This window comes from Homarus americanus, unplaced genomic scaffold (genome assembly GCF_018991925.1).
Source record: "Homarus americanus isolate GMGI-L3 unplaced genomic scaffold, GMGI_Hamer_2.0 scaffold42643, whole genome shotgun sequence".
Taxonomy (NCBI): Eukaryota; Metazoa; Arthropoda; class Malacostraca; order Decapoda; family Nephropidae; genus Homarus; species Homarus americanus.
The window spans coordinates 1,857,297-1,929,115 of NW_024747582.1; the positions used below are offsets into that span (position 1 = coordinate 1,857,297).

Consider the following 71,819-nt stretch of genomic DNA (forward strand, 5'->3'; position numbering starts at 1 on the left):
TGCTTTTCTCGGACTTTTGCATTTTTCGGACTGCGGTCTGCCCCAATTAGTCCGATTTATCGAGGTTCTACTGTATATAAAGAAAGTCTGTAATATCAAGGATCCATTAGATATGAAACACCCCCATCTAACGAACTACTGTACTGTATAGAGAGAAAGAAGCCCATTACAAGGAGGTTCACTGTAATAATAAAACAGTGTTTCTCCTGTAAGAATAACACCACTAAGCCTCCCACCACTTTTCCTCTATCACCATCTAACTTTATTGGTCTCACTCCAAAATAGACATTCACACAGGTACCAACGCATATTATTTAGACCTAACTTGTATACATAATTAACGTGTAGCTACTGTATACATAAGGTAACTCACTTCAACATTGGCTCCCTTCTGCAGTAGGTACTTAATGATGTCTAGTTGTCCATAGTCAGAGGCCAGGCAGAGCGGTGGTCGACCTTCAATTGCTATGTTCACATCTGTTCCTTTCTGCAATGGTCAATTTTACTAAATGAGAATCACTTTAAACTTTACAATGGATGTTAATTGTTTAAGTATAATAGAGATTTAACTCATAAATGGCAGCCATCATCATTGGAAGTTAGTTTTAGAGATGGACGACTTCCATTGATGATGCCCACCGTCCCTACTGCTAACTTCCACTGATGATGGTCTGAGTATGAGCAGTTCAAGCAAAAGGGTAACCAAACCCAACCTAACGCAAACTAGTTTTATATTCCGAGAGGTAATATCAACACTCCTCAAGCTTTCAACGGTGTTTTGATCAAACTGCGCAAGTCCGGAACATTTTCAGTAAGATATACTGTACAGGTATATACAATCTCAGCACGTAAAGCTGGTAGCAAATAATTATGGTTGCCCCTCATGTAACGAGGATGGCTGGCCCAAGGGCCACCTTGGCATGAATTTGTTTAAGGTGTAGAAGCTGTCTCCAACACCACAACCACACCCTGAGTTAACGAGCTGCATGACCCAGTCTCAAGGAATAGTCCGAGAAGATCAGACAACTCGCCAACTGCACTGGCTAACCATCACCCCGGAATAAGATCCGCAAATCGATTAATATCCAGGTCCCCAATTACTGTTGGGAAGACAGAGGCAAATGGCATGAAGAAACTTGCCCATAGTTTCACCCTGCCCGGGGATTGAACCAGAGGTCCACTCACTTGCAAGGCGAGCATGCTGACCACACGTCCCACCAACGCCATATTCACTACTTAAACAATGAGAATTTCTGACAGAGGAACATTTACAGCAACTGCTAAGTTATACAATTTATCATAATTTAGGTTAGGTTAGGTTAGGTTATTCTAAACTAACACCAAAAGAAGTTGATCGAATTGAATGAAACTTTGTGAAAACTTTATTTACAATCTATTAAATAGATAAATGGAAACAAGAATACACAGAACGTATGAGAACCTAATCTAAAGTAACCTAACTAGCTTACCAAAAAACCTTTTAAAATAAACTTAACGACACTGAATGGATTCTTGTTTCCATTTATCTATTTAATAGATTGTAAATAAAGTTATCACAAAGTTTCATTCAATTCAATCAACTTCTTTCTGGCGCTGGTCTAAAAAAAAAACTACCTAACCTAACTGACAACCGGACAAATATCCACAGTGCATCTTGTATAACGTGACAGACTGTGAAGAGAAGGTAATCCTGAAGCAGATGACTCCCACTAGAAGGAGTTTTCGTCCATTTTTTACACAAATGTTCCATTTTTTACACAAATGTTCTTAGGTTAGGTAGGTGGGTTTGTTTGGTTGGTTAGGTTAGGTTCTAGTAAATGTCGTCTATTTTATAATACTGACTATAAAATGAACTAACTGAACGACGAATTCCAGTGTTATCCATCACCTCCAGTTACCAAAGAGAGAGAGAGAGGGGGGGGGGAGGGAAGAGAGAGAGGCGAGAGAGAGAAAGAGAGAGAAACATGATAAAGAGAGAGAGGGAGAAACAGGAGAGTAAAAACACAGATCCTGGAAAGAAAAAATAAGATAAAATATTCACCATTACAAAATGTCAGCCACAACAAAAATATAATCCCTCTCCATCTTAGTTTAAACCATAGACCAAATAATAAAACAATATCCACATCAACAAACCAAAATAAATTTACAATGAACAAGTGATAATTACGACTCGTTAACTCCACTTTTTATCATTTTTACTTTATATCTATTTAATTAACTTTATCTTACCTTCTCTACAGCCTCCATCACCTGGTCTAGATCACCGTTCTTGAGGCCCCACACAAACTCGCTCATAATGGCGGGGGGAGAAACTAAAAATGAAAAAAATAGAGATGGTTGTGTTGATGTGTTGAGCTGTGTGTGACTCACTTCTTCTTCCTCCCGTCAACACCAAGAACCGCGGCGGTATGTTGCCCTCACTACCACGACCACCGCGCGCCCACTGCCTAATATAATTTATCCTACTGACACATACATATATTAACCTAAGCAAAGTTAACTTACATATTCAAAAGACCTCACAGCCACTTATTTCTTCCTTATTTGTTTAATTTTGAGACTTAAACTAGATTATATAACAAAATACTGAGTTTAGTGAACAGTATAGTATATAGCTACTGAGAATGGGGAGGGGCCGGAGTCATATCCACTAATACTGACACGTTCCTTGATAAGAGAGCGGAGTTTGAAACCTTGCCGCAGTACAACGTATTTGGCCGATGCCAAGCTACTCAGAGAAATTAAGAGCCAAACAGATTATGAAGAGCTACAGAAAGATCAGTGGCAGCTTCAAGAGTGGTCCCATGTCCCAACAGGACGAAAAAACTGTATTAATAGAGATATTTAGACGGTCCGTCCCTTGTAACGATCTTCAAGAATGAGGTGCTTCCCCGTCTGGTCCCCGAGATATGCTAGGGACTGTCAGTGATTGAGAATGTTCAAAAGAGGGCCACCAGACTGTTCTCCCAGCCAAGGTCTATAGAAGAGGTTTTGTTAGACCATGATCCCAGCACTCCACTCAAACTCGGACGGTGCATTAGTGATATCGTAACCAACGAGGCTTATCCGAGGTACAGTAAGTGAATTATAAAATATTCAAGAGCGTGAAATAATATTTATTAAGTAAAATTGTCATAGAGATCATAAATGGATTGGCACATATATACAGTTGAGCGTGAATATAGACAGCGCAGGTAGACGGTGTACACAGCCTCTTGTATGTCCCGCGGCGAGACGGGGTGACTACTCCAAACAAGGAAGTGTCTCACATTACTGTAGAGCGTTATCAGGGATGGACCATCTACTGTTGCTTTGTCAAATAAATATAAAATACAAAAAAATATGCATTTACTAACCTTGCTAAGTGATTATAAACCCAGTAGATGTCATAGCTTTAGGTTGAAGAAGCCACAAGTTCAGAATAGTCAGGGTAAACTTTTTGGTAGTACAAATTGTGAACTCTTGGAACAATCTGCCAGTGTTGTGACGGCACCGAGTATGAGTTCTTTCAAGGTCAGACTAGACTATTCATGTACTTCCTGGAGCCAGTATATACCCAAACTTGCCAACAGCCCGCAAGAGACGTGCCAGACCGCCCAAGTGGCTAACAACCCGATCATTGGTGAAGAGGATAAAAGTAATCTATCGTAACTAACACATTGTAATTTATTTGAGGTTTAATAAGTTTATTTACTTAGTTTTACTTAATAAATATTTATCTATTTATCTGTCGACATAAAAGTTATTGAGTCAGTGGTTGTGTTCGTGTTATTCCGTTTAACATCAACTGTCATGTCCCCCACAACACCTGATTGTCTGGAACTCAAGCACTGTACATCAAACTTTCTTCAAATTAAATATATCACTGATTAAACCTATTAACGTGTCACTAAATTTATATTATGGCAATTAAAAAATATGTACATTTGTCTTAGTTCATATAAATAGGATAACTTCAATGAAATAGAGTGAAGGTAAATGTGACATTAGTCTCTTCACCGTAATTAAAAGAAACAAATTGACGCATTTAAATTAACCTAAATTATTGCACGTTGAATTTATTGTTATCATTTAAATATATAATAATTAGCAAACACAAAATACGACGATATATTTGGAATATAATAAGAATAAGTTTGACATTAGCTTTCACACATTATTGGAACACGCGGGAACATTCCCATTATTTGAAGTTTTCCTGATTAATAATTTCTAATGTGTCACTGATAATAACACCTCAATATACCATTCAGCACTAAAAACTAATAAAATACTATATTTTCATTACACAGACCCAATATAAACGATAAACATTTAATAATAATAAATTTTCAGTAAACCACATTTACCGGCAGTTCTTATAATAAAGAGTTTTAGAAATAATCTTCTGTTAATATATGGTCATACGATATATTTCGTTGAATATATATATATATATATATATATATATATATATATATATATATATATATATATATATATATATATATATATATATATATATACAAAAAAATAACCAAGGTACTACAGTTTCCGCCTGTACTGAAACAACACTGGACAATAAAGGTCATTACAAAATATAAATAGACAGTGCAGGTATACAATATACAGTACATAGACAGTGCAAGTATACGTACAAAGTACTATACATACCATTTTGGCTTTCTGTCTTGTTCGCGATTACCTTTCAAAACCTTTTTCAGGGAGGAGGATTACGTTCGTAGTATATCGCACACACCTCTCCGTCAGGCGGGCAAGACAACTCCGGTACGAACTATGACAACATCCGTGATAGTGACGTGCTTGACAGCCTCGTGTACCACCTCCATACCTACCACCACCTGCCCGAAAGCACACGCAAACCTCTTACCCTTATGATCTCTCGTACAGATGTGAAAATATGCATCTAATTCAGGTTTTCCGCCACTAGCGCCTACAACTAGCCCCTCTGTCTTATCTCTCATGTATCGACCACCCCATTCAAGGTCTTTCATTAGTCCTTGAACGCTTGTGCCCTTAGGGGTGATGTATTTTCCCCCAGCTAAGGTCTCCCCTGGGCTGCCACGTTTCCCAACACCGTGGAACTTGCTCCCTTGGAATGACGGTCCCAGAGTGCCCAAACACAGCGCCAGGAAGTGTTGGGCCCGGCGGCATTGTCCCTCCAGGCGGATGTAAACTCGACCAAGACTCCTTCCTTCCACACCCAGGTCCAGGAACACTTCAGGTCTCTCTACACTCGTGAGAGATTGTAGGAGAGACATCTGTGTGAGGGAGATAGAATTACAGTGTGTTGGGGCATGATTGTTATCTGGTTTCTCCCTCTCTCTCTCTCCCTCTCAAGCAGCAAGTCATACACACACACACACTTAACTCTCTGTCTCCATCTCTACACTGATCCCCCTCCCTTTTCTCACCTGGACCATGAGGTGAGCGTCGTTAGGTTGATCAGTAAGCGCGTACAGGTGCAGTTGGTCTTGTTCCCACCTGAGGTGTCCTACACGACCTTCCCCGTGCACGACGCAGCAGCGGAGAGGCCACGGCGTTGTGCAGGCCTTGACAGATTCATCTACACCCTCACCGTCTGCTACTTCTCCTTCACCACCACCACCCTCGTTTGCTCCAGCTCTACTTGGCCCTGGGATAAGGTCTTTCCCCAGTGACCCTTGGCTCTGGTTTTCTGGGATAGGTAGCTGTTCCGTCCCGTCTGAAGGTGGTGTCTCCGGCCATTCTACGTCTGAGATGGACAGGTGTGCGGTCTGTACCTCACCACAGTACTTGCTTCTTGGTACTCCATCATCTGTGATCTGTGGCTGCTGTTGTCCCAATATTCTCTGGACATCGCCTTCTAAACTCTCCATCAAAGTCGATGACATTAACACCGCCTCAACGTTGTGTACACCACCAGTGTCTCTCAATATGGCCTCAACCTTCTGTTCAGAGGTACTCAACAGTCTGCTCTCTTCAGCATGTCTGGTGACCTGTCTGACGAAGTTGATGACGTTATTGATTACACACTTCCTTCTCCCGTGTATCGTGTGGATTAACTCGTCTCCCCGACTCTTTATTTCTTGTTTCTTTTCTCCCATGAATATTTTAGCTTTCTTGACCCGGTGTCCATCTTGTAGGTGACCCTCCAGGAGACAGTGCCCACACAACGCCATCTCACAGCAGCTACACCAGAACTCCAGCGATGAGCCGTGATGTACACACTGCCCACCTTCCTGTATGTGAACAAGTGACAAACAGAAAATATATATATATGTATAAAACACTAGAAAACTTGGTTGCTGAATATCTAGAGCAAATTCACTAAAATATCTAAATATACCTACATATTTGCCTAGTTAGTTTAGGTTTGGTTATATTCTCTCACTCTTCCTCACCTTCTCTCTCTATCTTACCTTTTCTCACTCTAACTCACCTCACACTTTCTGTAGTTCTCAGAAAGATTGAGAAGAGCAAATACAGTGGGTAAACAAGCCACAGTGGCCCCCTGGTGCAGTGTCCGACAAGTGGGGCATACCAGGATTCCTGCGTCAGATTCTAGACTTTTAAGGCACTGTCTGCAGAAGGCATGGCCACATAAAGGAAGGACGATAGGTTCTCTTGTTCCTGACGTGTACAGCTCTGAACACAGGGCGCACGTCAGTTCTTCCTCCATGACGTGGGTCTTTGTCTGTCGCCACCACACTTCAGCCCCACACATCACCAATACAGTACAAGGGTCGCCACAACTAACACACACACACACACACTGGACATACACATATACAAACATTTCCTGTGACAAAAAATCTCCAATTTCCTGTCTTGTCTTATTAGCCTAATATAACTCACACCTCTTTGTCTGTCTTCTTCCGGTGGCCACCTTCCTGCAGTGTTACCATCTTCCTGCTGTGTGGCCACCTTTGTGACCATCTTCATGCTGTGGCCACCTTCAAACTCTATGGCCACACTCACACTGATTTTTGGAAGTCGGATTTTTTTTTTTAAATTCTGTATTCACATACATTCTTTATCCTTTTCTCCTGTTTATACTTCTTTCATGACTATTTTCCACAATGAGCTCATGTTCGGTTAATGGGGAATAGCTTACCTGGACACAGGCCATCAACCAGAGGAAAAAAGAAGAAAAAGTTGGAGAAAAGAGAATGTTAATCTACACCACAAAGATGCCAGAAAACCTGCTTTCTGAAGTGAGACATTGTAAAAGATGGAAACACAGAAGAAGGCAAAGCATTCAACAGTTTGGCTGTGTGAGGAAAGAAGGATGTACGATACAATAACAAGTTAGTTTAGTGTGACCGATATCCACACGGAAACAGTTGGCACCGCAGGCAAGACGAGTGTTACGAGCTCACTGCCTTGCCAGCGGTACACAGGATGCCAAATCCACCGAACATTGCCCGTTAAAGTACCTGTAAAAAGAGAGCGAACTAACAAAGCAGCGAAGAGAGATTATTGACTAAGCAGGAGAGCTAATAGGACAAAATGCCTTCACTTCCACCCATCTAACAGAAGAACCACCCCAGATATTAGAGCATTACTCCAAGTTTGGACAAATGAATCCCTTATAAACTTGAAGCAACTGCTCAGGAGTGAAGTAGCTATGGCATCTGTACAGCATCCTCAGGTTTCAGTTGACAACTTATACACCTCAAACACAACATCTCAACAACACAACTCTTCAATATGGGTAATAAGACACGACACAAACACATAAACTTTAATTATTTCTCACAATCCCCAGAGTAAGGTTCGCACTAACATATAAAATGCAAAGCTCAGGAAATGGCTGAAATTATTATTATTATATTTTCTAAATGTTATGCCAGACTTGAGTATTACAATAAATGAACAGTGATCACATCTTATTTTAGATTTTTTTTAAACCTTTTCTATTACACTTCAGCAAGCGTGTTTGAGAGCAGAGTTGATGAGCAGGAATTAACAACAAATTATGGTGCCCCAATTATTGTTTTTGCTTCTATATGCGAGATCTTACTAAATTATATAAGAATATCTAATGCCCACAGTACAACTAATAATCATGGATGCTGGGCAGAAAGAGCATCTCGATAAACCACAACGCAGCCAGTCTTGTGATACCAAACACACGCACGACCACAAAACCATCTCTCTTTAACGCAGACAACCCAGACCTAACCTAAGAATCGTACGGTTTTTTGGGTTAGGTTAGCATGATGCATTTGGTTGGTTAGATTAGGTTAGTATGATATGTTTGGCTGGTTTGGTTAGGTTAGCATAATATGTTTGCTGCGATTGGGTTAGAGTAGGTTAACAGTGCATTTGGTTGGTTTGGTTAGCAGAATACAATTGATTGGCTTGGTTAGGTTAGGATACAATTGATTGGCTTGGTAAGGATAGGATAGCACGAAATTATTGCTTTGTTAAGTTAGGATAGGTTATCAGGATACGATTGATTGGTTAGGTTAGCATGATGCCTACATTCAGTTCAAGTCATCTGGGAAATAAATGAATAGCATTATACTGTAGTTCTCTTATAATCGACCTCCATGTGGGTTTTATTTTATTTTTTTTTGTCCGTATTGTGGGAAATGGCATGGTAGATCAGCAGGGAACTTCTACATTAAAGCTATATATTAACCTTCTGAGGTCCTGAAGTTGTCACAGCAACTCGAAGATCAGATTCATGACCAGATAATGAAATTCCCATAATGAATTTCTCTCCATATAATCTGTTAAATGAAGGGGGAGGGGAATGGGAAGAGTTCACATTGAATGTACTGTTAATATAATGTTATTTTGTCTCTATATAGTTCGTTAGACGGAGGTTTCACATCTAATGGACCCTTGATATAATGGACTTTTATCTCTGTATAGTCCATTAAATAGAGGTTTCACTGTCTACCAAGCATTTCACCTGGTGTGCATAACAAGAACTATGGCTCTGATGGTACCTGACCCCCCCCCCTCCCCCCAATGTTAGATGTTACCGTTTTAATATTTATAAACAACTCGGAGTATTGAACCTCATTACAAAAGGAACCAAAATCCAAATATTCCTGTCTACCGAACCATCCAGAGTTCACAGCCACAGAGCTTGGTGATAAAATGATTCTCAAGACTACCTACTACATCTACCAGTTCCTATGGCCAAGTTAAGTTGCAACCAATTACAACTCTCGATACATCTGGTTATAGCCAATAGGAATACCATACACCTCATGGAGCCAATTACAACTCTCGATACATTTGGTTAAAGCCAATAGGAATACACCTCACGAAGTCAGGAAGTTGTTCCACCAGTTGGGTAAATTTGTTGACTTCTGCCACTACCATCACCCCTACCATACCTCCCCCACTACCATCACCCTCACCATACCTCCCCCCACTACCATCACCCAAGCCTTCCCCATCAATTTCAATTCAAAATAAATTTCTCAAAGTATTTAAGAAAAAAGACGAAATAAAACCAAACGTGATAAATAAAGGACAAAATTCTACTCATACAGCATTTAATATCAGTTTCCTACTCCGGATTTACCCGATAACATAAACTTGTAAACACTAAAGCAGGATGTCTGGAACTTATACACACATTTGTTTCTTACACGCCGAGAACCTAAATGACATACACCCGCACCAGGAAGTGTCTTTACCCTTCTGTATGAGAGAACAGTACTACAGGAAGAGGAATTTTCAAGAACCCTACCCGGACAAGGTGAGTCGCAGCGTCCGTTTTTTTTAATTACTGTCTCAGACTCCACGGTAAAGATGCTTTCTGGGGCGAGTGTAAACATTAGTAATACTATTACTCTCAGGACTCAGAATTATACACCAGTGAGAACCAGTACAGTAATACTATTGAAGGTTAAAATTAACGTTACAACTTATCATAATTATCACTTACTCTGAGCCTGTATGTTAGGACACCATTTATAAGTTTCTCTGATTGTAAAATATTTGGTGATGAGTGAACTAGTTAGCTATGCTAGATATATTATTTACAAGGAGCCAAATACTAAACAAAAAACTGAAGGTGACATACAGACCCGTCGCCACGATTTTTAAGGGGAGTTCGTTTTTTCTCGTCTCCGAGATGGATTTTGGGATAGAGCGTAGAGTACAAATACAGTATTGATTTATACACAGTAAGACACATAATACTGTACAATCCCATGTTTTAAATAATCTCAGTAAAACATAAAATAACTCCAATGTTTTAATTCAGGAAAAATAATTATTATATAACACCAGATTACTTAACCCAGTGAAGCCTACCAGTGGTGCCACCATCGTGTACTGTGATAAATAACACAACACAGTACAGCAGTTACTGATGGTGTGCAGGAGCCACACAGCTTACCCCAGATGGTTGTCAGCACTATACAGTAGTGTCCCTCATCACTGTACAGAACAAAGGTCACTATGTCCACACCTTGGGAGAGGACCAAGTTGAGGCAGTGGCCACAAGCCTCTGTACTGTACATTGTTTACTGACAGATGAGCATCACACTAAAGTTGGAGGAACTGATGAGCAAAGCCGTGACCATTTGTCCTCTCCAACTGAATAAGCTCAAGAATTCCTTTATATTATTGCTTCTGTCAATAAAATGACCACATGTCTGCTCTTTACTGTGTGACGTAACATGATCAGCCATGAGGCTATGATGTGCAGCATGTCACACGAGGCATCTGGAAGTAGAGCAACGAAGCGACTCATCTCACAATCTGGCCGAGTTCTGGTACCTTGAACTCACACACATTGTGTGGGTTTGTCTCTTTTCCACCCAAAATCTACTGCCTTCACACAGCAGTACAGTAGTGTATAATCACAGTTAAGATCTAGGCAAAACACCTTTTCAGAGGCACCAACCCTGAGTAAGTAATTTTAAGAGTCTTTGCCACTTTACTAGCAGACACTTCAGGTCTCACCCAAGATCATCCTTGATCAAACTATCAATCACACTGGTGGTCCTCTCAGACCAGGCGATGTTGACAGGTGTGATCAAGGCGTCACAAGGACCGACTTTCAACCAGGAAACATATTCAATAAGTAGAGCTGCCAGGTTTCACCACAGAACCAATCATCTTTAGTTTTAAAATGTGGAAAAGCTGTGTTTAAGAGCATCAGTTAAACAATGTCTGGAAGCTCAGCGGTCAATATTGAACACATACAATACAGGGGGTCCCCGTTATACGTTCTACCAATATATAGTACGTCGCTTGTTTCTCATACAGTATACGTCATCTGCATCATCCACTGTTTTATATGATTCGTAAATAGTGTTAAAAACATCTTGGCAACACACCGTGACTTGCCAGGCTACTGTACATCTCATGGCAGACATTTAAATCATGCAAGTGTTTCATCACCAAAAAATAAAAGTTAGAAAATCTTATTCTTATACAATTCTTATATAAATGAATAGTTTGCACGTAGAGAAATGGAAAGAGAAAACTACAAAACTACATCTGGGTGAACAGCTGGGGAGAGGAGGCGAGGGAGTGTTGGCTTGACTGAGTGGTCAACTCTCCCACGCCCATCAGCCCAAGATCCCTTAATAACGACGTGTAATTTCACCATAACTCCCATATTATTTAAGTTCATTTGGTGCCGGGGTAATAAATTATTATGGTAAAATAATTAATTTTCCCCAAAACGTCTCACACTCAACCTCCAATAAGTTATTGTGTTGTTCAAACTATTATATTCCCAGTTGCTTGTTCACAGAGCAGCAACAGCTGATCATTCCTGCTCTCCCTAACAATGTTGCCAGCACTCAAGCACCGCTGATGTCACTGCTCAAGAGTGTTGGTGCTTACCCCAGGATTTGTCTTCAGCATTTAGTAAGTAATGTTGTAGTTTATTTATCACAACTTAATAAATATTGTAATGTATAATGCATCTTCATATATCCTGGTTTATTCACTGATCAGTTGTTTAAGTTTTTTAGAAGCTAAATCAAACCATTATATATCACTCAAAGGTAATAAATAACTTTGTGAACATATCTCTTTCTACGAACACACCTTGATCGTTCAAGGGTTATTACTGCATATGATGGAACACTATACCCCAAATTAATTAACATTTATGGGGGAAAATTCCTCATTATATAGCATTTCAATATGTCACATTTCTCTGGAACCGATCCCCAACGTATAACAAAGACCTCCCGTACTGGAGACAAAAGAGGGTTCGTTCAAATCCCTCGAACCCCCTTCCCCCCTGGCGACGGGCTTGAAACAATATATAAATTAGTCTGCCATTTGATTCGCCAAAAACAAAACAAAATCCAACCTTAAGTACCAACCTAAAAAAAATTCTAACTTGGGTCATGGTTAATTTAATTGTATGAGCAACTCAACAAATTTCAATCATACAATTTTTTTAGACTGTGAGACCTAACAGAGGCAGAGATTGTTGTCACAGTATGAAGGAGAAGAATCACTTGATAATATTTTAGACTGGGATGGAGCTAACTGAGGCGAGAGATTGTTACAGTATGGAGGAGGAGAATCACTTGACTAAGGGTCGTCTCTTGCCTTCTTCCTCACACGACTGCTCCTTATATTTTCTCACTTCGCTCATATATTGTGACCAAGCGTCCGTTTTACCATCATCCGACTGTTGCTGCAGAGGGGAGAGAGCGAGCGAGTCAGTACCAAGTAAGGTGCAGTATTCTAGCTACGCCATATACGGTACTGTACTACAACCTTATATCTGGGTTTTAAGTATAAGGTTAAAATATTAATTCTTAACCAACATATGAAGTTTCCTCCTGTACTAACACTGAACAGAGGTCAACACAACACTAGTTAGGTGGTAAAATTATATATTAAAGCCCAAGTCTACTTTACATCAATACATTAATGTGTGAAAAAAATAACAAATATTTTCAGCACACAGACAGACACTTGTGGGAAATGACAATAAAAGAAAAAGGAAATAAGAGAAGCAGAAATAAGGAAAACAAGAAGAGACACGAGTAACTGAAGGTGCACATGACATAATAACATCAGTGAGGAACAACTAACCTTCTCAGTCTTCGCTTCTTTCCTCTGCTTCTTGACCATCCCAGTGGCCAGGATTCTGCCGCCCCGCCGTTTGCCCACCTGCGGAGAGACAAGCTCACCTCCATTAGACTGGGCCCATCTTGCCCCATAAGACTCACCAGTCCAGGGGGACCTTGACTTTATCCTCGGCAACTTCAGCTGACCGTCTCCCTGGCCGGGGGCTCAGCTGCTCTGCTCTGTGGGAGAACCAAATTTGGCCATGGCACTATTGACTGCACTCTGGCCTTGTACACACACATCCAGCACAACACTGTACTGTACAAGCAAAAGTCTGTCTGCTTCTCCGGCCTCGAGGACCCTCCCTGATGAGTGTGGTCTGAATTCTTAGCTTTTCTCTCTGTCTCATCTTCAACACATTCCACACAAGGACCCAATAATATACTTTCCAGTGATGGCGGCCGGCCAACACCCACGCAACAGCCGATTGACTAAAACACCCGTACATGATATTTTGACAATGATCGACTTTGTTTGGTTCACTGCATCAAAAGCTAAGAATTCAATCTATTTCTGAAGAATCATTTCACATACAATTTGCTACTGGTATATAAGGCTGCTACAATATATAGTTACATCAATAAGACAATACAGTATAGGAGTGAAACAGAGGGCCTTCATTGTAGGTACCAAGAGTGAGGCATTACAGTAACAAATATAAATAATTAAAGCCAAGTTGGCATATGTTCTTCTTTACATACATACATACATACATACATACATACATACATACATACATACATACATACACACACACACACACACACACACAAATAAACACACACATACACAAATACACACACACATAAATAAACACACATACAAACTCTCTACCTTCAACAAGACAGTCAGCATTATAAAAGTTACAATCACACAGTGTTACAGGGATTATGAATGCTCAGGTAAGGTAAACATTAGTAGAATTTTCTTATTATGCAAATAGCAAGTATATGCCCATAGGTAGCTACTGTCACAGTCTGTTTGTCTGTCTGTCTCTTACTAAATGCCTCAGGGGCTTTGTACTTGCATCATATTCTGCTGTTATTAGTATTAGGAAACAAGAGTATAAGGAAACAGTATTAGGAAACGGTATTAGGAAACAGAGTATTAGGAATCAGAGTACAGCTCCTCCCACACTTACGACAGGGTTAGGGATCCAAATCCAGGTCTTAAGTCGAAATGGTCGTAAGTCGAAAATGCTTAAATAATACATAGAAAATCTAATATGGGTGTCTCTTTTTTTTCTCAGCACCACAAAACTCTCACTTTTAAGCTTGCCAGCCATTTTAAAGTGAATTACAAACGAAAATTTTGTCTGTGTACTGATGTTGGGACTCAAAAATACATAATTTGACAAAATTTTGGTACGACTGAGGCGGTTGTAAGTACGAGTGGTCGTAAGTCGAGTAGGTCGTAAGTCGGGGAGGAGCTGTATTAGGAAACATAGTATAGATATTTATTAAACACAGTATAGAGTATTGGAACAAATGTCTCATATTGTAGCCTATAGTCTTAGTAGTATGTATAAAACTCAACTATAGTCTTCCATCTACTTGACAGACTTATAGGGTTAATACAACAAGCTCAGATAATGCAGGTTGTATTAATTTAAAAACCATGTCGTAGTGTTTGAAGACTAGACAACAGTCATTAATATTTACTTGATGTATCTATGGGCAAAATTGTAGTTTGGTTATCTAGGTATATAGATATCCTCCCTAACCTAACCTACCAGTAGTTTGTAGTTACATAGATCACATTGGGATGCTCCTTAACTCTGACGAAACCATCAATAGCATAATGTATAGTGTGCAGCCTACATAGATATCTTAGACTAACCTAACCCTATCCTAAACTAACCTAACTTTACCTAACCCTATCCTAAACTAACCTAACTTTACCTAACCCTATCCTAAACTAACCTAACTTTACCTAACCTGCCCTAAACTAACCTAACTTTACCTAACCTGCCCTAAACTAACCTAACTTTACCTAACCTGCCCTAAACTAACCTAACTTTACCTAACCTGCCCTAAACTAACATAACTTTACCTAACCTGCCCTAAACTAACCTAACTTTACCTAACCTGCCCTAAACTAACTTAACTTTACCTAACCTGCCCTAAACTAACCTAACTTTACCTAACCTGCCCTAAACTATCCTAACCTAAACATCATGTAGACCGCACATTATAATAGCATCAACCTAACTATCACACACAGACACACACTAAGTCCTGGTTGCTTCGTGAACTAAACTATCACTCCAGTAAAAAAAGAAAAAAAAAATTGTCCTAACCACAAAATTCTTCACATCATTACCGTAGGAAAATAACAAACCAATTTAGTTATTTTCACATTTCATCGATACCATTTTATCACTTCCTGCTGTGATTATAATGATTTTTTTTAAAGCATAGAGATAAAAATAAAAATATATGACCAAGTTTGGTCTGATTTGATTCCTACGCTATAATCCGCCAGAATACAGAATTATACGTATCTTTTGAATATATTAATTGTTTCTGTAATCATGAACAAGAAGGAACACTAAAATACTGTACTAGTGTATTTCCTGTTTCATTATCTGTATATACTGTAATTTGACTGTAAGCAAACACCACCCTACTGTATCCAATAGTTGGGGGCATAAAACACATTCGTTTCAAGACAATAAAACAAATATTACAGCAGAAACCCTAAACAAATAGAGTCAAAACAATGACAAAACAACCCACACGTCACCTCAACGGTAATAACACATGATAGGTAAACAATACCCCAGATGTCGGGCACATGTTCTAACACTAACATGATGATTTACTGTATTGTATATTATTCATAAACTAATACTACATAGAATCGTCAGGTTTTCAGGCGCAAACTCGGACACAAACTCAGTAACAAACTCACAAACTCGGTAACAGACTCACAAACTCCGCAACAAACTCAGGCACAAACTCAGTAACAAACTCACAAACTCCGCAACAAATTCACAAACTCGGTAACACTCACAAACTCAGTAACACTCACAAACTCAGTAACACTCACAAACTCAGTAACACTCACAAACTCAGTAATAGACTCACAAACTCAGGCACAACTAAGTAAAAAAAAAAAAAAAAAACTTACAAACTCAGTAAAAAAAAAAACTCACAAACTCACAATGCTTTCTTGCTTAATTTGTTTCATCGCATGACAGAAAATTCAAAGGAAATTGAAGTAGTAATACAGCCAACATCCACCAGGGGGACATAACATAGTAACTCTGCACTGTACGACAACAAACTTTCTGCTGCTCTGATGACGCTCACATTTTGATACCCGAGCAACAAATTGACCGTTTAAGATGAATCTGTGTTAGTTTATGTCAATGTTGTTCATTTATTTTTATTTTATCAATTAATCATTTATCAATTTACTAGCCATTGGGGGCGGTTGGTCTAGGAGGAAACTGGAGACCCTAACCTAACCTTCTGATGCGTGTCTAAGCCAAGCAGGACCCAAACCCATGACTTGGCAGGGAGAGATACACACATTACCGCTATACCGTTGTGTTAGTGGTAGAAATTGTGCCGAACACCTGTACAATAATAAAGCGCTCACACCTGTGCTGACATCCATAGAAATATTGAAAAAAATCGACGAAAAATTAACGTCGATATTAATGAAACAAGTTTATTAATGAGCGTCGCGACACTCAAACACTCGTCTCTGCATTACGTCCAAGAGTCTCTGGAAATAATTGGATACATTAAGCGTAATATAGTGTGTGACGGGACGACGAGGCCCGTCATCAACGGTCGCCTCTAACATCACATAAGAACGTCTCTGAAACAATTATATTAGACCAGTAACGTGAATGAACAGAAAGACAGAATTTTAAACCACCGCCAACCACCTCAGCATCACACATTATCTCTGAAAAATAAAAAAAAATATTAAACCTGGAATATAAAACAGACGAGGGAAGTGAAGTGACAGACAACCATTACAGCACAACCTTTAAACTCTCACCACTAGGACAACAGTAAATAGTGATATAAAAGCATAATATTAAATGCTATGGTAGCCTGGCCTTACAAAACTTAAAGTCGTCTTCTTATGATCCTTGGATTGGCTTCTCTCAACCTCTGGGGTCGGGCTGCTTCTACTGGTTACTCCTCCTTTTCCATCGTCTTCCCTTTTCTTCTGGTCTTCTTGTAACTTTTTAAACATCTCCATGAAAGAACCGTCATTTCTGAATATATTTGGCGACTGTTGTTTAGTGGCATCTTGGCTGTTGGAGTCTTCCCTACTGTCAGAGCTCGAGTAGTGTTGACTGCCCACGTCCGCCATGTTTACTGCCTGCCGCTAGATGATTCATGTTGCTTAACTACCACGGATGTAAACTACGAACTTATAAATGTTTGTGGCGATAGCTGGAGACAGCAATAGATTATATTATACTGTATAGATAAATAGATTAACAGATAGATATATTTTCAAATCGTTATAATGTCATATTTATAGTATGTTCGTATGTCTTTTTTATCCATCGATATATCCGTCTCTATCATATCTATTTATCCGCCTATCTAGGTATCATTATGTCTATGAATATCTACCCGTTTACCATTACCTCTAGATATTATCACTATCAATCTATGTATGTAAATAAATAAATACTGCGTTAGTCATGTTCGGGGTAATATTATAACACGACTTCCCATTATTGCCTCCGCTCCCATCGACAATGAGGAATTACAATGGAAGAATCAATTTACAAAAACAAATATTAACTTTCCTTAATTATGGTTATTTCATTGCAATATTGATATTTTATTTTTACATATCGTAGATAAAGTAAATTACTCGTACTTATTTTAATATCGAAATGTGGTTAATTTAATTATCTTGTAATTAGACGTTGTCATCTTTCTTTTTTAGGCGAAAATTAGTGCGACATGACTTGAATAAAAAAATGATTATATTATATTACATATTTTCATGTGCTTTTCGTGTTTTTTTTTCTCGTCCTCCGTGTTATGTTCCTCGATGCATCATTTCTTTTGTAATACTGTACACATTATTTCACCTTATTTACCTGATGGCCACTCACTAGATGTGGCCATGTCGTGGGAAGTAGGCCAGTAGCCTGTGTTGGATCCCTCCATTGTTCTCGATAGTCTTGTCAAGGACTGTTTTGAGCCCATTACTGTTCTCTATACCACAGCTTGAGCTGGTAGACTTCTACAGATCTACCACCACCACTGAGTTATTTTCTTAAGTTCACTACATAACTTGGCCAGCTTGTAGTTATGTCCTCTCGTGTTAGTGGCGAGAGATATCAAATTGGGATAACTGCACCTGGCAGCAGCCAAGCAACTCCACAGATTACTGTTGTGCGTCACCGAACCCAGAGCAGAGAACAATAAAACTGGCTCTTGATCTGTATAAATAGTTCGTGTGTTCACAGGTGATAAACAGTAGTTGTGGCATCAGGTGGGAAGAGGCCACGATGAAGGTACTGTGACCATGTGAAGGAGGAATGATTTACCCAGGTTTGAGAACCACTTATCTACATTAGCTATACTGTCCTGTATATATAGCATATACTGTACAGTATATATATCCTTATTTCATGTATTTGTCAGTCCTGTACAACATACACGTTGAATCAATATGATCTTGTGCAATGATTTACTGTTCATCTGTACGGTGTATGACTATTTTATACTTTATTTTACCGAATATTTATCTACCTGTGTTGTATGAACTAGTGTGCTCCATCAATGTAATTACTAGTCTGTATCTACATCCATTTGTCACCAAAGAGAATTTACCTCATACCTTATTGGATTGTTTGATCTATACACTTCAGTTCTGTACCTTGGGAAGGATAGATTTTATAACCAACTTATACCTCTTGAATTTAAAGTGTGGTAGACGATCATGACCACAGTATCTTAGGGGACAATACCTTATTCTTTAAAGGTGAAAGCTGCTTAACATTAATTATATATAGTGTGAAGGCAGCCAACCTTCTTTAAAGAATACTTGCTCTCAGAACTAAACTAAGGCCAGGTGGTTTGGTTACTATCTTGCGAGATCATCCACACCACCACGTTTCATGATCAAGAGGTCCGGGCGGTCATCACATACCAGCCTAGGCTCTTGGCAAACACCAAGCCCAGTCAGGACCAATACACACACAAGGGTAAAGATGAAACAAACTGGAGTGAGGATTCTTTAATTTTGACCAAATAATTTTAACAAATTTGTATAAGAATACAAACGTTAAACAAAGAAATTTCCAAGGAGGTTTACAATCTAACTTTTCCTCACTCATTTTGATGCAGACTTTTTTTTGTTGTTTTTCCCCATCCCCCCCTAGTGGGTCCTGTGCTGGTCTTAAGCCACAGTCCCAACAATATTAATAATCTAAACTTTTGATGCTCATAATATCAATATAACTCATTCAAAGTTATTAATGGTCACACTGAGTATTTTTCATATTCATAAATTAAAATGAACATTATTAGAGTGTGCAGACAACAGTAAGTGTGAGTGAGGCGACCCAAGTTGGTGGTTGGGACACACGTACAGACAACCTCACACTTGAAGGGTTAACACCTCTTGTATCAAACAAATAATGAGTTGAGTTGAGTTGTTAAGTTAACAACAATATGTGACATTCATTCAAAATAATATTCCCTCTAAAAAGTTTAAATCTTTAACAATGAAACAAAATCCATGAGAACTGTAACAATTCCATGCAGATGACTCACCGTAAAAAGCATTCCTTGTAAAGATAAACTCTCAACATAATTAATTTGAATAAAAAAATATTCCTCGTCAAGATAAACTTTAAAGAATAACAATTTTAATTAACTCATAAAACCTATGTCACTATTTCGTTCTTAATTCATGGTCTTCATGAAATTTACAAGCTGCAGTTATGATGTACCAGCAGCTAGCAGTACAGTACAGTTGTTGAGTCCTTGTATTGTACTATAAAGTTTAGTATTATCTGGACAAATAGCACTCATCAGGTCATTACACTAACACCTGGGTCACTTGGTTGCAATGCTGGAACTAGTGCTTACAAGTGAAGCTTTTTAAAAGTATCCAGAGAATACTAGTCACATTAAGGTAGGTGACCGTCCAAGCCTCCAGAGAGGTGCGAGCCCTCCAGCCTTCAACACACTGTCCCACTTGGCAGGAGAAGAACCTCTTTATGTCCATACAATTTGCATACTAGCTTCAATATTTTGTTTTCAAAATATTACCGGGAGCCACCGAGACAGTGTACCCCAGGCTGGACGACTCGCAACGACTCTGAAATGCTCTACGGTCGACCGATCTTCCTGGCTTGTGAGGCCAGGTAAAGGTAATCCTAATTTTGGAGACAGACAGTGAAGGAAGGATGCCAGGCAAGAGGAGATAAAGGTCAACTTCATTTTGTTTTTGTTAAGTTACTAGAATAAGACTCGGTTCATCCTAACTCACCTGGCGTACAAGTTTAAACAACAGGTTGACACAGTGGCTGCAGGATTACCGCCATCCACTGGTCTTGTGCTCCTCGGCCGATACAATATTTTGACCTGACTAATCTTCGTCGTCACTTTCGGCCAGATTGAAAATTTTAAAACTTTTTGCCAATATATAGAAGAGGAAAAATAACTTCACCTGACTATGTAAAGTTGAGGAGAAGATAAGAGATCAATTTTTACAGGAGCAGGTATAATTTTTCGTCTGTCAGGTGAAGTTGGGTGGGTCACAAAAAACAATATAAAAAAATAAATTAATAAAAGTGCAGAGAGATTCCCTGCAGCCAATATTTATGTAGAACCAAATTTAAGGATTCGTGCCGCCAAAGTCTCGGCCGTGTCGTTTACGACGGGGCCAAAGTATAACCGAGGAAGGCGATCGTCCGAATCCAAAAACTTTCAAAGTTTCACAAAAATCCATCGTAGGTCCTGAGACCATCAAACCCATCACCACTGACTTGGCAAGTCTTGAAAACATCCGACTCGCGGTGCCTCACGTTAAGAGTCTTTATCTCAGGGCACTGCACCGGTGGGTAACGTCCACAATAATCCTGCTTTGCAAGTTGTATAACGTCAGTGCGGAGTCAGACCTTTACACGGAAAACTGTACACAGCGGAGCACGGAGCACCAGCGACGGTAACGGGCCGACACTAAGAGGACCCACCCACTGTCAGATGGAAAAAAACAAACCCTCTTAACGTCACTGGTGGCTCACGACTCCATCTTGTATAAAAATAGATTTACAAAACTACAAATGTGCATTGTCACGTCAGTTTAAGAAGCCCCGAGTTTAGGAACCTGGAGCTCTTTTAAAAGCTTTTTTTTAACCTCAAAACATTTGACGCAATTACGAGGAAGTCAATTTTTAGAAAAGTATATATAGACCGTGGTAGACAATGCACTTGTATCTAACTGTACATAAATATTCAGTAGCCAAGACCACAAGATACTGTACATTTCACAAGGGGAGGCAATATTTTCACTCTTGCTTGCTCACTTGTCTTTGCTCCATGCACGCACACAAACACACACAAGAAGGGTCCGTTCCAGTCATTAGAAATACATCACAGACTAACATTTGTATAACCCGACATAAGGTTTCATGTATAAGCCAGTCAGTGTAAAGTCTTGCGAATAATTAATGTTGTCCAAGAACGAGGCCCCGAGATTTTTACTGTCACACGTGCCATCGCTCCTCCGCCGCTTCACTAGCCCACAGTTTTCCGGACGACGGTATCTCGTCATTATCAGTCACTAACGTCTGTAAGAGAACAGCCGCTTCAGACAGAATATTTTCAACAGCACTTATTCGGTAGAAACACTAGCTTCCTGTAATCACGTTCACTTTGCTCTTCGCCTGTGCAGTATTGCCGTCCGTCGCAGCAGTTCAATTGGTGGACCAGCCGGCCGAGCATCAGAGAACGTAGCCGGCCATTCTCGGCATCACTGCTGCCGTATTATAATAAAAACTCCCCCCCACCCAAAAAAAAGATCACTATGTGCTTTTATAACTTTACATTTGTATATAACCACCTGAGAAAAGGTCTCAATCCACACTACTGACTAAACTTTCGTTCCAAGGGCCATTCCGTACTTTTCCCACCGTAAACTTTTCAGAAATTCTTTTTCTTTTACACGTTACTCTCATCCTTTCCTTAATCCGTCGAAGATGTTCCTCCAGATGGACGAGCGAGGGCGATGACTTGTGCAGCAAGTGTGGTGTTTCTGCCTTCCCTGATGATGGCTGGCACTGGTGGCCTTGGGGGACTCTTATAAACAACTGGGAATTAACACCTTCTCTCTCCCACTAACTCTCGGTGCTCTACGTGGGAGTTACTTGCTAATGTTTCCCTCGTCGTCGTCTTCGAAGTGATGTTCCGCAACATACAGGGCTGGATCAATGACCTGTAACATAGTATAGTGTTATGTGGCGACCTAAAACATATTTTAACATGGTATAGTTTTATGAAGTGACCTACATACTGTAACATGGTATTCAGTTATGTGGTGACCAACATAAAGGATAGATCAAGGTTTTCTATAACTATCAGAAGGTTTATGAACTAAGCAGATAATTTTTTTTTAGTTACATTTGGCAAAGAAAAAGTACAAATATAAATTGGTTCCCTACCCACCACCTCAACACTCATTTAATGACTTGGTAATGATTATACAGTATTTCCCCCGACCCAACCTGACCTAAATTGACCTCTCACCTTGGGGATGGGCTTAATTTCCGTTCCCAGTTCTTGTTCGATACGGTGAAGCGCAAAGCGATCGTCATACGTGATTAAGTTGATGGCAATTCCCAAGTGGCCAAAGCGTCCTGACCGACCAATCCTGTGGAGGTAAGTCTCTGCCATCTTTGGGAAGTCGAAGTTTATTACCACGTTGACTGCTTGAATGTCTATTCCTCTCGTAAACAAATCTGAAATGGCAAGACATAAGAAACATGGGTTACAATTTACCACAACTAGTACTACAGCAGTTCAATAAAGGAATACCATCTTATAATTTTTGTGGAGAGCGTGAGATTGTATTACAGGTTAGGTTATGCCAAGTACAGTCCTTGACAAAAGTTCGCTCCCAGTGGTGAAACCAAGACATGAGGAACGAGCCTCTTGACCGATTTACCCGACTGTCGTTCAGTGGTTGTGCCATTTTAATCTCTCTTGCCAAGGATTGACCCATTGACCTTGACTGTACACAAAATGCATGAAATATCAACCAAGACTTCTATCACCATGAATTAAAAAATCTTCAAGGCTAAGGGTAATTTTACCAAGTCCCCTTGAGGCCTTTATACAGCCATACCTCCACATAAAGGACTTTTTTTATAATCCACTACAGTATAGAGTTTCATATCTAATGGACCCTCGATATAGTGGACTTTCCTCTATTCAGTTAGGTAGAGGTTTAACTGACCCCCGATATAATTGACTTTCCTCTCAATAGAGTTCGTTAGATGGCGGTTTCACATAACAGACCCTCGACATTACACACTCTTCACCACATAGTCCGTTAGATAAGTTTTTCACCCCACTGTACTCACCAGAACAAACCAGGTTCCTACAGAGGCCAGCGCGGAAGTCATGGAAGACACGGTTGCGGTGAGCCTGGGCCATCTTGGCGTGGATGTAGTAGCAGGAATAGCCCAGATCCGTGATTTTCTTGGCTAGCAGTTCAACGCGCTGGGTTGAGTTGCAGAAGATGATGCTTTGGTTGATTTGTAACTGAATAGATACATTAACTTTAGTCACATTACAGATCAACTCCAGTCACATTAGTTATTATTACAGAGGCAGAGTACTGTACCCTGATGTTCGATAGTGGGTGACTACAGTATCTACAGCAGCACCTCAGAAATAACACAAAACCATTCCCAAGACCCCAAAATTCAAAAACCATCTCCCAGTTGTATAGTACAGTATAGTGTATTACTCCACTACTGTATTCATCATCGTGTAATATACTCCAGCCTAATCATTTGACCATCACCCCCCCCCCTCCAAATAATTGGTTACGTTGGAAACCATTACAACTCAGACCTATTTAGTTTACGCCCCATTATTCCTGGGTAATTGGCAATTATGACTACTACCTTAGTGCCTCAACAGCAAAGGTCATATGGCACCAGAGATAATGGTAAAAGGTTCAGGTAAAATTAAAAATAGCCAAAAGGAAACTATAAAAATAATGTAACTTAACATGAAGGGAGGCCAGCTTGGTGGTTAATGATCCCCCAATTGGTACCAAAAGTGGAATGCTAATATAAACTTCCACCAATGGCTGCCACTTATAGGTAGAATACAAGGCTGGCACATAACTCACCTTGGAGAATAGTGTATTTAGACAATGGACTTTCTGTCGCTCTTGAACAAATGCGTAGTATTGCGTGACTCCCTTCAACGTCAGTTCATCCATCAGGTTAATTTCATAGGGTGATCTGCGGGAAGACCTCACAGGGGGTTAGATCAGGTTAGGTTAGGCATTACTAGTGGAATAACGCACCATCACACGTTATAAATTATATCCCCCTTCCTCCCATGTTAAAACTTTTATCCCAGGGGGAAAAAGGAAACCAATTCCTACCAGGTTCAAAGGTACATTAAGGTGCGGTCACACGAGGGTACATTTTGTCGCCAACATCAGGAAATGCCGCGTCTAAGAGCCCACGACCACACCCTACCAGAGTTTGAACCCTGTGCCTCATTTCGTTGGCTACGTAACATACCCTTGTGTGGCCGTACCCTTACGGAGCTCTAATAAGGGAGGAGGGGGTTGGCTATATCCCAGACCAACCAAAAATGAACTAAACTTTACACTCTCATGGGTGGGTCAGCAACAACTGTCCTCAACACCCTGTTAAACTTATGTCACATCAAAAGAAGAATAAGTCTAGAAATGTATAAATCTATTGTCAAGAAAGCAAACTGAAAACTACCAGATACAGTATCTGTAATATACTGTTAAACTTTAATGCACACGCACACGCCAGAACAAGCAAGACCCCAACCTACCTTAAGTGCTTCTTCATAAACTGCTCAACTGTGAGGGGAAAAGTTGCACTGTACAGAAGGACTTGTCTCTCTAGGGGCAGATAGGAGATCACACGATCCAACATGCCTTTAAAATCCTGTGATAACAATTTATCCGCCTGTCCAGGGAAAGAAAAAACAAAGTTCGTCATTGGTAAAACATCAAGGTACTACTATAGTGTGCCATCTACAAGATATTTATGTTGGGTCAGATCGAGACCGAAGATATCTTGTAGACCACACGCTATACAGTAGTAGCATTAAGTATTTTCTATTGTGAAAGAAAATCGGTTATATTTTGAACAATTCTTTCCACGGTCCTTTCTTAAATCCAACACCTAGTGCCAATGTCTGGAGGAAGGTTGCAAAATTAAAATGTAAATAAATAAATTTCTCCCAAGGCATTTACAATACCTCATCCAGGACGAGCATCTTGCACTTATCCATGATTGCTACTTTCTTCTCCATAAGATCCAAGATCCTTCCGGGTGTAGCGATGACAGCGTGTACAGTCTCGTAGATTCTCATTATGTCATCCTGCGTGCAAGGACAATAACGGGGTCTTACAGGGGAAGAAGGTTACGAGGTTCACCAATATATTCACCAGGATAAAATACAAGCTCAGAACACACGTTAAAAATGTATATCCTCTAAAGAATGGAATCTTGGCAATGGGAAACTAACACAAGGAAACGAGATGGAAGTTTAGTGACCGAGATCAGGTTAATGAATGTTTTTATGTCTTGTAGAGGCCATGGGTAGGTTAGGGTAGTAAACCTCCATATAACCTCTAATGAACCCTTGATAACGAATTTTCATCTCTAGTTTGTTAGATGGTTTCATATCTATAAGACCCTCAATATAATGATCCACCCTCTCCATATAATCCATTATATAGATGTCTCACACAAACTTATCTCCTCAAGACTCCAAGCTAAACATAAAGCATTCCTCATAAATAAAATGATCCACACAGCTTTAAGAGATTGTTGGGAGGATTACAGTTTGGTCCTGGAGGTCAGGTCACACCCCCACGACAATCCAGTTGCAGTACAGTACTAGGGAAGTATTACCAATGTTCCCACCATCATCAGTACAGCACTGTATACAATTTTTCTGGAGACTATTTTGTTGAATGGCAAAAGTAGTGTAAACATTGAAAACACTGATAACTGTCAATGATGTGGATGACACTAACCTTTAAATTGGTACCTCCTGTCGTGACCATAACCTTCACTCCAATATGCTTTGCTAATTCATTGCAAATGTGACTAGTCTGCAGGGCCAACTCTCGTGTTGGCACGATCACCATCGCCTGAATGTGGTTTTGACTGGGGTCAATCTGAAACACACGAGGTATTATTATTGTCACGATCATCGCCGCAGGAGCTGTGTTTTAATATAGTGTTCCTCATGACATTATAATACGTGGTGTTCCCTCTCATAACACTAGCAATACCATACGAGCCATGTTGCATTATACTGTTCAACACTTCTACACGCTCGCTTACCTGTTCTAAAAGGGGAATGGAATAGGCCCCAGTTTTGCCAGTGCCGTTCTTGGCTCGTGCCAGAATATCTCGCCCACTAAGTGCTACAGGAATGGAAGCCTCCTGGATGGGCGACGGTCTCTCCCAACCCTTCTCAAAGATGCCCATTAACAGGTCTCTCTTCAAACAAAAGTCCTCAAACTCGTTGCCTTTAGTGTCTGTCACGTCGGAGGTGCGTTTCCTTCTGTCTCTAGGGGGGACCACGATCTGTGCTTTCCAAGACTTGTCATCACCAGGTCTGCAAACAATGAATGCATGAATGTACAGTACAGCATATAGTATTTATTATATCTGGCACCATAAATGTTTGTGGTGCAGCAAGTAGAATCTGTTAATGGTAGTTTACTTTTATTGTAGAAAATTGTCTTGAAATGTTATTTGCAAAAGAAAACCCCCATGATTCAGTTGGTGACCATACATACAAGAATAGCTTAGAATTTGTCTAGTAGTTTTCTGATAATCAACTCATAATATCTCAAGTTATGGGCAAAATGCTAGAAAAGTGTTAGATAAACAATTCTTATTTTTGTCTGAACTTATCATGAGCAACAAGAAACCCCCAATATTGAATTATGTCTACTATAAATGGACCAAGAAAATAATGATAGTACACATTCTAAAGTACTGGACAAGTTGTACAGTGCAGTCTATAGTGTAAATATGCTGTAGAGCACACTATAGCAGCACCAAGATTAGAGGAGAGAGGTATGTAGGAGGGGAAGACTTACTTGACAACCTGGTTGTTGATGATGGCCTTCATGGGTGAGGTATGGTTGGGGATAGTGGCCATATCTGCCATCATGCTTCACTCTCAGTCACCTCACAACCCCACTGCTTCCCTGTAACAACAAAACATCTTATACTTTCTCACTGGAAAATTATTGGTCAATATTTTCTCATTTAAAATTTTGGAACTGGAAAATTGTTAGGTTAGGTTAGGTTAGGTTAGGTTTTTGCAAAGCAATGGCAAATTCATTTTCTCACTCATTACTGACAAAGCCCGTTCCAAGTTTAACAGGTTACCTCTAATCCGAGCCCTAAATACTGTACAGTATTTCTCTTATCTTCTTCAGTACTTTCTACTAACTTCTACCAAAAAATAGAATTTTTTTTTAATTAGAATGTAAAACTCAGATTAATGTGTCATTAAAATATATTGCAGTTCATCAAAATGCAGACCCAAAATGGTCACTTCAAAAAATTAATTTAGCAATATTCTCACTGCAAAATAAAGTTTTCACAGCTAACAACAATATGTGTAGTACTGCAGCAGACCAGAGACAGCAGCAGGATGATTTAAGTACAGTATAACAATTACTATAATGTACACTATTCACACTTACAGGAGTACAGTACTTGGTGACTTGACTGTTACACACTACCACTAATATCCTTTGTAACAAACCAATTCTAACTTCTGACCAAATTGACTATTTACCTTTACTATCAGTAGCTGGTACAATATCAATATAACATTACAGTACTATATTGTACCCAGACTATGGGCCAGGCTCTGTGTATGAAGTACCAAGTGACTGACTCGCCAGTACAGTACATCCACCATACAATAACAGGCAACTAGATTACTTCAATATTAGAACCTAATCATACAACAACTAAGTCTGTGTGCCGAGCAGTGGACAGCATGATGCAGTTAACCCCAAGAGATAAATAAACGATCTCTTGTGCATGTATGGTTCAAAACAAAACACACATCCAAGGATATTTAAGCACCTCATGGGGTCATTAGGAACACATTGGGTAAAGAAGTCGATATACTAGTCATTTAGGGCCTTAACACAACCCAGCCAGCCAACACCAGAGTACTAGCGCACACCCCAGCCAGCCAACACCAGAGTACTAGCACACCCCCAGCCAGCCAGCCAACACCAGAGTACTAGCACACCCCCAGCCAGCCAGCCAACACCAGAGTACTAGCACACCCAGCCAGCCAACACCAGAGTACTAGCACACCCCAGCCAGCCAGCCAACACCAGAGTACTAGCACACCCCAGCCAGCCAACACCAGAGTACTAGCACATCCCCAGCCAGCCAGCCAACACCAGAGTACTAGCACATCCCCAGCCAGCCAACACCAGAGTACTAGCACACCCCCAGCCAGCCAGCCAACACCAGAGTACTAGCACACCCCAGCCAGCCAGCCAACAGAGTACTGTACCAACACACAAATCAGGAACACATTTAACAGCTCCTGAAGCTCCACCACTCACTAAACAAGATACAGCCTCTGGTATCCCTTCCAACACAATTATAAGCCTCCCTATTTACCTGGATGCGAAATACCTAGCGTGTATGTCTTGATAAAATCTCACAGGAAAACGGGAAACAATGCACCTTAGCTTTCGTCTATATGTGCGTATAATGGTTCCACAACTAGACAATACATTAACCTCACGTCTTCAAGGGAACATCTATAATATCCAATAACCTAACCTAGCAACCCCTAACCTAACCTAGCAACCCCTAACCTAACCTAGCAACCCCTAACCTAACCTAGCAACCCCTAACCTAACCTAACAACCCCTAACCTAACCTAACAACCCCTAACCTAACCTAACAACCCCTAACCTAACCTAACAACCCCTAACCTAACCTAGCACTTGGCAGGTATAAGTACACTGCCTCAAACAGTGGTCAAGATGGCATTCTGCTACACACTTATCCCTTCGAAGACATTGGGTTAACCTAATCCTGGATTATACTGTAGCTTAAACCATCGCCCTCGCCAAGCATTGGGTTAAACCATCGCCCTCAAGCATTGGGTTAAACCATCGCCCTCAATTGGGTTAAACCATCCATCGCCCTCATCGCCCATCGCCCTCAAGGGGAAACCCATCGCCCTCAAGCATTGGGTTAAACCATCAGCATTGGTTAACCATCGCATTGGGTTAAACCATCGCCCAACATTGGGTTAAACCATCGCCCTCAAGCATTGGGTTAAACCATCGCCCTCAAGCATTGGGTTAAACCATCGCCCTCAAGCATTGGGTTAAACCATCGCCCTCAGGTTAAACCATCGCCCTCAAGCATTGGGTTAACCATCGCCCTCCATTGGGTTAAACCATCGCCCTCAAGCATCAAGTTAAACCATCGCCCTGCTTGGGTTAAACCATCGCCCTCGCATTGCCGGGTTAAACCATCGCCTCAAGCATTGGGTTAAACGCATCGCCCCTGCCATTGGGTTAAACGGGTTAAACCATCGCCCTCGCAAGGGTTAAACCATCGCCCTCAAGCATTGGTTGGGGTTAAACCATCACCCTCAAGCATTGGGTTAAACCATCACCCTCAAGCATTGGGTTAAACCATCACCCTCAAGCATTGGGTTAAACCATCACCCTCAAGCATTGGGTTAAACCATCACCCTCAAGCATTGGGTTAAACCATCACCCTCAAGCATTGGGTTAAACCATCACCCTCAAGCATTGGGTTAAACCATCACCCTCAAGCATTGGGTTAAACCATCATCAAATATTAGCTTTAACCATCGTCCTCAAAAGGGGTTGGCGTTTTCCCAAAGCTAAAAAAAAGTCAACTGACAGAAACAAAGAATCAGCTGACCTCTACTCCACAAATATTTAGTTCAATACAAAAAAAAATATGAAATTTACCAAAACGTATTTATTTGTTTTTGTGAATAAGAATTGTCATTGATTTATCAGTAATTTACAAGTACATTATTGTTCAAGCTTCACAATTAGTTTAAGTACGTATAATTCCATCTTAATGCCTAAAAATATAAACTACAAATATTTCAAAATCCAATTAGTATTTTTTTATTTTTTTTTACATACTAGATAGATATTATTTACTATGAGTAACTGAAGAATTAAATAAGAACGGGTGAAATAATTTACGTATTACATTCTATTATTGAGCTTCCTTGGTGAATATATTAAATGCTTCTGGTTGACGTGTATATTCCACGTTTATTCGAGGGCAATATATCCATAAGATAATTATTAATGGTTAAAATACGAGTAAATAATGTAGTTGTCATATCAGCTGAGTCAAACCCCTCCTTCTATTGACCTCCTTTATTACCCCCATTATCACCTTTTCCTTTCCCTTCACCTATTCCATTACCCAGGAACTAGCTCCCTCACGCCTCTACCATTATAATAAACGCCATCATACTCACCGATGAATAAAACCAGAGCCGATGGACGATGATAAAAAACACACCTTGTACCAGTCAACGCGTAATCAATATGGCCGAGCCGCCTAGACGGTCGCAGAGTAACCGTGATAATTTTCACTCCCAGCGATTGACATTCTCACTTTTCCTCAAACAATATAGAATTCCTATTTTCTCCAGGGGTTGAGTATTTAATTGGGTATAATCATGGACGCGAGAAACTTGTTAATGGCGTGGATGAAGGATTTAAAGTGATCGTCCCTTTCCCACCAAATCACCAAGAAAGAAAGACGGACGAGAATCCACACTTTGTTGTTGACTGACCCAAGTGACTCCCTAGCTGCGCACTCCTATACTTTCTAACTATATTTCTCTATTATCTCGCGCTCTGTGGCTCTATTACCTCTATTTATAATACTTAGAAACATTTAGCATATGTTGAAAGACATAAAAGTACAATTAACGAAAGTAAATTTGAATTTTCTGTCTAAATGTTCCTCTACTTTTACCTCTATTATCGCTCTCTTTGGCTCTATTTCCTCTACTAATTGCATCAAGAGATAAAAGTGGCTCTCCATAGCTATTACGAAATATAATTGATACTAATAATTATAATTACTATAATTAATAATAATAATGTACTGTAACTACAATATATTATTTATATTCAATTTTAATGGATATGTTTCTTAAAGGTTATAGTTAGGAAATTAACAAAAACAAATTGGTAGATATAACATATAGATAAATATAAGGACTGACAGATAAATAGATAGATATTCAGTAAAAATTATCATAGTAAGATAATCATACACACAAATAGTGCAGGGACCGTATAAACATAAAGCGCAGTACATTACAGATAGAGAGAGATATGTAGTGATAAGTTATTAAGTTTATCTGGTAAGGGAAATCCGCTCGTATAGAGGATGTTTACACTGTCATTAAGTCTACCGCACACACATACAGTTATGTTGACAATAAAGGAAAAGGAAGTACTGGGCATGTACTGGTTCTCTTACGCTTTAAGTACTGGGCATGTACCGGTTCTCTATTACTCACTGTTGATAAGTACTGTTTCTCTATCACTCACTCTTGACGAGTACTGGCCATGTACTAGTTCTCTATTACGCACTCTTAGCAGGTACTGGGCATGAACTGGTTCTCTATTACACACTGTTGGCAAGTATTGGGCATGCACTGGCTCTTGATTGTATCTGAACCTGCTCCAGTGTTGGTTAAGTCTGGTCTTGAAACAGCTCACACTCGGTGCTGTTGTGGCGTACTGAATGTGTGGCCAGAAGATATCCCAGATTCAGGACGAGGTAGGAGAGAAACTCACAATTGCGTTTTCTTTACGTATATACTGTAAGTACAGTGCAGTGTTAGGGAGTTGCCGTGTGGTGAGAAGCTTGCTCAGAGGTCCTGTGTTGAGGGATTGCTGTGCAGGAGCTTCGTTAGAGGAGGTGTTGCGTGTTGCTGGCCTCCAGTTTGAATGCCTCTACACGGCGAGAATAGGAGCTTAGATACAGCTGCACGTGGAACGGAGACTAGTCAGTGAAACTTGCGCGACTCTAGACGACTACGCTTTGGCAGAACTCCATTGCTATGGGATGCGGCTACGCTGTTGTAGGGGAGAGATCCACTACACCGTCACAACACTCTCTGGCCCAAACTTCCGTGGCCCAACGTCCATGGCTTAATCGTCCGTGGTCCAAACCAAACGTACCGTGGCCAAACATCTATGGACCAAACATCCGTAGCTTAAACGTCCGTGCCCCAAACGACCGTGGCTTAAACGTCCGTGGCTCAAACACCCCGTGGCTCAAACGTATCCTTGGTGCAGTATAGGGCCCAGACAGTCAGTGTTTCCGCTTTTGGGTAATAAATTAAAATACCCCATTTTAGGGTATTTAGATCTTCTAAAGGGTGAAATTTTGGGAAAACAAATATGTTGCAAAATCTAGGGCAGCGAAGGATTGTTTAGGATATTTTAATCATATTTTAGGGTTATCATTGTTTTACTTTGCAGTAGTAAGGAAATAAATGTTAGAGCAATTTGACGTTGGAATGATTGACTGTTTTCTCAATTTATTATGCCAATTCCATTATTATCTTGGTTGGCGTATATTTCCATCGCATTAGGCAATTATTATTAATTATTTGTATATGTAAAACATCAATATAGTAATCTATGGTTGCAAATATATAGAGAATAAGCAAGAGGTTTCTCATTTGATTTGGAGATGGTGGAGAGATCTGGCATCATTTTGAGTGATGCCTTTATAAATTTATTAATGGATTATTGGTAAAAACCGCAAATAACACATTGTGATAGCGACAGAATTTACACCACTGAAGAAAAGGATATAGGATATTATAGGATAATTGGAAGCTTTTTGGGGGAGTTTCAAAAATAAATTTAGGGAAAAAATATTCCCTTGGGGAAACCAAGCAAACAGTACTATCAGCAAGGAAGATGCACAGGACGTAGCTCTTCTATGGACTACCAATTGACTCCCACTAATGAACAAACTCCCCTGCAGATGTCTCTACCGTCTGTTTGTTTACGTTTGTGACGTCACGTGTAGGATGGGCTTTGGCGGGTTTTTTTACTGTATCCTCTTGACCACTGATCGGCTCGTTAGCCGCTTAGGCGATCGGGCACGTCTCTGATATTTTTCCTTAAGTGGCGGCAGATACAATCATGGCTTCCGAGCAACATGATCACGGGCTGTGGTGTGCGGGAAACACGCGAGGAATAACAGAAATCTAACATTTTATTTCTTCCCTAAAGACGGACAACGGTAAGGCGATGCATGAAAAAGGAGTTCATGTGATCTTGGTGTGTATCTTTAAGAAGGGCGATCGTCACTCCACGAACAACTATAGACCGGTGAGCCTGACCAGCATAATATGTAAAGTACTTGAGAGTATTATCAGAAATGCCGCGATGGAACATCTACTACGAAACAACCTTGTAAAGGATTGCCAATACGGTTTTCAGCCGGGGGCGTTCCTGCTTAACACAATTGCTCAAGGTATTGGATATTTGGACCCATATTCTGGAACAGGGTGGTAATATCGACAATATATACCCAGATTTTGCCAAGGCTTTTGACAGTGTACCCCATGAAAGGCTGAAAATCAAACTGGAAGGGTACGGACTTCTGGGAAATGTCCAAGCGTGGATAGAAGACTTTCTACATGACCGCAAGCAGTGTGTGGTGATTAATGGCACGAAATCATCATCTGTACCTGTCACAAGCGGGATACCACAGGGCAGTGTATTTGTTCATGAACAAATAAATATATAAATATATACATAAGCAAACAACGGTCCCATTTACCTTATTTCTGTGAAATTCTGTCTATAAACCATAATCCGTAAATCATCGGTATGGGTTGGGCACCAGACTGGTGCCTGCACTTCGGCACCTCAGATAACCTGAGAGATTGGAGCGCCTGAACTTGCCGAGCTCATACTACAGACGGGCAAGGGGCGACCTAATTGAGGTGTATAAGCATCTCAGGGGGCGCTACTCAGTTGAGTGTCCTTACTTGGAGCTGGCGGACGCTCGCCCCACAAGGGGTCACAGCTCAAGATTGAAGAAGCCGCAAGGCCAGAAAACCGTGAGAGCAAACTTTTTCGGAGTGAGAGTTGTAAACTCTTGGAACAATCTACCAGAGAGTGTTGTGACGGCACCGAGTGTGAGCTCTTTCAAGACAAGACTTGACCAACACTGGAGCGGGTTCAGGTACATTCAGGAGCCGGTGCATGCCCAGTATTTGCCAACAGTGTGTAACAGAGACGTGACCGATCGCCCGGGCGGCTAACAAGCCGATCAGTGGTGAAGAGGATAAAAGTTAAAAAATACAATCATGTATATTTATGCAATGTATGATAAGGATAAAAACGTTTACTGCTAATGAACAAGATCGTTCACGCGATATCTAAACGTTTTCTATGATGAGGAACCTTGACGTCGTAAATAGTAAAAAGAAAGTTATAGTAAAATAAATCCGTTCTCTTAAAGCACCATGTACGTTTATTATGTGTCTCGAGAGATGGCGCAGCAGTCACAGAGACTGAAATTAATTGATTGTAGTACTAGTTCCTCTATATGTATCAACACTTAATATTATTTACAATTGTAGAAAATAAGAAAATAAATAATACAGAGCAACATATTACCTGAATGTATCTTATTCTACCAAGCAATCAGCTCCAGCGATAAAATCTGCTGTAGGCTTTCTAGCGTTATGCAAAATCGAAATTAAAAACACGTGTCGGCGTACCTGACCTGAGGCTTGAAGATGATAGTTGGGCAGACTGATCAGGTTAAGGCGGGAACATGAAACAGTTTTTCCTCAGTGTTTACAACAGATGATGCAAACAATCTTCTTGAGTTTGAGGATACGCTGATAGAGTGAGGGTAAGTAGCGCGTACAGTACACTCATGTATGTAGTGTGACTTGCTCTCTCATTCACCACGCGTCACACAACTAATACTGTTCTCAACTAAATTACGCTATTATTTATCACAATATTAACGAAAATCATATTTAAGGAGGCAGCTCAAAAGCAGAAAGTGGAGACTGGTCTGTGGTGCCAAAAAAATCATAATTCCTTATAATATATTTTGGTTTTAGTTTCATAGCTATTAAAAAATCCTTGATATATTATTAATACGAAATTTCCGACGATTACGATGATGCACAAAACACAGGCCACTGGCTATAGAGCTCCTTGCCTCGGCATAGTTAATGTAACCGTGCATGACGATTTTACCTAATGCTTATCACCTATCTCACGGTATCAAAATATTCACCAAGGATTCACCTTGATTGTGTTTTTTTTATCGCCATTGTATCTTATCACCTTGAGATAATTATGAAAACTTATCTGGGAGTAATAAAACCTACTTATTTCTGAACTGCATTTTATGGTAATTAGAGGAAATTAGATAGACACAATATGGAGAATTGTAAAGAAAAATGTCAAGACACATATTGTGTTTTCATTTTGAGAGAATTATGGTAATTTATCTTGGATATTTAGTAATTAATGTGTTCTTTTTGGAATTAAATGAGAGTAATTTATAGAAAGTGGGTAATGAGTGAATAAAATGGATGTACTTCAGTCAACAGTGGATTATACCCCATCATCAGTCAATCAGTGGCGTCTGTTTTGGTCTACGGTACATGCACAAGCAATGACCCAACGGTGCCACGTCTCCATAAAACACACCGTTATCTGGCCTATAATGTGCGCAGTAACACTATATGTGGCACATCTGTAAAGAATGTCTTACTCAAGCGACATAATAGAGAGGCTGTGATTGGTTATGTGTACTGTGCCGAGGCTTGCGATTGGTGGATGTAAGTCCCCGCGTTATTTTACCTGCTAGCAGATGTCATCAGGGCCGAGGAAAGTGGAAGAGATTTGATTGGTGAGGTTTTACGCAGTTTTAACCGTTTTATATGGCGCTAAGAGCATATTCCTCCACTCATATATAACCCCATTAAAGAAAAGAAGATTTAGTGTACACAAGAAGACTAACCTGACGTAAATAACGGAAAAATAAGGCAAAATATGGAGATTTATAGTGGTGGTGTTTATGGGTGAACCAACACGAGGTTGATGTATAGTAAACAACGTCTTTGTGTAGTACAGCGTAATAACTGTATTATTATCCCTGGTGTGCTGTGTGCTGGGGTTTAGTGTTATGATAAAGTGAAGTAGTGCACGAGTGAGTGTGGAGGTGTTTAGTGAACTTTTAAGGATTATGGAACTATATACTTTACAAGATGGTTTAATTATCTCAACAACTTGATCTATTATTAATACCTTTTTAATCTCTTTATTAAGTCTCTTTTCTTGTGTGTGATATAAAACTATCAGACATTGGTTGGTTTTAGCACTACTGACTGAACTGTAATGTTAAAATTAGTAAAAAAAGAAAAATTTGTGATTTTCTGTACTAAGGTAATTTGGTAATTATTCGGATCAAGAGCGTTTGTTGTTTTAAATTGAAAATTGGTTAAAAAATACCCAGAGAATACTGTATTATGTTTGGAAAAAAAGTGGCTGAAATTATGTGCTAACATTACCTATGTCCTAACTTCTATTTCTAGAAAACGGTTAATATTAATGGCTGACCAGCAAACCAGTTATTTGTTTTAGTGTTTATTTTCTTTCTCTTATTTTCACCATGTTATTGATAGAAAATTTCTTATGCAAATGCTTCGTTTGGTAGATATGTAGGCTTAAAAAAATCATGGTAATTATATTGGACTAACCTGCGAGCAAAATTGATTGGAAACAAAATTTAAAGACGCCGGATTTTCATTGTTATATTATAGTGGACATTGTTGTAGTTTGTGGAAATATGCTAAAAATTTGATATTTTTAAAATAAACGTTAATTAACATTTGTGGCTATGAAGAACAGACCAAACCAAACAAACCTCCATAACCTTACCTAATTTCCCCGGTATATTAAACAGAAAGAACTTACTATGATATGGTGAAATTTGAGGCATTTTCTGGATGCGAGGTGATACGACCGCATCGGCGCTATGCAGCCCTTGCGGGTTAGTCCTATATATTAACCAAAATCATTTGCTCAAACTACGACAGTGCCGTCCATAAAACACAGTGAAATTGCAGCGTTTTTAATTTTTTTCTAAGAAAAATCGGCAACGGATCAGTCGTTAATAATTACCTCTTTAATATGCCGAAGGAAGAGCCCCAGTGCTAGGAAGTTAGGTAAGGTTAGGTAGGTTTGTTTGGTTAGATTGGAGAGGTCTTCTAACATCGTTTCTGCTGCTTGTTTTTCTTATTAACTTTGGTTAAGTTAGGTTTAAATTACAAATTACCATTTTTTTTAACACATTTACACAAACTATGACAGTGTCCTCCGTAAAACAGTGATATTGTGATGTTTTTTAATAGTTTTCTATGAAAAATCGGTGATGGATCAGTCGTTAATAATTACCTAAGCAGAAAGAACGTGCTATGTTATGGTGTAATTTTATGCTTTTTGTGGACATAAAGGAGCCGCCTGGACCATGTGACGCACAATGTACAAACTCCGAGCGTAGGCGTCGATCAGAGCGCAGCGCTGGGGAGTGTTATGAAACACATCAATATGATTGGCTAAAAGTAAACACTGGCAGAAACAGGTTACAACTCTCATGTTTATACCATCATATAATGTTCAATACTTGGGGGTATAATTACTGTATGTGGTTAAGCAACATAACTTACAATTATCTAAGTTAAAGTCTGATATACTGTACTGTACAGTTATGGTAATAATTATTTATAATCACCATTGATGAGGAAGCTGCCTCACAGACATAGATGCTTCCAAATTGTACCAGAACCTTGACCTTTAACCACTGAATGTCTCATTGATAAATTCACCCAAAACTTTACTGTCATCATAGACGTCATAATTCACCCTTGGCTCATTGTTAGCTTGTCTCTTGTTCTACCATTTAGAGGACAAAAGAGCCACACTGAACAAAATGAATGGACTCGGTAAGTAACTCGTGGAAATCTATCGTTGAAATTTGCTGCCATTTTCTGTCTACATCCATGGGAAGCAGAGAGTGAACTGAGCTGAGAACAGTTCAGTGTGGAACTTAGGTTGTGTAACGTGTCATCAGGGCAAGACTGACCTGACCTGACCTGACACAAGGAGAGTAACTGCTTTAATCCCTTGACCATAATTTGTGATCCTGACTTAACGAAGTGGCACCTATAGACCACGTCCTTCGCTCCTTCACACCTAGACTAAGAAAAATCACATGTGACCGCTGCAAGACCCAGGTGGCTCCAGTGACCCCTTATTATGCACCTTGCGACCGTGTTTGGGAACCGATGGTATAGGGTGCTTGATCATCGGGTGAAATAATCTGCGACTAGTCTTGTGGTGATGCGACAAAAGTGTATCAGTTAAAGATTCATTGTTATGTCATAATTGGAATTGAATCTTTTACAAGGCAGGTAAAGCCTACCCTGTATACTGTACCTCAAATAACCCTAATAGGTTTTCCTTATGTTATCAATGGTGATGTGAAAGAATATGACCTTTATTTCCAAATTTTATGCTTAATGAATGGGACATGACAATGATTTGCATAAAATGGACAGTTTTGAAGATGAGGGGAAACTGTGGGATAAAAAACACCAAACAAACAATTCAGAACCTGACCTGACCTGACCCGACCCGACCTGACCCTCCCAGAACTTATCTAATTTAACTAAAGGAAGAACATAAGTGATTATTCTCTTCTCGTTTTCGGTGTTTTTGTCACAAAGGAGCCATATCATGAATGGTTACTGATAGAACATTTTTTTGCTAATGCTTAAATCACCCATAGGAGAACACGTGAAGCTCATGTGAAAGATGTATGCCTAAAATATCCCGTTAAAATATGTACCGTTAAACATATTTTATTGTGTACGAAATCAGGTTCACAGAATCACTTTATGCGCATCCACCAGGTAAATAAGATGCGCTGCCACTAGGTAAATAAGATATGATTTTTTTTGGTAGAGTAGGTTATAATATAGGTTAGGGAAGGTTAGGTAGGGCCTCAAAAGATTTATTTATTTATTTTATTTTTTATTTTAACAACATTTTCTCTTATCTTTAAAGCCCTGCTGCCCACTTTGTAAGAAACTATTTTTTGTTTTGTTAGTGTTGAAGGGGTCACAATTATCGCTTATAAAGAAAGTTTACTGGTGAATATAGCAGTTATTTTCTTTCAAATCACCACAAAAACCATAAGCAAAGCTATTTTGGTTAATCTCATTATGGCAAAAAACGAATCTTTACTGACTATCATTCCTGTACTGTGTGCGAAGGTCGGTGTTTATTGTTTTATTTGGTCAACAGGTTGGAAGGTAGAGGAAGAAGAACCCCCAAGTGTCATCACTCATGTGTGTGATCTGCCCCCGGCTACTACACAAGCTGACTTATTCTCAGGAACGCTGCCATATAACCCACCATGAAAGACGAGATAAGCGCCGCCACACTCTTCTTATCCAAACTTGTAAGGGGAAGTGCCAAAGTGACAGACGACGCCATGTCCAAGTTTGAGAAGAGGCTGAAGGAGTTGTTAGAGGAACGATATAGGAACCACTGGCATCCTGAGCGACCTTGGCAGGGCCAGGGCTATCGTTGTTTAAGGTGAGCTTGGTGGACGTTATCGGGGAGTCTCGCGTGTACCGTATTTACGCGTGTGACATCGCCCAAATACTTGACTTAAATTGTTACGATGCCAGTTGTAAAATTGCCCTAATAAAATGTTGTCAGTATTTGCAGAAACTTTAAATCAGAAAGTGGTATCTGGCAGCTACCAGACTCTTTTATGGAGGTGGAACACAATGTTAAGTAGCAACAGAAATGAATTAATGCTAACACAGTTTTTCATAAGAATATTGTGTGAACAAATTATGAACAAGTAGTTAAAATATTAATATATTTTGAAACAAAATAATGACATACTGCTGGATTATTGCTCAGGGACATGCAGGAACAATTTATGGATTTAAAATTGGACATCAAAATTAATAGGCACAGTATATATTAATTGTGTTTGGCTGAAATGAATAACAAATGAAAAAAGTACAGTACAGTGTTATGTAAAATAATTATACTCACCACATTTATGCCAGTGTTGCCCATTTGTATGAAAGGTTATTCAGTTAATAATTATTTTAGAGCAACAAAGTTAATAATTATTTTAGAGCAACAAATGACTTTAATATTAGTAGTGTGAAACTCATTACGTAATGAACATATCATGAAGAGAACACACACATGAACAAATTCTGGGACGTATATGCCTCCTCCTCCTCGTTGTGGAGAATGTCGCTGAAATTTTGTAATCCTTTTCTTGTGGTCATCAAGATATTTATGTTACCAGGGCATTTCAGTAGCTAATTTTTGCTTCCCCAGTTTTGGAAATTATCAGAGATGAACAATTAAGAGTTATTATCCCTTAAAATATCCTGATATAAATACAATAAATTAAATACAGTACTAAAGACCTCTTATGATTCCTTGGGTGTGTCTGCCAACCAGTCATCTGCCTTGCTATAAACTGACCCTAGGCCTCAGTTGTAAGCTTTGAGTGAACAGACTATAGATCCCATAACCAAACCTAACCTACACCTAAGTGGTTAGCATCCAGTCCTCACCTTATTAACTGCCTTAATACTAACTTAATCTAACCCAAGTAGCATTAGGATATGTCATATGAGGTGGGGCTAATCTATAGGTGATCCCATAAAACTCAATGAGCGGGAGAAGTGTTTTCTTAGTTTATAATACTTTATTTCCACAGTTATCAGTTTATTGAGACTATTGGTCGTGGTTACCTTGTTAAGACCCACATGGTTCAGTGTTAGTACAGGAGTAAAGTGTAGTACCCAGAGTTAACTTGCCATGTTTGGTAGTGAGGGCCATGGTCCAGTCCCTCTCATTGTAGTGAAAGGTTCATTACCACTCTAACTCCAGCACCCCACAACTAAAGGAAACTTATCCCTACAACAGAATGAACAATAATACGAGGAAAGAACCAACCATAGAACAAGCTGCGAGAGACTGCGGCCTCAAGTACAACGATCTGAAACTGCCAGTGGAACTGACAATATGGGTGGACCCGGAGGAAGTTTGCTGCAGGTTTGGTGAGCAGAAGGGGTCGTGCTTTACCATCGCCTCTTTTGGGGACAGCTCCAAGGAGAACTCCATGGAGAGTCTTGACCTGGACCAGATACAACGGCCAAACTCAACACCGTCTGGCATGTTAAAGGTTTGTGTGGGAAATAGTGTTGTTGTTTTGTGTAATAAGGGATCACTTGTAGTTAACTCACCTCAGCTTATTTTACTTTAAGATTAACCACCATAACTTAACTTAGTGCAGGGGCCCCCCCAAATTCGCGGGGGTTAGGTTCTCAAAATGGCGAATAACATTTGTAGACTGGGGGGTTACTTGTGTACAAAGAAATGTATATTCCCTTTATGTGTTTGCCCTTAGGACAGCTATTTCTTTTACCTGTATTTTATAAATACTGTATTATTCGTGGATTTGGCGATTAGCGGCCATTTTGAGAACCTAACCCCCGCAAATTTGGGGGGCCCCTGTACAGTAAAGCCTCGGATAACAACGATTCGTCCAACAACTTTCGTATTTGAAACCCTAGATAATTTAGGACTCAATTCAGTTTACATCCTTATTTCATTCGTATTTACGACCAAAATATAATAAAAATAAAATAAAATTACATTTTCAGGGAAATAAGAACTAAATCCCGATATGTATTATAAAAAAAAATTACTGTAAAAAAAGATAAAGAGCGCCTTGAGCAAAGAAGCTGCCTTGCTAATGAGTGGTAAACAACACTCTGAGCTTGGCGGGCCTTTTGTTTTCATGCATCTGGAACAGGATCAGGAGAAAAACTTTCTCGGGTTTCTTACAGCATTTTTTCATCCCTATTCAGCATGAGCAAGAGAGCAAGTGATGGTAGTGTTGTTTCAAAAGCTAATAGAAAGTGTATAAGCTTAGCCAAGAAACTAGATGTGCTAAAACGATATGAAAAAGGTGAGAGGTCTTTGGATATTATATGGAGCAAGCAATGAACATATTTTTTGGAGTGGATCCATTAACAGAACAAAGCCTTAAAATTTGAATAAATGCAAATGACCTCTACATAAAAATGTGTAATGAGAAAAGAAAGCAGCTGTGCTAGGTTCATTCGAAAGCTTTATTATTCGAAGGCCTAAACCATCAACTTCAGCTACACCATCAAATTCAGCATCATAAGCAGCTACACCATCAACTTCAGGTTCAGTAACAGTTTCAGCAACAGCTTTATGCAAAGCTACAGCTAGAGTTGAACCTGATGACTTCGTCATCTGAGTAAAAACTCGCACAATACTGTATTCATTGGCTGTCCTTATGTTAAGACTTTACTGCCTCTGGTGAACAGAATTTTAGTTTTACATTCGTAAATATTATTTAAAATATATATGAACAGTAAATAAGTGCTGCTTTCATATTCATATGTTAAGAAATGACGATACGTTTTCACATGTACGCACAGTGCCGGATTTAGACCTGTGGAGGCCCATGGGCATCCTCTTTGTGGAGGCCCCCCTCATTATAACTACCCGAGAGGGTGGGGTGGCGAGTGAAGCGAGCCTAAACATCTTCTTTGGGGAATTTTGAAGCCATATGCAGTTGTATTGAGGAAATTAGAACATTGAGAAATTTTTAATTAGCTGTATATTTATTGATAGTGTACAAATTCCCAACACACACACACACACACACACACAAAAGTGAGACATGACTGGAGTCATTCATGTGGTTTCAAGTCGACCAGCCCTGATATGTGGAGGCCCCCAGATTGTGGAGGCCCCTGGGCAGCTGCCCACTTTGCCCACTCCTGAATCTGGCCCTGTGTACGCACTTACTGTTCATACGTTGGCGTTCCCAATCGTCTCACCTTATTTCTTCACCATTAGTGGTTAGCTACTCTTAGTGTTCCATTTATTAACACTAAATAACATTGCTTAAAACATACATACAGGTATTCAATTTTTAAAAATTAAGTTCACTACAGCTACAACCAGGGTCTTATTTTCTTCAGTTTCTTATGTAGAACCATTGTCACTCACGAAAACAATGCCGTCTTGTCTCCTCGTGTGTATTTTAATATTCTTTGTATTAGTAATGAATTGCATTGTTCATTTCACATATATAAACATTAACTCAATCAAATACATATTCAGTAATAAACAATAATGAATCTTTTGTACATATTCTTAAGATAAATGACGCTGTTTCCTTGAGTGCGCACGTACAGTATACATTGGGTGTAAACACTGACAACAATGTTGTCTCTTATCCTCTTGTGTGTTTTAATATTCTACGTATTAATGAATTGTATTGTTCATTTCGCATATATAAAGATTAATTCAATCAAATACACATTCAGTAATAAACAATAATGAATCTTTTGTACATATTCTTAAGATAAATGATGCGGTATCCTTGAGTGCGCACGTTTATGTTGGCGTTCCCAATCCATCTCTTTTTTTTTTTCTTTGCCATTAGTGGTTAGTTACTTTGATTGTTCCATTTATTAACATTAAATAACTTTACTTAAAACATATATATTATTTTTTTACATTAAATTTACTACAGCTACAACCAGGCTCTTATTTTCTTCATTTTCTCGTGTAGAACTATCGTCCCGAACTCCCGGCTGTAAACACAAACGAAAACAATGGCGTCCCATCTCCTCTTGTGTGACCATATTATAATTCATTTATATTGTATAAGGTGAATTCAGAAAAATTATTTAAAGAATATAGTTTTTACTTTTCATTACGGTACTTGTATTGTTTTTTGGGGAAAAGAGGGTAAAAAGCCTCACAAAAGATATGAAAAGGTCACACTTGGGAATGCATCTCATTATTATTGCTTTATTTTAATGGTAATTAATGATTCGCGATAAGACAACTCGCCTTACACTGCAATATTGGAGGACACATTAACATCGTTATTCGAGGCTTTACTGTACTGTATATGCAAATGGTGACTGTGTTAAACTTTCACTTGGCTTTTATTTTCTGGATTGTCAATATACTGTAGTATTTTTTGTTCTAACTTATTTTTTGGTATTATTTGTATTTATTCCTCACATTTACTGGTACTGTAAATATTGATATAAGAAAACTATGGCTACAGGAGGAATATACACAAAATATTTTCCTAAATACTCCCTGCTATAATGGGGGGGGGGTGCATCTTATATGTTTTTGACTCTATGATAATACTTATTTATTTTTTATTAGATATTTTTTTGGTACATTCTGTCTGGAAGATTGTGTGCACATGTAACAGTTCAAAAAGAAAGAAGGTAATTATTTATGTTTACACCAAATTACTTGTAGTGGCCGCTGGGGATCACAACATAATACTGTAGACGTACGTCATTATCATGTAATATGAATGAAAATAAATCTTTGTTTTATATAAATTTATTGTTTTTGTCTTTATTTTGTATAAATTTATTGATATTATGTCCGTTTATTGAGTAACAGCCAGAGCTTGTCCGACTTATGAGGTTTTTTGACTTAGAGGATCTTGTTGTATTTAGACATTTTTTAATTATTACAGCAGCAGGATATAGAGCTTGTTAAGGCTCTCGGGCACAGAACCTGTTTTCCTCCATAAGTTATTAATATTGATATATGATCGATCACTTATCAAAGGATTTTTCAGGTCCCCTAACCCCTTAGTATAACAGTCATTACCAGAATGGATTACAACCTCCAACTTGATGATAATTGTCCTTAACACCTTCACTTTGGGGACGACAATTCCAATTTTTTGTTTGGTTAACGTCAGGCAAATTTATTCAGCTCCTGAGGCAATCTGGTTCACAAGGGGTTAAGTCACACAATTTACTTTATAACATGTTAGGTAATGTGATTTACTTTATAACATGTTAGGTAATGTGATTTACTTTATAACATGTTAGGTAATGTGATTTACTTTACAGCATGTTAAGTAACGGTTGTCACTATTCTTACAGTCAGTAGATGTGTTGAAGGAGAGAAACGTGGACTCGTGCAATGTACAAAGTCCTCCCTCCAGCACACAGTCCACCCCAGCCAAGTCATACTCCAGGTACGGTAAGAAAGACCAAACTTCGCCCACCAGAAGTACCTCCGATGGCAACACTGAGAATAGAAGCGGGTTTATCAATTACCAGAATCAACACAACTATTGTTTCATGAGCAATCCCAACAATCTCCATCAAAAGGGATACCATTCTCCGCCCTACTACAGGAATCGCCAGTGTCCCGAACTACCTCTGCAATTTTTTTGTACCACCTACGTGTACCAGTCGACCACTCCCCCACACTACGTCCACTCTCAGATGCCTCCGCCTGTCTCCTGCTCCCCCCCAAACGTGGCCCCGCGCAAGTTATCGAGGAACGCCAACAGCTACACGCACAAGAACAAGCCTAAGTGGTTTGGCCATAGAGTGATGACAAAAGTTTGAAAGTGTACATATTACTACAGGGGCACTTGGGAGTTTTTTATAAACATGGTGTACAGTAGTCTGATTTAGCTTATGTACCAACTTGGTTAACACACCCTTAATGTGATAGATTTAGCATTATATATATATTCAAATTGTTAACTTTTTTCCCCAGTTCACCGTAGGTTGATCTCAATAGAATTAATGTCCTTAACATTTTGTGGTAGATTATGCTAACCCGGTGATATGATGGTACAGTGTAACACACTACAGTATATAATGGGTTAAATTTATATGATCTCTTTAAGTGCCCCTTGTGATGTGGCCCACTGAGGAAGATGCCTGTGTGTTATAGAGGAAGATGCCTGTGTGTTATAGAGGAAGGTGCCTGTGTGTGTTCTGGTGGAGGATGCCTTGAGCAAATTCAAAATGAAATCTCCTTATTAGTGAAGAGAATATATAATAAATATGGTGGTGCTGTTCAAGGTTGACACAGTACAGTACAGGACCACTTACTGACCCACACGGATCATTGAGTGACATATGGTGCTCTAATCTTGAGGCTTTAAAATACATTAACTATTTGGATGATTTCCAAAACCTGAAGAGGACGTAGGAATGTATAGTATTATCATAGGGGGAAGCTCTAGCCTCTGGTAGGTGTCCACAACTGCAGAAAGTTGCAGTGTATAAATGTTGTTAGGACACTTCCCACCAAGTGCCTGAGATGCTTCAGAACCTTTGCTTAATACTTTATTTGTAAGATGTGCTTTGATAAGGAAAGTTTTAATTTGAAGGTGCTCGAGTGTCCGCTTAACTGTGATTCCATTGTCGGCTGACCCCTATTTTAAAGTTCAAAAGTTCAAAGGAATATGAGTGAGGCAAATCCCTTGTTGGTCCTCCAGTCTCTCTCTCTCTTAGTTAGTACAGTACCTGCAAGTTTAGCTCCACGAATAAGTTTTTATTATTTTTCTCACTAATTAGAAGATTTAAGTTGTTCTTGTTGTTACCTCAGAGAAAATGGACCTGTCCACTAGTTGGGAGGGGGGAGACTTCTCTTCTGTGTCCTCCTTTTTATTGAAACTTAGAACTAAAGTAACTTTATTTTATGGATATTCTCAGGAGTTTGTGCACAAATATATGCTTGTGATGTCTTCTGTCACATGAGGAGACAGTGTGGAGGAAACTTAATATTTTCAGATGTGTGTGGAGACATGTGTGGTGAGGTACAGTGTGTGAAGACATGTGTGGTGAGGTACAGTGTGTGGAGACATGTGTGGTGAGGTACAGTGTGTGGAGACAGACATGTGTGGTGAGGTACAGTATGTGGAGACGTGTGTGGTGAGGTACAATGTGTTGAGACGCGTGTGTGATGAGGTACAGTGTGTGGTGAGGTAAAGTATGTGGAGACGTGTGTGGTGAGGTAAAGTATGTGGAGACGTGTGTGGTGAGGTACAATGTGTGGAGACGTGTGTGTGGTGAGGTACAATGTGTGGAGACGTGTGTGGTGAGGTACAATGTGTGGAGACGTGTGTGTGTGTGATTCACCAGAGTGATAACTGTCCCAGAAAATTTACATATAGTTGAGGGACATTATAGAAAGTTGGTCATTTATCACATGTACGGTGTAGACGGTGGCAGAAAGCTGTCACCCGTCAAGCTGTAAGTGTGTGTGGGAGTTAGCGGCTCTCGTGGTTTCATCCTTCACAATCAAATGTAGTCAAAATACTACAGCATTTTTATTCAATCTTTTTTTTTATATATGAAGGGTGATGTAACTTTTCCAGGTCAGGTAAACAATAGTATCCAGCCAGTTAAGTACATACTTCTCATATGATCAGACAGAATGGGTTGATAAGTTAATTTCTCCTCATATTAACATTCATACAAGTATATTAAGTTAATTTTGACTCATATTAACATTCATATTATTACTTTAAGTTAATTTCTCCTCATATTATCCTACAAGGATCATTAAGTTGGTTGATAATATTAATTTGAATTGATAAAAAATAATAATTCTAGGATAAACTGTACATAAAAAGAATTCCACTAATATTTTGCCATTACTACACATATTATTATCAAACTATAATTTAATAAGGCTGTACATAAGGCTACAATAAAGAGAGTATCATTACAAGAAGGGTAAACAGAGTTTTATAAGTCAATTTGGGTGAAGAGTTACTGATTTGACTGTAGTTTTTTTTTTACATGTGTTCGAGGCTTTTTTGTTTTCTTCGTTTTCTTCCCCCTTTTTTTTATATATTATATTGCTGTTGCTGCTTATTAACACTACATGTATATACTGTATGCGGGTCTTCAGATGTGTTTTGGCCTGCCCGAGCCTAACTTAACTTAACTAACTTTCCAATCCTCTCCTAACTTAATTTACTCTTCCCAGCCCAAACCTAACTTAGCCTAACCTAACCTACACTACCTTAGTGTACCCTACAGTACCCTAACCTACCTCATTTTTAAGCAGTGGCCCTGACTGTAAAGATTAGGTTAGGGTAGGTAGGAGTGTATATGACTTAGACTCCAGAGTTCAGTATCACTTTGCTATTCCTGCCGATGTTGCTCCCAACGTCACGAACAAGACACATTACTCACTGACATTCGTGACGTTGCTCCCATAATCACGAACAAGACAGACTACTTTATGCTCAGGTTATCTCGCCGACGATTGAGGTTCTACACTAGTTAGTACAACTTAACATGTTAAGTGAAGTTATTTTTTATCGAGTTTTGTATACCGTAATATTAGTCTTTCTGGTGTTACCCGTGGTTCACCAACTTGGATGTGATGCTCGTTCAGTCATAATCGGAAGTTTTTTTTTTTATGTGTTGTTCCTCGTTGAGTTGTGTGATTATGTTGATATGTTAAAGACCGAACCGCGGTGTAAGGTATGTCGTAGTGCGGTCATCCATTGTACCAAGACATATTTTACCGTAGATTATGGGCGTAGTGTAATATTTTTCTAAAGAGGCTATAAGTTAGGTGTAGGCTAATGCAAAACACTCTTAAATCTGCGGTGCATAACAAACATTTACCGTCCAGGCCTTTCTTTTATACTCTGGGGTCGAGACTCACGGATTTGTCGTCTCATAGAATTAAAGAAAATGTAATAATAGTTCCGTATTCCCTTGTTTGTGTGCAGTGAATTATTGGTGTAAAGTTTCATGTCGGTATATTCGTGATTTGTTGAGTACATGTGATCGTAATTATGTAAGGTGCGAGGATTAAATATGATCTCGGTTTAAGGGTGTGTTGCTGGGCATATTCTCAAGAGTATGTTTCTAGGTCTGTTCTCAAGAGTGTGTTGCTGGGCATATTCTCAAGAGTATGTTTCTAGGCCTATTCTCAAGAGTGTGTTGCTGAGCATATTCTCAAGAGTATGTTGCTAGGCATATTCTCAAGAGTGTGTTGCAAGGCCTATTCATAAGAGTGTGTCGTCGAGCATTAAATATTCCATCGTGTGACGTAAATCGACGGAGTTAGCAGATAAACTGGCAGAGAATATTCCCTATGACGTAGTGGTGACTGGCTGTTGAGGTTTGCCCTTACCTCCTCACCCCAGACATAATGTGTTCTCGTCCTCAGTCTGTAGATCGCCAAATTAACCCATGCCTCGACTAATCGTCCGGTGAGTGTTATTAGAATAGTAATCGTGGGTTGTTTTCATTAGTATACGTTCATAGACTTGCAGTATTTCTCTTGTGATTATTTATTACGAGAGTTCCTTTGTCGATGCATTTCCAGATCATTTATTTATTATTTTTTTTTTCAAGTAGTGTGGTCCCTGGTGTAAAGTAATGGGGTTCCTGGTGTAGTGTGGTCCCTGGTGTAAAGTAATGGGGCCCCTGGTGTAGTGTGGTCCCTGGTGTAAAGTAATGGGGTCCCTGGTGTAAAGTAATGGGGTCCCTGGTGTAAAGTAATGGGGTCCCTGGTGTAAAGTAATGGGGTCACTGGTGTAAAGTAATGGGGTCACTGGTGTAAAGTAATGGGGTCCCTGGTGTAGTGTGGTCCCTGGTATAAACTAAAGTAATGTGGTCACTGGTCATATCTTCTCTTGCCTTAGTCTCTACACAGCTTGAAGGAACCGGCCAATTATTGAACACTAGAATTACAAATGACAGTACAAGTTGACATACATACATACATACATGCATACATACATACATACATACATATATACATTGTGTTGTGTATATATGGCACTAGACGGGGGTTAGTTAGGACTGGTTTTAAGAGAATTTATTTATTTATATTCAGGATTGTAAGGTTTAGGAAATAAAGAGAATTTTCAAAACAGTAAATGAATAAATTCTTTTATTTCCTCAACCTCACTAACCTAACCTAACCCTGACCTTTGTGGTTCTTTCTATAAATAACATGAGGTGGCCATGGAGTTGTCACAGTGGCCATGGAGTTGTCACAGTGTCCATGAAGTTATCACAGTGGCCATGGAGTTGTCACAGTGGCCAGGGAGTTATTGCAGTGTCCATGAAGTTATCACAGTGGCCAGGGAGTTATCACAGTGGCCAGGGAGTTATTGCAGTGTCCATGAAGTTATCACAGTGGCCAGGGAGTTATCACAGTGGCCAGGAAGTTATCACAGTGGCCAGGGAGTTGTCACAGTGGCCAGGGAGTTGTCACAGTGGCCAGGGAGCTGTCACAGTGGCCAGGAAGTTATCACAGTGGCCAGGGAACTTAACTACAGCCGTGAAAACTGGTGACACACACACACACACCAAACTGTACAATAGGTGAGTCATTATGGCCTAAAAGGAATTTATGTTATAGGCAAGTATTATATAAACAAAAATGTCTCGAAAGTTGATAATTACATTAGCTGATCGTACCATTGGTGTGATATATTTATTGTATATATACATATTAGTTGTATTATATTCATCTTTATACATACACAGTTAAATTATACTTATCTATACACTTAGTTGTATTATACTCATATGTATACAAACAGTAAAAAAAAATTTGTAGTCGATGAGGAGGAAAGATTGGGTGTACAAAAGTTTATAGTAGATTACAGTATTTTTGTTTACAGTAGATTACAGTAGTTGTTGGTTTACGGTGCAACACTGTAGTACTGTACCAAGCCGTCGTCAACAGGTGTTATGGTGAAACTTCCATATGACGGATTTCTCGATATAGTAATGACTTTTCATCTCTATATAGTTTGTAAGATGGAGGTTTCACTTCTAACAAACCCTTGATATAATGGATTTCCCTCCCCATGTAGTCCATTATATAGAGGTTTCACTATACTGTAGTATATTGATTATTTTAAACTTTAAATTAAGGTACACTATTACTTCATTTACCTGGTAGTGTAGAGTTGATTAGGCTGAGGCAAATCTACTAATAATTTCTTGTGATACATTTGTGCTTTAAGAAGTGATGGTTAGTCATTACTCGGTAAAACTACGTGGCTGCCGTAGAGTAAGTGCACAAGGCGAGTGTTAAATTATTTAATTATGATTTTTTTTTTACTTACATATTAATAATTCTCGCTTGAATTAAACAAGTACAGCTTCAGGGTTTAAAAGATGTACTGTACATTTGTTATTTTTTCATTGCCCAGTATGTACGGCACAGCACGGCACACTATTCCCAACCTTCTACTGCGAGTTGTTCTGTTAGCGAAGCTCTTCTTCTTTTCTATTTCCCGTGGCTCCTTCGTGCTCGGCTGTTGTGTAGCTTGTACTGTACCTTGTCTCGTGTGATGGTAGTTCCTCAGCATTGTGGATCCTTTAACATTTGCAGTGCAGTTATTGTAATGTTCTCTCCAAGACGATTTTTCTGATTTTGTATAAATGCGTGTTGAAGATCACCCTTCCTTACTCTATGAGATTCTGTTTGCTCAAAAATGTGAAACTCACCAATTGTTGGTTATCATGATACTCAGCAATTGTTGGTTACCATGATACTCGCCAGATGTTGGTTACCATGATACTCACCAAATTGAGCTCTTGATCAATTACTGAGGGAACCTTTAACACAAAAAGCTGTCTCTTGTGTACCCAGTCATTAATTTTTAAACTTAATTTTTACCAACAATCTTATTTGTTTATGTTAGTATTTATGGCCAGGTAGTAATTATTATTAATATTGTTTCCCAAGAGCAAAACAAACAGGAAGAGATGGCCTTGTAAACTCCTGGGGTCGCCGAGGGTGCGACTGCTTCTCAGTGTAGTTTACTAACACGTGCTAACAGATGACTGCTTGATGTATGCGCCGCTACTAACGCTTGTTTACAGTCTGCAGCGCTCTTCTGTGAGGAAAAGACTAATTTTAATGGTTACGCTCTTGGTGTATATAAACGAATATGGTGTTTTACGTCTACTCGTGTTTGGTCGACGACAGAACGGTCTCGCTCTGTCTGCGTCGAGAATCTCTTAATACACTAAGCGTTTCGAGCCGTTTGTTGAGGATCATTCAGAATAGTGGTTTACTTTACATACCAACAGATACATTTAGACATAACCTTGAATATAATTTTGTGTTTTGTGGTTAATAGAGATTACAGATACAAGTCCATGTACAGTACCTGAACAATTACTGTGTTTTTTACAAGTTTTGGTGCTTTTCTTTTATTATTTATTGTGTACAGTAATGGCCTTTTGTAGAATGTGGTAGAGAATCACAATACTACAGTATAGTTACTTTTAAGTTTTATTAATCTCTTGAAAATTATCCTGTAAATCCACCAGTTTTATGAATGATGACTTTAATATACTGTAATCCTTTTGTTATGAGGATTATGCTTTTGTTTTGCTGTGGAGAAAATACTTTTGTTTTGTCATGGGGATAATACTTTTGTTTTGTTACAGGAATGATACTTTTGTTTTGCTCTTGGATATAGGGATAATTAACTAGGCCACCAACACTGAACTTTCCTCTTTGTTCAGTAACCTGTTTCACAAAGTAATTCTCACATTTAATAATTTGTTTATTATGGTCGAGAAGTCAATCTTTTCTTTTTTTACGTCAAATACAAGCAAGAGACTCGCATTTTCTGTCAAAGGTTCTGAGAATAAATTTGTCTATATATTTTCTTTACGAGGCACAGTTGCAAAGAATACCTAATTAGGGTGGATATGTAGTACAGTAGTTAGCATAGTTTTGGTAAGACAAGTAGTGTCCTACAGTGTGGCATTTGCTATTTACCTATTACAGTAAAACCTCAATACATTATGTAGAGGTCATGTCGTGTCCCCATGACCCGTATGAGAAACTATATTATGTTGGGAAACGTATTGGTTCTTTGTTTTGATAAATTTGGTTCCCATTAAGATGAAAATATGAAGCAGACACACTGGTGGAGGAGACGTTCCTTCTTGTTGTTTGGGGACTTGAGTGTACACGAGTTGATAAAATGATTGGCACTTTTAACATCACACTGCTTCTATTGCGCTCCTTGACCACAGCTTACAACGAGAGGTATACTAAAGTGCATTAATGACTGTGTGTGTGTATTAATGAGTGTGTGTGGTGAGTGCATTAATGAGTGTGTGGTGAGTGCATTAATGAGTGTGTGTGTGGTGAGTGCATTAATGAGAGTGTGTGGTGAGTGCATTAATGACTGTGTGTGTGTATTAATGAGTGTGTGTGGTGAGTGCATTAATGAGTGTGTGCGGTGAGTGCATTAATGAGTGTGTGTGTGTGTGGTGAGTGCATTAACGAGTGTGTGTGTGTGTGGTGAGTGCATTAATGGGTGTGTGTGTGTGTGGTGAATGCATTAATGAGTGTGTGTGTGTGAACCTTCATTGTCTAGTGTGACGGTCACAGGCGACAGTTTATAGTGGGGTGCGGTGAGACTCATAAGACCCGTAGTGAAGTATTCTGTGTCGTTTGGTTTAACTGCTTGTTAGGGCCAGTTTGGGTATATACACGACTGGGTATGTAATTGTGTTGTTGTTACTCTCTTGAATGGGATGCCTTTAGTGAGTGCCTTCCTCATTCTCACATTACAGGGCTAAACTGGTCCCTGTTAAGGTGTACTCAGTCTTATGGATAGGTTAGCTGTACTCAGTCTTATGGATAGGTTAGGTGTACTCAGTCTTATGGATAGGTAAGGTGTACTCAGTCTTATGGATAGGTTAGGTGTACTACTCAGTCGTAATGGATAGGTTGGCTGTACTCTTGGTAGTTAGGTTAGAATAATACTGGAGATAGTTAGGGCAACACAGGTACACTCACTGTAATGGGGAGAAACTAATCACTGGCACCATACGAGTCCATTTCTTGATAGTGAATTTTCGTGATTAATTTGACCAATGTTGTGGTGTTTAATGACGTTCTGTACTTGACTCTGTTTTGGTGACTCATACAGTAGTCGTAATTTTCTCCGTTATTTTCTCAGGATAAAATTGTTGTTGCTTTGTGATGTGGAAACAGTCCCTTCTTTATTTGGTATGTGAAAAACAGTCCCTTCTTTTATTTGGTATGTGAAAAACAGTCCCTTCTTTATTTGGTATGTGAAAGACAGTCCCTTCTTTATTTGGTATGTGAAAAACAGTCCCTTCTTTATTTGGTATGTGAAAAACAGTCCCTTCTTTATTTGGTATGTGAAAAACAGTCCCTACTTTATTTGGTGTGTGAAAAACAGTCCCTTCTTTTATTTGGTATGTGAAAAACAGTCCCTTCTTTATTTGGTATGTGAAAAACAGTCCCTTCTTTATTTGGTGTGTGAAAAACAACAGTCCCTTCTTTTATTTGGTATGTGAAAAACAGTCCCTTCTTTATTTGGTATGTGAAAAACAGTCCCTTCTTTATTTGGTGTGTGAAAAACAGTCCCTTCTTTTATTTGGTATGTGAAAAACAGTCCCTTCTTTATTTGGTATGTGAAAAACAGTCCCTTCTTTATTTGGTGTGTGAAAAACAGTCCCTTCTTTTATTTGGTATGTGAAAAACAGTCCCTTCTTTATTTGGTATGTGAAAAACAGTCCCTTCTTTATTTGGTGTGTGAAAAACAGTCCCTTCTTTATTTGGTATGTGAAAAACAGTCCCTTCTTTATTTGGTATGTGAAAAACAGTCCCTTCTTTATTTGGTGTGTGAAAAACAGTCCCTTCTTTTATTTGGTATGTGAAAAACAGTCCCTTCTTTATTTGGTGTGTGAAAAACAGTCCCTTCTTTATTTGGTGTGTGAAAAACAGTCCCTTCTTTATTTGGTATGTGAAAAACAGTCCCTTCTTTATTTGGTGTGTGAAAAACAGTCCCTTCTTTATTTGGTGTGTGAAAAACAGTCCCTTCTTTATTTGGTATGTGAAAAACAGTCCCTTCTTCTTTCTCAGTAAATTTTATGGTGTAGTGATAAATTAACCTCCATTCTCCTTTAGTAAATATACATAAGATATTGTTTATTAGTTCTCCGAGGAGCATATGTGATAATTAGATAGGTTGTACGACCAGCTTCAAGCGGTCCTCAGCTGATGTATGGCACACCTACAAGCTGGGTGTCATGTGGGAAAGTTTTTATTTATTTTTCATTTGCTTTTAAATACATAAAGCTGAGATGATGATGTAGTTCTTCATATATTTTATATATATATACCATTGCACACACACACACACACACACACACACACACACACACTCACTAAAGGAAACATTCACAAATCTTATTTTCAACCTAAATGAAACTCTGAAATTTTGTCAATTCAATAAAGAATATGATGATGATTTTATACTGTATGGTAAGAGTACAGTATACAATACTATACTATGGGGCCCAAGACTACAGTACAGTACAGTAGCTGCTCTGGTGCTGGTTTGTTCACTCTAGTCACGAACAACTCCAGTACAAGTAGCCTATAGCCTGTGGGTGGCAAGAGTACTGTACTTACTGTATCTTGATTTACTGAGACATTACTAATTTTGGGAAAGTTGTAACCTTTGACTCCCAGAGTACAGTACAGGGTGATTCATAAGTTGTAACCTTTGATGCCACATTACAGTACAGAGTGATTCATAAGTTGTGACCTGACCCAGAAGCATCACTAATACACAACACACACACACACACACACACACTCTGCTAGTTGAGGTAATCACTGCAGTAACACAGATCATGTTAGCCATGCTCCCAGCCCACCCATAAGTACTTCAACCACTAAATATATATTGATTTTATTTATTAACATTTATTCTCTCATGGTGATATTGTAGTTACTGTCATGTGATAAATTACTCCTAAGAATAATTAAGTGTTTCAGTATTTATTTCAAGTAGTAAATGTAAAAGTAGCTTATGAAGACCAGTAGTGTACTCTTGAAAATTTAGTATCAATTAAAATGTTGTTGGAAGACTCGTAGTGGTGAGTCGAAAGGTACAGATAATGCGTGGGTTCCTGTCGGTCGTCTGATGAGATATTATGTTTTGATACCCGTGGAGAGGGGGGGGGGGAATGGTCGTCCATGAGCATACGGTAAAATCCAGATTTTGATTCTGTGTGATATATGACTCATTTATTTCACCATTTTAAAAAGAAGGAAGTACCGGGTAGGTGTGCAAGAATATATTTATAGCTACGGCAGTACTTGAGGTTGACAATCACCAGTGTTATGTAGTACAGAATAGTAGATGGTATTACTGTGCTATACATTATAGTACAGTAGATGGTATTACTGTACTATGCATTACGGTACAGTAGATGGTATTACTGTACTGTACTATACATTACGGTACAGTAGGTAGGTTGTGTCTTACCGTCACTCACCCTAAGCCAATCCTGTGATAATTTTGCTTCATTTTTCATGTCACTGGAAGACCTATATCACTAATAAAGTTCAAAAAAAATATATATATATTATATATAAGATATATATAAGATATGTATATATATATACACATACAGTATACTTGCATGAAAGGAACGTACTGGTAAGGTGACAAAAAATTGGGTCCATGTTAAGGTGAAGACATTTGCTGTAATTTCTCCTTTATCCATCAATCATATCTGTTATTATTAATGTAGAAAAAAAAAAACATTGTATTTTAGGTAAATAGCAACATTTATATTTCTCAGAAAATTTAATTGTACAGTTTTTATTGCATTGCATTTTGTTGTTTTATTATTCCTGTTTGTGTGTTGTTCGTAATTTTCATTGGTATGTATTTATTCATTCAGTAAAATCATCACACAAATATACAATTGGTTCAGTATGTATACAGAAACTGTATATACCTGCATACTGTTCAGTCATGAATGTATACACTGCAGATATACATACAAACAATGTAGACTCCTGTGACTTTCAAAATGAACACTGACTCCTGTTGTCTTGGTAGGTTTGTCAAAATCCTTCGTCTGTTGTCTCGTACGTAGTGTAGGTATACAAACAATGTAGTGTACTTAAACAATGCATGTACAGTACAGTATATAAAAACTGTGTCTAGATTGCAGGTATACAAACAAAGTACAGGGGCTCCCCGACGTACGAATGCCCGCCGGTATGAACGAGGTTACCCTTGAAATTTACCTGATGACTTATTTTTTACTTTCATTAACTGTATTTTATCATTCTATTTGTTCTTTTATCTTAATTTAAGTGATTTTAGATGTATTTAAGGACTTGGGCTATGATATAGTGGGATTTTAAACATTGTTCTATAAGTACAGTATGCATACAGCATGTGTTCCGACTTAAATATAAACCTGACTTAAGAACGTCCTCAGGAACAGAACCCATCTGTAACCCGGGGACCCCCTGTACTTAGCGCATAATTGAGCCTTGGAGTGAAGTTGTCAGGAATTTTAACATTTGTTATTTGTCCAAAGTCCAATTATTATCCATTAAACTTTAATATATTATCTTAATCATTCTTGTAGATCAGGAAAAGGCAAAAGCTTTAAATATTTGTATTCTCAGTGTTCAGAGAGATGATGCAAACAGACTTCCTGACAACACTAAAGCTGATTGAGTTATTAGAAGAATGTTTTACTGATGAACTAGATTGTCAAGGCTAAAGGTTCCTAAGAGCCTGGCCTTAACAGTGTGTATACCCAGGTTCCAAGAGTTGTGCAACGAGCTAGTTTAGACCCTTAAAATCCTCTTCTGCAGATGCTTAGAAGACCAAAAGATCCTCAGCAGCTGGAAACTAGTTTATGTGAGTACAGTACTACAGTATATTCAAACATTCCAAGAATAATTACAGTGTGCTGAGTTTGACCAGCATAGTGTGTAAAGTACTAGAGAGCAGCGTATGTACGGTAATGGCATGACATGTTTCATTTACTTCACAGGTATCCCTCCCTCACTATATTAATGGGTTAGGTTTATTGAAAACCATTAGTTAAGTAAATATTCATATATCAAATACTATAACATATTGGAAAAAATAGGATTTAGTTCCCCAGTGACAAAAAATCTCAGTATACTGTATTATACATAGAAAAAAGAAAGAAATATATTCATGCCACAAAAACCTGCCTTAACTACTGTAAATTAGTACCTAACTATTGTGGTTTAATATCTAACTACAAGATTAAAACCCCCCAATGTATAAAATAAAAATGAAATCAGTTTACAAACGAAAAACCTACTGAAGTGTTGTACAGAACTGTAAATTTGCATCTAATTTCAGTAAACCCACGATAACGCGGCACATACGGGGCTCTAACCTTGCCGAGTTATCCCAAATTCCAACTTATCGAGGCACTTCTCCCTCCTACAAAAATACAACACAAACATTATCGACCCATATATGTGTACATGTAATTATTAAATGTAAAAAAAAAGTAACACTTACCGGCACTGTAGGTGAAGAATGAAGCATTATATTAGGTGACACAGAGGCATGGTAGGTGACACAGGTATGGTAGGTGACAGAGGTATGGTAGGTGACACAGAGGCATGGTTGGTGACACAGGTGGCCAGATATGCAGAGATTTTCCCAGATAATTTTATATATATCGGCATTTCCCGAGTTATACTATACGTGTAGTAATATATTCCGAGACCACCTCCATGCCGAGTTATATGGAATTCCGAGTGTAGGGAGGGATACCTGTACTGTTTACTGTATCGCTTTGTGACGTGTGATACGCCTCCTTACTGTTGGTACGATCCTGTCTGGTCCCTGATATGCTAGCCATTCAATTGATGGTAAATATCCTCAGGAAAGTTACCAGAGATAGATCACTTTCATAGCCATATTAACTTGCTGGTACAGTAAATAAAAAGATCCTAACATACTACAGTACTTGTAAATTCCCTGACACTAATAAGTAATCCAGGTTATACTAGTTTGTCCACCTGTACTGTAGTATACTGTCACAGCTCTTGTAATGCTGTGAACTTTGCAACAAATTGTCCTGGAAATCAAATTTACACCCACCACCATCTTGTGCTCCCAAAATAACCCACCAGGTGAGGTAAGCCATATTGGTAAGGGGCTTCACCTCACATGTGGCCATTGAGGAACTTTTTACCAGACAGTATCCCACTAACCTTGCCTGGCTCAGGACTGAAGACGAGTCTTGCGGTTTAGGAGTGTAGAGTATGGCAGCTGGGTCGGCCACGTAGCTATTGGCAAAATTAATAATGGAGGGAGGGGTGTTAGTGTGCTGTTCTCGCTGTCTTAATTTTTACTCGTATTTCTATCTATTTTCTTCATTATTTATCCATCTCTATTAGGGGGCCTCAGAGTGTAGAAAAATGTTACAGTAAGGGAACAATACTGTACAGATGTGTAGTGGAGGTCAAGTGTGTTTAGAGAGATGTCAAAGGTTAAACACGGGGAAATATCCTCCACTCTCACACTTTATTAAAAGCACTGCAATACAGTCATTATAAATACACATTTTTCATAAGTTTGTACATTTAATGGCATAAAACAAAAAAGAAACTCCAATGTTTTACTCTGTTTTAGGTTTTTTTGTGTCTGGTTCATCAGTTTCTTCTTCTTCCTCTGGTATTTCCTTCTCCTGAAACACAGGTTTGGGCTGATTCTTGGTGTACGCAGGGGTGACCCAGTAAGGGTTTTCTTCTGCATCTTTGGCGTACTTGAGTAGAGCTTCCCTCGGGTCTCCCTCCTCGTGCACCTTGTTACGCAGACCCATGTTCCTGATGATGTACGAGGACAGCGTTGATCCCCCGGCTGAGACGCGACCCCCCGAGCCCGCCTTGCCGACTGGCAGGTCTGGCTGACGCGACTTCACCGGATCCTTTCTGTCGCGTTCTTCCAACTTACGGGTGGACTTATGTCTCTCTTCCCGGAACATGGGTAGAGCGTGAGGCGTGATGACTTGCTGGGACACCACGACCTCGGCTTGTTTACTGCGCTTCTTGTGTTTCCCGGCCACCAGAATGGCTCCGTTGTGTGAGACCTTCGGTTCGTAAAGGAGTCGCACTTTGCCGTCACCACAGCCGAGCATGATCTGGTTCAGTCTAGGATGCCAGATTATTTTCACGACGTGACTCGGTCCAACGTGAAGCTCTCGGACTACTTCCCAAGTGTTTCGGTTATACATCATTAACTTACCGGACGTTTCTCCTCTGTTTAAAGAAGTTCCAGTTACAACAATTTGGTCATTAGGACTGAACACACAGTCAGTCATACCAAATCTATTAAACAGATCTTTAGCGGTGTGGACGGCCTGTTTGGTGTTGCGGATGTCCCACAATTTTAGAGTGTCATCTCCCCCTCTCGTGGCAAAACCTTTGTTGTCGTAAGCAAAAGTCAATCCCGATGTATCAGTTCCTCTGGCGTGGGCGTTCTTTATATTTATGGTCACGTTAACAAAATTCTTGCGGTGATCCCACATCTGTATGGAGCCGTCATCGCAGGCACAGGCCACCAACAGCCCGTCCTTACTGAAGGCACTAGTGGTGGGGACGGTCTTCAGACCATTGGACGCCCGAGCCTTGATGACGTTCTTCTGACAATGAGGTCGACTAGTGTGCCACAGACGACACGTTCCGTCTCTCCCGGAGGTCATGAATTCTTCCTTATCCTTGGGATGCCAAACTCCACAGGTTAACCCAGCAATGTGCCCTTTTGTTTTTGCCATGTCGTGCAAGTACATGTCACCGCCGACGCACTCAAACAATTCTATGCCGTCCCTGTCGTAGACCTTGGCCTGCTGGGAGCCCGGCACCACCAACACCTTGTCTCCCGTGCAGCTGTACTCCACGCTGTTGATGGGATAGCCGTCAGCGGGACAAAAGGACCTAAAAGCCTCTCGTGTCTGGTCCATCCCCTGGAAGTCCCAGTACCTCACATCGTAGTCCAGACCTCCGCTGACCAGCCTCGTCCCGGACGGGTCGACGGCCAACCCCGTGACCGTCTTCGTGCCGTGCTCCAAGATCAGTTCGTGACGGACGGGTATCGTGTACTCGTCTTCCTCGTCGCTTTCTTCTTCGCTCACTTCAGGTAAACTTGGAGGAAGCGGCGGCCCTATGAAGTCGTCGTCGTCGCTGTGTGTCGTGGACCGAGAGGACGACGTTTGAGGTAATAATTCCCCCAACTTATCACATTTCTCTGCCTCCATCTGTGACTGAAGTTTCAATTTTTCTGAAACATAATACAGTATTGTACAGGTAAAAAACATTATAATCTTTCTCTAATTACGATAGAATATAGCTACTGTATCTAGTTTAATAGGAGCTGTACGTACTAAATCTGTCTACTACAATAGGAATAGCTAGTTTTTATAAGTACAGTATAAGGTATTCATATACAGTATAGTCTGCATTTACGCGGATTTGGTTTACGCGTTTGGTCATTTTCGCGGCACCTTGCCAGAATGAAAATTTTAAGTTACGCGGTTCATTCCATCATTTACGCGGGAAGCGGCGCCTGGAGGGTGAGCATTAGGTCGCTCTTAAGTCATCGCTGACGTCATATGATATATCGGACTGTGATTGGGCCACGCATCCTTACCTCCCTCCGCCGCTAGCTGTGATTGGTCTAATGTAACATGACGTGCCCTGCCACCAGAGGGAAGAAGTCACTGACCTAGCCGGGCCAGTCTCAATGTTCTCAGTCTCCGCGTATACAGTTCTCTCTTATGCCTGCTATTCCCCTCACAATGGCTTCCGCTGCACCCCCACCACCCCAGAAAAACCTTGAACTACCTGGACCAAGCCATGGTTATGTGAAGGAAGTCATCGAGTTGGGGGGAGAAAATCAAGCTCATCCTTGACAAAGACAGTTGAGCATCGGTATGAAGTGCCTAATAACCTTCTGTCGAAAATTATGGAGCCGTATGTCCAGATGTATCACGACAACATCAATGCTAGTCCTCAACGTAGTATTACGGATTTCTTTGCCCGCAACCCACCACAGCCAACCCAAGTCAGTGATAGTGACAGTGAGGATATGGAGTTTGAGGGGTTTGTCTGGGAGGCCCTGCAAACCTCTGTGAATAGTGATAGTGATTCACCGGAGGGCCACTAATTTGCCCTCTGCCTCGGAACCAGCCGCCATCCACGTGTGCCGACCCATCTCTTCAACTAACGTAAGTGTTAAACGCTTTTATATTTGTACAGTAGTGCAGTTTTTTATTTAGATATTATGTGTGTGTCAATACCATCATAAAATTATGATGTTATTTTTATTACAAGGTACATATTGTGTCGGAAAAAGTGGAGTTTGGGAGTCGGCAGAGTCTCTATTTCAATTAATCCCATATGTTCTGTTATTTCATTTACGCGTTTCTCGTTTTACGCGGACCTCCACGGGTTCAATTGACCGCGTAAATGCAGACTATACTGTAAACTAAGTACTGTACTTTTTTCTATTTTAGATACTGTATGTGTAATTTTTAAATGCACACGATTATCATTGACTTAAGTTAGGAGACCTACAGAGGATATGGAGGGATATAAACTATTGGCCAAACCTAAAGACTGAACACCCTAATGCTAACCTAACCAACTAAATATAGACAGCAACATTATGAGTTTAAATTAAGATAATAAATATTGAAAGATAAGTTACTGTACAAATAATCTTTCTCAGTCAATCTAGTGATGTCAATGGCAGATGATCTAATTAAACAACTTCTACGGCAGTCTCTAGTATGTACACACTCCGCCTTACAAACTTTTCCGAATGTTTATCCCCTACAAGTCAGGACAATATTGCTGAAGTAAAATAAGACTTCATCAAATTCTGTAAGGCTCTGTGTGTGTGTGTACACAGTTGTCCGAGATACCGTGTATTTTGTGTGGAATGTTTACACACCAATGTTTTCTCTGTTCTTGTCGATGGCAGTTTCACGCGTCTCCACCACAAGCTTGTCAATATCAAAGTCCCTCGCCTTCTTACCAAAACCAGAGAATCCCATTGTGGTTGCCATCTCATCTGTGGATAACAAAATTAACACTTGTACTGTCACTTAAAAATTATCAATTGAAGAAGACAAATACAGTTTTGAAGAAAGGAACTACAGTATGTTGTATTTCAGGTAGCTGCAGGTACTGTATTAACCTTCAAACAGTGGCCATTACTTTGTGTTCCATTTTAAAAACCTCACAAGTCAATGATTTCTGTTTGGTTTCAAGGACTGGGTTTTTCTCTTTGTACACTGAACAATGGGTACAGTACTGTTGGCTGTATTTGTTCATGGTACAGTAGAATAACCCACGACATCATCAAGGTACAGCAATTGTTTGGTCGTCTTGCAAGATAAAACACAATGAAAATAAAACTTCTATGGATGATTAGGTTAAGTTATATTAGGTTAGTTTAGGTTAGGGAGTTTAATCTCCAATTATACTGGGGAGTTTAAACTTCTAGTGACTCTTTTACCATCTTCTTTGTTCTTTTCTGGCTGCATCTTCCCAAATACTCCAAACCCAGTGACAACAGTGGTGTCAGCGGTGGTGTCAGTGGTGGTGTCAGTAGCGGTGCTTCCCTCATCATCCTCCCTGGCCGGTGGTGGGGACGGCACTGCTGTGGTGGTCGTGCTAGCCAGGTTCAGCCCAATCTTACCAAACAATATTTTCCCACGATTCATTTTGGTCTGTAAAGATTAAAATCACCAGCTGTAGAGACCTCCTGTACTAGATATTATTAACAGATGGATGAAATTACTAAATTGTGCGTCACTTGGGTAAAACAGGACTGGGTCAAGTGTCGGTTAACCATCGACTTTAGATAAAATTCTTTTTCACTTAATGAAAACAGTATCTCAAAACTGGCAGAGGTATTGTTATTTTTGTAGATCACCTATAGTGGGCAGGTCTTGAAGGATGAGGGAAACTGTGGGGGTAAAATTGATCACGACACTAAAGTGATGTCTCTATGAGCTTTATACATGAAGAAATAAATTATTAACTGTTAATACTCCTCCCAAAATCTACCGAATCAGCGTATTGTCGTCTTCAGTTTGTTCTCAACCAACCTGTTCGGTCTGAGCGTAGTCTCATGTCCACAAAAAATTTAAATTACACCAAGACGCTTCAACACAGTTGCTTTCATTTGTACCGGATATCAAAATAAGGGTAAATTTTTATTGTAGGGCTTGAGTACCTCGGGGTTGACCAATATGTTTTTCCAGTGTATTTTGGTGTGTTTTAAACGAATCTGACCTTCATTTTTGTCGGAAATTTATAGTTTTTGTGGCCCCCCCAACAATAATGGGGGGAGAGCCTGGGAAATCGGTGTTTTTGGGTGGGGAAGAAAACGAATCATGTAACCTAACAAAACCTAACCTTACCCCTAGCCAGGGGCTCTGCTTCCGGAACCCTGGTAGGCCTAGCTTAAACTAACCTAACTTAACCTAATTGTTTCAGTAGTTTAAAACTTTGGGGCGCGCCATGTCCGAAAGTACAATACCTTAGTTAGAAGTGGAAGATAATGTATTGACAAATATTCCTTTTCTTACTCTTTGCATACCTCCTTGAACGATTACAAAACCACTGGTTCTTGTCCTTTCTATATTTACAAGGGAATTTGCAGTGCAGGCACTCAACAGACGTAGAGAGAACACTGTGATTACGTAAGAATTGGATAGAATGCTCGTCTTTCTTGTAAAACTCGGCAATAAACTTGAAATAATCGTAGGAGCACCATTGACACCCAACCTCAACCACGGCCATTATCAGACTGGTCACTGAATTTCAAATCTGCACCCAGGCTGCTTTGAAAAATTCAAATGTGATTGGATAAAAAAAAATTTAATCACAGGATGGTATTGATACATCATTGGTCACGACTCGATGACATCAATCAATATTGCGCATGCGTGATCCATAATTAACTGTGTTTCACGCCGATAACATCTCCTCAGAGACGAAGACTGAAAAATTACGTAAAATCAATTAAATTCAACTGTGTAGTTATTTTCCATTTCCGGTTGGTATAAATGGGTTCAAAATGCTCACAATAGGGAGATCTAGATATTTCAGTAGTTTATAACTTTCGGACTCGCTGTGTCCTAAAGTAAAATAATAGCCGAATAAGTACTTTCTTTAATGTCCTCCCCCCCGGCTAGGATGTTAGGTAAGTTTCTTGGATTAGTTAGGTCAGGTTGGAGTAAATGTTGCCTTTTTCATAATACTATAATGATAAGAACATGTGGAAAAAATTACGAAATTAAACAATGCCTTCTGGTGGTAGCCATCTCCAGGATTACCAACCTTAGAAAGGGAAGAACAGACACACCAAGAGTACAGTATAGAGGAACTGTAGGATCGTGTACTGGAAAACTATAGGTAATTATTTATATATCTTACGTCCCTAGCAACATGTCAATAACTATTTACTTGTATATCTGTGTCTATGCTGCATGTAACTGTTAGTCTACCTAAAATTATAACACTAAAACCAACAATACTCGCTAAAAACATCCATAAAACCGCAATAACCCGCCATTACCTAATAATAAACTAATATCAAGGAAACGATTCACACTCGCAGGACATCACAACAACAACAACAAAGTGGCAAACAATGTTGAGTCATCACCACGAACATGTTAAACCAAGACCACGAATGTTAAATAAAATAATTCTTGCATCAGATAAGAAACTAGAACGGAATAAAGCTTTAAAATGCGTATTATATTTCTATCCTTTTCTTTATAAAGTAAAGAATGATTACCCAGAATGTTCTAAATAGCTTGTAAACAATAAAACCTGGAAGTAACGAGGGCAATTATATGGGCAGAAGAAACATACTGATAACCTAAGAAACACACATTAAATAATTATGACCTACAGTAAAAAAAAATATTATTTACTTTTATAGAAAAACAAAATTAATTACAACAACAAAACCATAATGTAAATGTATTGATGTAGTATTTAATGAAAGAAAAGGTTTAGTGTCAAGTTGTCAACACAGGAACAAGGACCCTTTTATTAACGGTAATTAGTGAAGAGAACCAGTAAAGATAACAAGATGGCTTAAAGGTAAAGAACAGGAGAAAAAGAAGATGTATTGTATAGAAGGGACGCGTAGAAAAGAGAAGAACCCTGTAAGTATTATGTGTGCTGAGTAATAATTTCAACCTTGTGTTTTGTGCTGTTGGGATATACTTTATTCTCAGTACTCATGGCGTCATTAGACATCACTGGTAGCGAAGTTGGATGAGAAATTTATTCAAAAAGTGATGATACTCGTTCAGTTGACTTATTATTAGAGGAATATGACTTAAAATACTATACAGTGTAAAGTATATGGAGAGGTTCTTTACGGGTCCGACTAATTACCCAAATGTAGCCTCAATGAATCAAATAATGGTCCTACATGAATAAATCGGGTTACCAATCACTTCTCGGCTAGTATTTGGTGTCACAAAGTAAAAAAAAATGGAAAACTTAATTTAATTTGAGTTAATAGATCGAGTGCATATACCGAACCTAACCTAACCTCGACTAGTATTTGGTGTCACGAAGTCACAAAAAATTGGTAAACTTAATTTAATCTGAGTTAATAGATCAAGTGCATGTACCCAACCTAACCTAACCTAACCTAACTCAGATGAAAGTAAGTTTTCCAATTTTTTGTGACTGACACCAAATACTAGTCGAGAAGTGATTAGCAGTCCGATTTATTCATGTAGGACCATTATTTGACTACAGTGCGGCTACATTTTGCTACATTTGGGTACATTTCATCCCTAGATTACCAAAGAGGGGATGTGGTAGGGGGGGGGGTCATGTCAAGAGGTGGTGTGGTATGGTGGTGATGGTGTAGTATGGTGGTGGTGTGGTATGGTGGTGATGGTGTAGTATGGTGGTGGTGATGGTGTAGTATGGTGGTGGTGGTGGTGGTAGTTGTGGTGTTGATATATAGCTGGGTTAGAAGCAGGTGTTTAACAGGTGTCGTGGTGACGGTAACAAGTATAAGAGGCAAGAGACAGGTGTGTAACAGGTGTCGTGGTGATATTAACAACACAATACAAGGTTAAGGTTAACATGACGACGGATTAACATTAACAAACAGGTGTGATTAACAAAGATCACAGGTTCAGTTCTGGTCACCGTATTACAGAATGGATATAGAATCCTTGGAAAGAATTCAGAGGAGAATGACAAGACTAATCCCGGGCATTAGGAACCTTGAGTATAGAGACAGGTTAAAGCATCTTAATTTGCACTCCCTCAAGAGACGTAGAGCGAGGGGCGACCTGATAGAGGTGTATAAGTGGAAGGCAGAGCTAAACAAAGGGGACATTACAAAGGTACTCAAACTATCCAACCAGGAGCGAACTCGTAACAATGGTTTTAAATTAGACAAATTTAGATTTAGGCGTGAAATAGGTAAACACTGGTTTGGAAACAGAGTAGTGGATGAATGGAACAAATTACCAAATATCATCATTAACTCGAATACGCTGAATTGCTTCAAACATAGGTTGGATGCTCATATGAGCAATAGGGGTTGGGTGTAAACGGGACTGCCCAGTATGGGCCAATAGGCCCGCTGCAGTTTCCTCTATTCTTATGTTCTTATGTTTAATTGTTACGTTTGGCTGTTGAGAACATAACTTGGCACTTAAATTACAGTAATTTGTTTTGAGTGATTTACCCCTTATATTTTATATACTGTACATCACTGCCAGAACATCATAATTGTTAACTAATGCTCTGTCCTTCCTCTACACTCCAGACAGTCACGAGGATTGAGTCACTAATGGACATCTTCTCTCTTGTACTACAGGAAAAGGTAAGAGTTTTGTTATCTGTTTAATTATGGTGTTTAGGGAGACTTTAAAATATCATTCAAGTATATATTCCATAACAAGAACTTTACAACACTTCCTTAACCTGTGGAGTACAGTATGATGAATTAACCAGTTGAGTAAGATATGTTTAGTATGAGGACAACAATATCCCATTGAGTAAGTATATCTTTAGCATGATGACTTAAACTATTGAGGATGATGAATTGGTCCATTGAATAAGATAACAAGAATTTGATGACTTAGCCTTTTAACTGTCATGACTACCTTTTCATCTCCTTGAGTATGAGACTGGGGAAGTGAGAGTGAAGGGCTGAGTCACCTGTACAGAATTGTTTGTCCACAGTCATTGTGCTGACTCAATAGTGCCACCACCAAGCACCCTGTGAGGACCATGTATTGTGTACTGGCACTCTGTGCAACTCCCTACCTCAGTGTTTTTCTTCTGTGGTATAACCTCAATCACTTCAGCCTTCAGGAAGAGGATGCCTTGGTGAATAGATTTGACAGTGACACTTGTCTGATCTCTCTCTTTGTTTGTTAAAAATAACAAATGTACAGTAGTGTACTTGTGGTGGGAATATTATCTAAGGTTAAACTTCATGTTTCAGACATTGTGACGCCACATCTCGGGACCAAATTTGACGCCGTGTACACTATGTCCAGTGGGAAAACAACATACTCCTGTGAGGAATGTGGAAAGTCATTTCCCTGGAAGAATTCTCTGAGGAAACACATAATTGCACACAGTGGTGTTAAAAACTTTAAATGTGATGAATGTGGGAAACATTTTTCAGTAAATGATTCTCTCAAGACCCATATTCTTGCTGTTCACCGTGGTGTTAAAAACTTCAAATGTGATGAATGTGGGAAACATTTTTCACAAAATAGTCAGCTCAAGACCCATATTGAGTCTGTTCACTGTGGTGTTAAAAACTTTAAATGTGATGAATGTGGGAAACGTTTTTCAGAGAAGGGTACTCTCAAGGCCCATATTCTTGGTGTTCACTGTGGTGTTAAAATTTTTAAATGTGATGAATGTGGGAAACATTTTTCAGAGAAGAGTACTCTCAAGAGACATATTGAGGCTGTTCACTTTGGTGTTAAAAACTTTAAATGTGATGAATGTGGGAAACATTTTTCACAAAATAGTCATCTCAAGAGACATATTGAGGCTGTTCACTTTGGTGTTAAAAACTTTAAATGTGATGAATGTGGGAAACATTTTTCCATGAAGAACTATCTCAGGCGCCATTTACTTGTGCATGAAAAAAATAGAATTAAATAAATTTTTGAATCAGTTCAGCAGAAGAGTAATGTGACACTTGAATACATCAACTTAAAACCACTTGAGCAAACTTTATGACTGTAGCCCAAGTTGTTATTACCGTATTTACTCGTGCATAAACTGATCTCATGTAGTTTGATCCCTGATCTTGTTGTTAAATAATTGTGAGCTTTTCATATAGCTCTTGTATAATATGACCCTAGGTTTTGAGAAATACTGTACAGTACAAGGTACCGGTATAATCCCAGACATAATTAGTAGAAAGACGCCAGATTCACACCAGCACGTCTTGGCCGTGATCACCACCATGACAGCTGAGGCTATGAACAGTGTTACCACCTCTAAGACTGAATTACTGTCAGCGTCTTGTTAACTGTGTTGTTTTTTAGTGAATACAGTGTTAAGTTTATAAGGAAAAAATTAAAAAAATTAGGTAAAAGTTTTTATTAAATAAGGATTTTCACAGAACTGGTCACCTGAATGAGGAAATATGTTTCAATATAAGATGTGGAGGAACGAATTATCTTTCCAAACATGTGTACTGTATATACAACTGTATACTTATATTTAAAACTATAAGTTATGAGGCATATATGAATACATTACATTACTGTATACCTGAAGCTGAATGATTTAGCAGCAAGCTACTGTATATTACACTGCCAGAAATTGTCAGTTGGAGAAAGTAACAAATATCATATAAGGTATACCGTATACAAGTATTCTGGATTTACGCGGTTTTTGTTTATGCGTTTGGTCATTTACGCGGTGCCTTGCCAGAATGATTTGTTTTAATTACGCGGTAAATTTCATCATTTACGTGGCAAGCGGCTGGAGAGGTCCAGAAACGCTGCGCCATTTTTTACTCATGCTGTCCATTCTTGACCATACGCGGGAAGCGGTGAGGGGTGCGCATTTGGTCGCTCTTACGTTATCGTTGACGTCATATGACGCATCGGACTGTGATTGGGCCACGCATCCTTACCACCCACGCATTCCCTCTGCCGCTAGCTGTGATTGGTCTAATGTAACATGACGTGCCCTGCCACCAGAAGTCGCTGACCTAGCCGGGCCAGTCTCATTGTTCTCAGTCCGCATATACAGTTGTGCCCTCTATTCCCCTCACAATGGCTTCCACTGAAGCCCCACCACCCCAGAAAAACCTTGAATTACCTGGACCAAGCCATGATTATGCGAAGAAAATCATCGAGTTGGGGGAGAAAATTAAGCTCATCCTTGACAACGACCCAGACAAGCATCGGTATGAAATGTCTAATAACCTTCTGTCGAAAGTTATGGAGCCGTATATCCAGATCTATCTCGACAACATCAATGCTAGTCCTCAACATAGTATTAAGGACTTCTTCGCCCGCAGCCCACCAGAACCACAGCCAGCCCAAGTCAGTGATAGTGACAGTGAAGATATGGACTTTGAGGGGTTTGTCTGGGAGGCCCTGCAAACCTCTGTGAATAGTGATAGTGATTCACCGGAGGGCCACTAATCTGCCCTCTGCCTCGGAACCAGCCGCCATCCACGTGTGCCGACCCATCTCTTCTACTAACGTAAGTGTTAAACACCTTTAGATTTCTAGTTTTTTATTTTGATATTATGTGTATGTAGCAATACCACCATAAAATTATGATGTTATTTTTACTACAAGGTACGTATTGTGTCGGAAAAAGTGGAGTTTGGGAGTCGGCCCAGTCTCTATTTCAATTATTCCCATATGTTCTGTTATTTCGTTTACTAGTTTCTCGGATTACGCTTCTCGGTTTACGCGGACCTTCACGGGTTCAATTGACCGCGTAACCTTTGTTTCCATATACATACAAAGAGTGTCGGTTATTTACAAGTGTAAAATATTCCTGGTCTGTGTTTGACTGTTCTTGTATAAATATCCAATCAGCGAGCAGCACCTGGCCAAACTGCCCAAGGCTTTTCCCAATTTACCTTCTTCAGGGCTTACTGCTCAAGAAGTGTTGCCAAGTAAGCGGGTTTCCCGCTAAATCTGCAGGTTTTGCTTTAAGTCTAGCGGAAGGAAATTGGATCTAGTAGCTGGCGGGATTAGATATTTGAATAGTGGTTGTTTAGCGGGATGGCAGGGCAAATCAGAGAGAATAACTGATTGCAACTGTAAGTTCGAATTATGCCGTTTTGCTTGCCACTAATCTGTTCCCTCCTCGTTTGGAGGTGTGGCATTCTTTAGTCCTGGCATTTTCTTTCCCCTCCGGCCTCCCCCTGACCCCCACCTCCCCCGTTCCCTGAATTTAGTCTGCTTGCAGCCCTGCTAGAAGTCGGGCTTACAATATTTGTGATTAGTAAAGGATTGGCGTTAATTTGAAAAATTATTGCTCAACACAGTAAAATGCCCAAGACTCATTATTCACATTAGTTCTGCAGGGAGTGACTGCATGATCTACAGACTATCAAACTGCTTTACTGA

The 71,819-nt window shown here is 39.4% G+C and overlaps 6 protein-coding genes across 11 annotated transcripts in view; 2 read left to right on the forward strand and 4 right to left on the reverse strand.

Moving 5' to 3' along the window:
* The window catches only part of LOC121879737 (myotrophin-like), a 6,410-nt gene extending 4,006 nt beyond the window's left edge, over positions 1–2,404 (reverse strand). Inside the window, exons 1-2 of the mRNA XM_042386504.1 lie at positions 2,233–2,404; positions 374–487 (exon numbers count right to left, since the gene is read on the reverse strand). Of these exons, the coding sequence (XP_042242438.1) occupies positions 374–487; positions 2,233–2,298 (180 nt within the window). The 5' untranslated portion in view covers positions 2,299–2,404. The remainder of the gene's footprint in view (positions 1–373; positions 488–2,232) is intronic.
* Positions 2,405–7,715: 5,311 nt separating this feature from the next.
* Positions 7,716–17,408, reverse strand: LOC121879661 (telomerase RNA component interacting RNase-like). Its single transcript, XM_042386348.1, has 3 exons — positions 17,149–17,408; positions 13,030–13,107; positions 7,716–12,625 (listed from the first exon to the last, which is right to left on the reverse strand). Exons 1-3 carry the CDS (start codon positions 17,401–17,403, stop codon positions 12,512–12,514), a joined length of 447 nt encoding a protein of 148 aa, XP_042242282.1. The 5' UTR covers positions 17,404–17,408; the 3' UTR covers positions 7,716–12,511.
* Positions 17,409–19,281: 1,873 nt separating this feature from the next.
* Positions 19,282–32,041, reverse strand: LOC121879770 (ATP-dependent RNA helicase me31b-like). Of its 3 annotated transcripts, none has more exons than XM_042386548.1 (10): positions 31,905–32,041; positions 27,415–27,525; positions 26,648–26,924; positions 26,335–26,478; positions 25,551–25,673; positions 25,119–25,255; positions 24,430–24,556; positions 23,651–23,831; positions 22,815–23,026; positions 19,282–22,503 (listed from the first exon to the last, which is right to left on the reverse strand). In XM_042386548.1, the coding sequence occupies exons 2-10, from the start codon at positions 27,486–27,488 to the stop codon at positions 22,432–22,434; spliced, it is 1,347 nt and encodes a 448-aa protein (XP_042242482.1). In that variant the 5' UTR covers positions 27,489–27,525; positions 31,905–32,041; the 3' UTR covers positions 19,282–22,431. The 3 variants fall into 3 exon arrangements, with proteins under 3 accessions (XP_042242482.1, XP_042242483.1, XP_042242481.1); XM_042386549.1 differs by lacking the exon at positions 31,905–32,041 and adding an exon at positions 30,846–31,157 and having other exon boundaries at positions 24,430–24,544; XM_042386547.1 differs by lacking the exon at positions 31,905–32,041 and adding an exon at positions 30,846–31,156.
* Positions 32,042–36,207: 4,166 nt separating this feature from the next.
* LOC121879784 (protein BTG3-like) lies at positions 36,208–50,244 on the forward strand. Its single transcript, XM_042386572.1, has 4 exons — positions 36,208–36,295; positions 39,754–40,047; positions 41,416–41,674; positions 45,468–50,244. Exons 2-4 carry the CDS (start codon positions 39,866–39,868, stop codon positions 45,939–45,941), a joined length of 915 nt encoding a protein of 304 aa, XP_042242506.1. The 5' UTR covers positions 36,208–36,295; positions 39,754–39,865; the 3' UTR covers positions 45,942–50,244.
* Positions 50,245–59,694: 9,450 nt separating this feature from the next.
* Positions 59,695–65,905, reverse strand: LOC121879701 (WD repeat-containing protein 70-like). The gene is made up of 4 exons (XM_042386435.1): positions 65,777–65,905; positions 63,707–63,920; positions 63,140–63,259; positions 59,695–61,465 (listed from the first exon to the last, which is right to left on the reverse strand). The coding sequence occupies exons 2-4, from the start codon at positions 63,912–63,914 to the stop codon at positions 59,808–59,810; spliced, it is 1,986 nt and encodes a 661-aa protein (XP_042242369.1). The 5' UTR covers positions 63,915–63,920; positions 65,777–65,905; the 3' UTR covers positions 59,695–59,807.
* LOC121879702 (zinc finger protein 665-like) lies at positions 65,882–69,826 on the forward strand. 4 transcript variants are annotated; one of them, XM_042386436.1, is made up of 3 exons: positions 65,882–66,377; positions 68,015–68,071; positions 68,699–69,826. In XM_042386436.1, exon 3 carries the CDS (start codon positions 68,746–68,748, stop codon positions 69,373–69,375), a length of 630 nt encoding a protein of 209 aa, XP_042242370.1. In that variant the 5' UTR covers positions 65,882–66,377; positions 68,015–68,071; positions 68,699–68,745; the 3' UTR covers positions 69,376–69,826. The 4 variants fall into 4 exon arrangements, with proteins under 4 accessions (XP_042242370.1, XP_042242371.1, XP_042242372.1 ...); XM_042386437.1 differs by having other exon boundaries at positions 65,882–66,312; XM_042386438.1 differs by having other exon boundaries at positions 65,882–66,267.
* The last annotated feature ends 1,993 nt before the right edge of the window (positions 69,827–71,819 follow it).

What these genes read in the sequence shown, in the direction of transcription:
- LOC121879770 (XM_042386548.1), bottom strand. Translation starts at nt 27,488, where the DNA reads ATGATGGCAGATATGGCCACTATCCCCAACCATACCTCACCCATGAAG. An exon ending in CAGGAGGTACCAATTTAAAG is followed by an intron (nt 25,674 to 26,334) that starts GTTAGTGTCATC and finishes CCTTGCACGCAG; the next exon opens with GATGACATAATGAGAATCTA. An exon ending in AGATGCTCGTCCTGGATGAG is followed by an intron (nt 25,256 to 25,550) that starts GTATTGTAAATG and finishes TTCCCTGGACAG; the next exon opens with GCGGATAAATTGTTATCACA.
- LOC121879661 (XM_042386348.1), bottom strand. Translation starts at nt 17,403, where the DNA reads ATGGCGGACGTGGGCAGTCAACACTACTCGAGCTCTGACAGTAGGGAA. An exon ending in AGAAGACGACTTTAAGTTTT is followed by an intron (nt 13,108 to 17,148) that starts GTAAGGCCAGGC and finishes GTCTCTCCGCAG; the next exon opens with GTGGGCAAACGGCGGGGCGG. An exon ending in AAGAAGCGAAGACTGAGAAG is followed by an intron (nt 12,626 to 13,029) that starts GTTAGTTGTTCC and finishes TCCCCTCTGCAG; the next exon opens with CAACAGTCGGATGATGGTAA.
- LOC121879784 (XM_042386572.1), top strand. Translation starts at nt 39,866, where the DNA reads ATGAAAGACGAGATAAGCGCCGCCACACTCTTCTTATCCAAACTTGTA. An exon ending in CAGGGCTATCGTTGTTTAAG is followed by an intron (nt 40,048 to 41,415) that starts GTGAGCTTGGTG and finishes TCCCTACAACAG; the next exon opens with AATGAACAATAATACGAGGA. An exon ending in CACCGTCTGGCATGTTAAAG is followed by an intron (nt 41,675 to 45,467) that starts GTTTGTGTGGGA and finishes CTATTCTTACAG; the next exon opens with TCAGTAGATGTGTTGAAGGA.
- LOC121879701 (XM_042386435.1), bottom strand. Translation starts at nt 63,914, where the DNA reads ATGAATCGTGGGAAAATATTGTTTGGTAAGATTGGGCTGAACCTGGCT. An exon ending in AGAAAAGAACAAAGAAGATG is followed by an intron (nt 63,260 to 63,706) that starts GTAAAAGAGTCA and finishes TGTTATCCACAG; the next exon opens with ATGAGATGGCAACCACAATG. An exon ending in CAAGAACAGAGAAAACATTG is followed by an intron (nt 61,466 to 63,139) that starts GTGTGTAAACAT and finishes ATTATGTTTCAG; the next exon opens with AAAAATTGAAACTTCAGTCA.
- LOC121879702 (XM_042386436.1), top strand. Translation starts at nt 68,746, where the DNA reads ATGTCCAGTGGGAAAACAACATACTCCTGTGAGGAATGTGGAAAGTCA.